We start from the raw sequence: 57,715 nt of genomic DNA on the forward strand, positions 1-57,715 counted from the left end.
ATGAACATTTGGGCTCGCTTTCTAATTTTGTGCACCTTGTGTTTGGCAGACTTTCTGGTAATACGTGTGTTAATTTCATTATCAATGTGGACATCCCTGGAAAGTACACTGCCAAGGTACGAGAACTTATCCACAGCATTTAAAACTTCACCGTTTACTGTAACTGGTGGTTCCACACGTGGATGGTATGGTGCTGGCTGATGGAGGACCTGAATTTTCTTGGTGTTAAGATCATATCATATACATATATGTATATTTACATACATATGTGCATATATATGTGCATTCTGTATGCATCTGTTATATTTATGTTTCTTTATAGTTTAAATTCATTCTGAATTTTAGCATTATTGACACACTTCTTATGATACAATCCTTGTTTGTCGTTCATTTTCTAAGAGGATCAATGAGATCATGATATGAAGTCTTGGCTTGCACATGAATTGGATTTAAGTGAGGCAGAGTTGCACAAAGTTGTCAGCCTCACTCTCTCTTCCAGAGTCATCAAAGGGTAGTGGCAGGAAAAGTCAGGAGGCCTAAAGATCGCCTAGGATGATGATCTTGGCATCTTCAAAGTCCGACCAAGCTATAAGCCCTCCAGAACTCCAGCTGCCTTTCTGGTCATTGGAACAAATTGTTCTCATCTGCCCATGGAGTCTTTGTAAGCTTACTCACCAATAGGTTTGAGACTTGTCAGTTACCCTCTACCTGGTTAATCCTGTCTGCCAAGAAAGTTTTCTTGGGGTATAATTACTGGGCAAACTATAGGTTCTTGGAGTCAAAGAGGACAGCTGAATGCCAGGAGGCACCAGAAGTGGGTGAGCAGTCCCCAAAAGGGCTCAGCAAGCAATCATACAGCAAACGCAGAAGTTAGTCCGCCTTGAATATCCCATATAATATCCCCATATAATACAACACAAAAACAAATGCTGGGGTTTTTTGTATTCATTGTTGTCATATGGTGACATAATAAATATGGAACAAATCTTACCTCTGAGACATGCTGGGCATGTCACCCCAATCTCTAGTCTAGGACACTGTTAGTTTCAGAGGTGCCAACCAACAGTGGTAAAGGGAGTTTCCTCAATTGGAAGTCCCCTGTATCAGTGATTTCATAGGTCTAATCTCTATCCTTCTCCTGAATATCTTTGTTTCCATCTTCTGCATATGTCTTTTAAAAATCTAAATCGGTTAGGAAGCTCTCTGTTAATCCATACCTAGCTCTTCAAACAATTCCTAGTTGTTTTCCACTTCCCCATCAGAATTGTTCATGTCTCCAAGATTTCAATCTTGAAAGCTTCCTCCCTCTTGGGCTGATTTCCCTTGTAAAATTTTAATCCAAGGAATCCCATTTATTTTTATCCCTTTGAAAAATTCTCTCCCAAAATCTAGGCTGCATTTCAAACTATGCCTGGTTATCCCTTCTTCTTTCTTAAACTCTGAGAGGTAGTGGGCACTTTCTCCTATGATTCTCATTTCCATGTGGGTAACCAGTTCCTCTCTATGAATGAGAATCACATCCAGAATAGAATTTCCCCTTGTGTATTTCTCCCCCCAGCCTTTAAAAAATAATTATTTATTTTTAAAGCACAGACTTTTGTATGTTTTTCTTTTTTTTTTTCAGTTCCAAACTCTCTCCCTCCCTCTTCCCTTGCTCTTCCCAGTGAGAAGGGGGTAGGGGATAGGGGGCAGAGAGAGAATTCATTACACATACACACACACACACACACACACACGTATATCTCTACATACAAATACATACACACATAATAATATAAAACATTTCTTCATTAGTTGTAGAAAGAAAGAAAGAAAGAAAGAAAGAAAGAAAGAAAGAAAGAAAGAAAGAAAGAAAGAAAGAAAGAAAGAAAGAAAGAAGGAAGGAAGGAAGGAAGGAAGGAAGGAAGGAAGGAAGGAAGGAAGGAAGGAAGGAAGGAAGGAAGGAAGAAAGAAAGAAAGAAAGAAAGAAAGAAAGAAAGAAAGAAAGAAAGAAAGAAAGAAAGAAAGAAAGAAAGAAAGAAAGAAAGAAAGAGAAAGGAAGAAAAAGAAAGAAAGGAAGGAAGGAGAGAGGGATGAAGGAAAGGAAGAAAGGAGGGAAAAAAGAAAGAATATGGTTGTCATGTTTCATTATAAGCCCTTTGAAATAGTGCTGGGTCATTGTATTGATCGGTGTTAATAAGTCTTTCACAGTTGATTATCTTTATAATATTGCTGTTATTGAACTGATTGTTCCAATTCTGCTCACTTCACTCCGAGTTCATACAAGTCTTTCCAGATTTTTCTAAAACTATCCCCTCCATCATTTCTTACAGAACAATAGTATTCCATCATATTTATATGCCGTCACTTATTCAGTCATTCCTCAGTTGATGGGTTTCTCCTCTGTTTCCAATTCTTTGCTATCATAAAAAAGAGCTTCTACAAATATTTCTGTATGTGTGGGTCCTTTTATTTTTTCTTTGATTTCTTTGGGGTATAGCCTAGTAGTGATATTTCTGGAGTCAAAGAATATGCACAGTTTAATAGAGTTTGGGGACTAATCCCCAATTATTTTCCGGAACAGTTTACAAACAGCTTCCCCGATTTCTCCCCTTTTTGAAGGATGAATTGATCATTAGGCAAATCAAAAAGCTACTTGCTGCCCTGCTTTTAGCAGGGAGGGAGAACTCCTACATATATCTGAGTAGCTAAGGTTCCCCCCTCCTTCCTCTTCTTCATCCTACCCCCTAGTTTCTCCCCCCCCTCCCCTTTCTCAACCCTAACTAAATTATGCCTCTGGGCCTGGTTTGTAGTCTGTTTTCTGAAGCCAGCTGTTTTCCTTTTTCTGGTCAAGTGGTTTCTGATATACTCTGCTGACAAAATCAGTTCCGTTTCTTCCTCCACTTAACCAGTTTCAACCGTTTTTCCCCATAAATTCCTCATTTTAGTCCCTGGATTTCTTCCCATGAGTATATTTTCTTAATATATGATAGTTACATCATACTCTTTGTCTCTGACTGGGATAAAAACAAGGATGGGAAAGATACAGAATAATATCAGGAGTGGGGGTGGTTGCTTCTACAGGGGCTGAAAGCTCACAGCTCACAGTTCAAATTGGCTGTGGAGGAATTACAGAAATTACAGGAAGCAAATGAAATTAGCAGCACTGTCTCCAAAGAGGCAGCAAGGGTAGCTGAATGATTACAGCTGAGGAAGCTGAGCTGCAAATCTTACCCAGCAGATAAAATTATAGATCTCAAAAGACAGTTCAATACAAAAGCAGGCAGATCAGAAAGGAGAAAAATGACAAGATCATAATCCCCGCTCTCAAGGCTGAATCTAGAAAAGTGGGGAAATCCAAAATAAATTTTGATTCTTGGCATGGATTCAAACCCTCACTTTCTCATATCATCTCTTCCCCCCTACCAAATATAGTTTGATGCTATGGTCTGTTGATTTTACCTTTATAGCACCTCTCACACATACTCTATTTTCTTCTCTCTCATAGTCAACACCCAGACACCAACATCTTACACTTGGGACTATTACAAAAACCCTGCTGATTGGTCTCTCTGCTTCAATCTCTCCCTATTCTAATTCATTTTCAACTCAGCTATTAAAATGATTTTACTGAAGGATTTGTTTCGGCCATGTCAGAACAGTGGATAGAGTGAGTTTGAAGTCAGGAACATTCTTCTTTCTGAGTTCAAAGCTGGCCTCAAACACTTACTAGCTGGATGATCCTGGGCAAGTCAGTTAACTCTGTTTGCCTCAATTTCCTCTTCTGTAAAATAAGCTGGGGAAGGAAATGACAAACCACTTCAGTGATTTTGCCAAGAAAAACCCCAAAAGAGTCCAACATGACTAAAAAGACTGGACAACAACAAATCTCCTTGTCACATCCCACCAATACCTCTGAGTCAATACACTCCCTCCAGAATAAAATATAAAATCTTCCCTTTGGGGTTCAAAGTCCTTTACAACCTGCTTCCCCTTTCCATTTTTCTTACATCTTGCTCTCTGACCAACATATAATGCTATGCAGTGATGCTGACTTCCTTGCTATTCTCCTGGATTTTCACTGGCTGTCTCCCATACCTACAATGTTCTCTCTCTTCTCATCTTTGCCTCTTGACATCTCCAGCTTCCTTCTAGTCACAGCTACACTTTCACTTTCTATAGGGAACTTTCCTTGATTTCCCTCCCTCCCCATCTTTCTCTCTGTTGATTATTTCCAATTTATCTGTATATATCTGTACATAGTTGTCTTCCCAATTAGATTGGGAGATCTTTAAGTGCAAATGCTATCTTTTACTTTTGCTTATCCCCCCGCCCCTGCTTCTTCTTACTCCCACCTTAGCACCATAGCTGATACACAGTAGGCATTCAATAATTGTTTATTGACTGAGTTGGCTATAGTAGCAATGGGATAATTCTGCCATCTAGATCTCTGCCCAGAGCAGAGCAATGCAGTTAAAGATTTCTTGATTCAGTTTAATGGTAATTTTTATTTCAATGACACAAAACCAAACCAAACCACAGCTTGTAAGGGGACTTTCTATTCTGGGTTTGAGTCTCACCAAGAAGGAGAAATACAGTGTGGGGTATAGAAACCATGGGATTTTTGTCCCACCCTATCTCCCCCCAAAATCTTTCTTTGCTGTGTGTGTAGGCTGGGACACTTAGTGGAGCCTCCCTTTCAAGATCCATTTTGATTAGCATGCAAATGAGTCAAAAAGCCAGAAAGAAAGCTAGCTAAGGGAAGAAAGCAAGACCCACACCCTTCCCAGCCCCCTCCAACATTCCTGCCTTTATTATGTATATATACCAGCAACAGAACCCTAGTTTCCATGCCCCATTCAGACCAGCCCTCAACTCTACCATTATTATTTATGAGGAAAATAAAAACAATAGCAAGTATTTAAGGTTTGAGAAACACTTTACAAATTCTGTCTCATTTTATTCTCATGAAAGCCCTGGTATCCTCTTTTTACAGATGGGGAAACAGGTTCATGGAAATGAATAGGATTGAAAAGTTAGTAAATCAAGAGGCAGCATTTAAATTCAGGTCTTCCTGACTTTAGTTCCAGCACTCTCTCCACCAAGTTTCCCTTGAAAAGGGAAAGTCTCATTGAAAACATTGTGGATTTGCTAACCAAAGAATGAAATGCACCTACTTTAATGTAAAGTGAGTCTATTTAAGTGCATAAATTAGGAGGTATCCCTCTAAGGGAAGTTAAACTACCAGTTTAAGTGACTGCTTTTGTGAGCCTAACTCTGGGCTACTAGCTCACTACCTCATATTTTCAGACTTCAACCACATCTAGGAAAATTTGCTGGACATTTATTTTGCTGTCATATGAGATACCCACCTAGTACAAACACAGGCTAGAGCCATCTTACAAAAGTGAAGGGATGCTCCCAAAATGACTACCCTCTCAAAGACTTACCTGCCAGCTGTTTACTTGCTGGCTTGTCTAATTCCTTTTTCTTGTCTTCTCATGGAGATACAAATGTTTCTAGCTTCTTGGATACATCATTATGCTAGTGGATACTTCATAACTAGACGAGGGTAGGGGGAAGAGTACATATACACATTGTCTTTAAAGCTTGATCTGCATTATTAACATTTTATTATCTATGGACAATCAATCAAACAATAAATCAAGTCCTGATTTGTAGTGATTGCCTATTTCTGAGATATAAATGATCACAGGAAATCTAACATTGGCTCTTGGAAAGTTGGTTAGTGCTGGCTCTAACATACTCCGGTTCGTAAGTCACACCTTCATACCTTGAATTTGCAGTTAGGATAAGATAATGCCCATAATACATATGGGCATTTTGGACCTGAAAAAATCTGTGGAAGCAAAATCAGAAGAGACAGATAGAGAGCTACACAGAGAGGCAGAGAGCTCCACAGCCCTTTTAAAATTTCAACTTCTTTGTGACCTAATGTGACCCTAACCTACACACATTTTTCTGTTCTTTGTGCCACCAAATAGAAAATGCAAGAGGGAAAATATGTATTATCTGCACAGCAAGAGACTTTTACAACAATTGATAAGTAAGGAACGACTTATCACATTATAACTGTTATATTTATAGAATATAATCACGAGGTTAAGGGGTATTAAACTAAATGAGTGTGTACTTGAAATTTTTTCTCTTCTAGAATTAAAAGAAGGGAGATAATTGGCTGAGCAAACAAATTAGCAGACACTCTCTGGTAGACCAAACTGTAAATTGGGGGAGAATCCTAAATGTATTATTACTTAAATTTCTGGAGCTTCTCCAGAATATATTTGGATACTTTATTCATTTGCCAGGACCCATGAGAGAGAGAGACTCTATCAGGAATTCTTCTTTTTTCCTAGAATTTCAGAAATCCAATGAAGGTGCAAAAAAGAAAACAAAACAAAAGGTATTTTTCCTTTTTAAAAAACTTTTTTGTTCATATTTTCTTTTTCTTACATCACCGTGGTATCCCATGGGTCTTTATCCCTCCCAGAGAGCCATCTCATGTGACAAGTAGTCATTTGTGGGGTGTGTTTTTAAAAAAGAAAACCCACTCCCTTAGCATAATTAATCAACACTTTGAGAAAGTCTGAAAAATGTGCAAAGTTTAACATCTATTGACCTTCCACCTCTACAAAGGGGCAGTTTTGGGGTTGTCTTCTCATATTTCTTCATTCAAGTCTTACTTTATAATTTCGTTACTTTACTTTTGATTTTTTTTTTGTGGTGTGTCGTTCTATTTACATTGTTAGAGTTATAATAAATATTGTTTCTATTCTTTGCTTCAGACTGCAGCTGAGCAGTCGGTTTTCCAATGTATTGCCTTTAGAAGTCAGAATAATATGTTTTAAATAACTTCTTCATTACTGATACAGGCAATAGATATACTTTTATCTATTGTACTATAGAACCTATGATAAGTTTGAAAGATAATATCAATAGGGCTTTTGCATCTCTGTATTTTATTTTTGTTTAATTTTACTGTATGATTGTGATGGAGTACTAGGATTTTGCACCCCTGCAAGACTGTATCTGACAATTCATCTAGAGCACATTGAGGGAACTTATCTATGAGTTATGGGTTGTTGTCAGGTTTTTAATTTTTTATTGTTAAGCAGAACTAGCCTGCATGCCTTATTGTGACATGAATTAGAAGCTTGTGAGATCTTTGTGGATTTCAGGTTCATAAAATAAGCATTGACTAATGGCACATAAACCCTGAGTAATCAATTCCAAGTGCTTAAGAGTAAGCTCCAAATCTCTTTGGGACTTAAAAAAAAAAAAAAAAAAATCCAGTTTCTTACTTCATTTTTGAAAAAATTTTTCTTTTAAAGTTAGTTCATGTGTTTTAGTGAAGGGTGAACTGGGACTGCCAATTGGAATTCCTACATATTTCAGGAATCCCTGGGGAAATTTTGGATGTCCTATAGTCTTCCCATTTTCCTGTTGAGTGTAGTGTTTTTTTGTAACCAACTTTGTGTGTTCATGTAAAATGTTTGTGTTTTTGTTCGTGTAGATATTAAGATGTTATTCTCTTCATGTGAGTTTCTATCTTGCAGATTCCTGCCCCCATGATAGGTCTTTATTGAGGGATCTTCTTTTGGTTTATTTATTATTTCAATCTATTTCCTGACTATGGATTTTATTTTTGGAATGGATTCTGTATATCTCTGGAGGAAATATCTGGGCTTCTCCTGCTGCTCCTTTTTTAGAGTATTGAGTGTTATGTTATTCCAGATTATCAGGTAAATGTCTTAGCTTGTTAATGAAAAGCACACTAGTAGAGGCTCTTGAACTATATTGTGTTATCAGGGAAGGAGAGCAAATGTTAAGTACCTATTATATGTTACACTAAATAACTGACAGATATTATTTCAATTTTGTATACTACCCCTAAATTCATGATTATCTTCTAGAAACTGAGGTAGTTGTTATCCCTTTAAGGACCCAAGTTGAAAACCTCTGAATATAAGTTAGTAAGTCAACCAGAAAAGATGTGTAGAGAAGAGGTAGGTTATGGCGGATGAAAATTAAATTATATCGTGGTCTTCAATCAATCAAAAATATTCATTATAAAAATAGTGTCAGGAATGCTTGAGTTCAGAATGAGGTGAGATGGGTGAGAAAAACTAACAACAAACAGTTTTATATATATTGAAGAAAATATAAGAATCAAATAAGAAAATAAGTTGCTGCTCTGAAGATATTAAACAATAATAACTAATTATGGAGTAGAAAGATTGAAGAATTATGGCTAGGTAGCAATATTCTGAACAAAATCTAAGGATTTGGGTGGGGATATGAAGCTGTATGTGAGTCAGGGGTAGCTAAAGAAAGTTATTACAATCTTAAGCTGCAGCAAGAGAAGCTTAGCATCCAAAAGCTAGGGAGGTGATAGTGTAGCAGTATTCTGTCCGGTGTAGTCTGTATCTGTAATATGGTGTTCAATTTGGGATGTTACATTTTAGGAAGGCCATTGAGAAATTGTAAAGAATCCAAAGAAAGAAATAGTGAAGAGCCTTATGGTCATACTCTAAGAGGATTTGTTGGAGAAACTGAGGATATTTTGCTTGCAGAGACTTAAAGGGATCTTAAGATCTATGTTTGTTTGTTTTTTTAAAGGACTGTCACATGGAAGAAAAAACATCTGCTTGAACTCAATGGGTTAATTAGAAGAAATTAATGGAATTTCCAAAGAGACACTTAGACTTGATGTAAGGAAAAACTTTCTAACAAGGTGAACTATTCAAAGGCTGTCTAACCCTCCGAAGAGTCTAAGCAAAGACAGGATAAATACTTGTCAGATATACTATAGAGGAGTTTTTTTGTTTGTTTGTTTATATATGGGTTGAACTAGATAACCCCTGAGGTTTTTTCCAACTTTGAGATTCTGTAACTCTGTCAAAGTGAGCTAAATTTTATCTTAAACAGTATCTGGAAAACTGACAGGCAAATGATTGGTTTTATGTTTCAGCATTAAATCTGTTTACATATTTTTGTATGGATAGATAGGTATGTTTGGACATACACATTTCATCCCCATCTGTTTGTATATATATGAACTAAGGTTAATTTGCTTTGGTTACCATGCCTCTGAAAAAAAGCTCGAAGTACCTGTTTTTGACTTTGTCAAAATAAATAAGACAGAAGAGGGAAATGAATTAAGTGGTTTTGTAATTTAGAACTGAAAATTTGCAAATCCCATACTAAAAAAGTTTCACTGGACCCATTTTCCAGCACAAGACTACCTAAATTTATTATAGTAGAGGAATGGATGTATTCCAAGAGATAAATTTGTTTATGAAAAGAACTATTTTATTTTATATGTATCAAAGGATACCTGACTCTTGATTCTAAACATTTTCTAATTCCTTTCATTTTAGTTCTATTGATTAGAATTCTTTTTAAGACATTGTCTTATTAAATATGGGTTTCTATATCTACATCAAGACTAAGAATAATTTTTGAAAGGGAAGTTTTATTTCCAGAAATCTGAAGAAAAAGAAAAAAGTCATGTGTATGGAGAAGTTGGAATTTGCTTCCCCCAGAACACCAAGGGATAAAGGCAATAAAACAGTGAGTACACTAATAGCTTCATTGTTTTGATTTTTACAGGATCTGTAATCTTCTTGGATAAGAAGTTATGTCTTCCAAAAGGAATGTAACCTTGCTGACCTCTAGCTCTTGTTAAATAATGGAAACAGGGGGTGAGGTACAAAGCAAATTTATAATCCTTCACTTTTTTTTTTTTTTTTTTTTTGTAAAGCAAATTATTCAATGGTATTTCCCACAAATTATTGTCAATAAGCCTACATCAAAGACAATGTCTCTAGAAAATTTCTTTAAATTCTAGATTGTATACCAGCATATTTGTACTAAGCAAAAAGTGTTTGGGGAAATTCATGATATAATTATGAGTTTTATGTTTTTAGTTTTAATTGCAAGAGATTTCCCCTCCTTTTTCTTGTATTTATACATTCACCCTTAACAGATAGAGGAAAAGGGAAATAATTGGTAAGTAGAAAGCAATGGAATGATGGATAGAATCAAAAGCACCAATGGAGACTTTGGATTTTTCTATGAGTTTATTGATTTCATAGAATCATAGGATTGTAGTTTTAGAGCCTAAAGGGGGCCAACTAGTTCAATCCTTTCATTTTACAAATAGGGAACTGAGACTCAGAGAGATTAAGTAACATAATAATAATAAACAATGAGAGTTCATATTTATAAAACATTATAAGGCTTGCAAAAAGTTGTATGTATATAATGGAAAAAATAAAATATTTAAAATTATAGAAAACATAAATCGTGTGTGTGTGTGTGTATGTGTGTGTGTGTGTGTGTGTGTGTGTGTAATCTCATTTGATCCTCACCACAATCTTGTAAAGAAGGTGTTTTTATTATCTCCGTTTTTTGCAGATAAGGAAACTGAAGCTCAGTGAGCTCGAAGCACCCTCTGGTGATGGGTGAAGGAATTTTACTCTGAGATATTCCTGCCTATCCATTTCCCTGTTCATTCTTAGTGCCCAAATAGCTCAGGCAATGCTGAGCAGAAGAGAAATCTTGTACTTTGCAGAAGAATTTTAAATGAAACCTCAGTCAAAAATATTCACTAGGAACAAATCTGTTCCAGAGAAGGCAAAGATCTCGAATGAGTAAAATATTATTATATATTTATATATAATTATATGATTAGCATTATTAATTAAATAAAATGATTGTTGTCAACATGTGTACAAAAAGTTGTTGGTAAAATATAGCCTGCATTTGTATTTGAAAAACATAGATATGAAAAGTTCCTTTAATCCTATCAAAATATATATGGGCAACATTTTTTTTTTTTTGTGGAAAAAAACTAAGACCCAAGGTGAGAGCCTGGATCCTGAAGGAGCCTGATTTCTAAACAAAGCTTAGAGTTGGTTCACATAATAATAATAATAATAATAATAATAATAATAATAATAATAATAATAATAATAATAATAATAATAATAATAGCATTAATGCAGCATCAATTGTGGGCCAGGCACTATGCTAAGGGATTTGCAGATATTATTTTATTTGATCCTCACACTATCCTTAGGAGTAAGTACTATTATTATTCCTATTTTCAGAGGAGGAAACTGAGGCTTAATTGACTTGCCCAAGATCACATAGCTAGTCAATATCTGAGGTCTTCCTGACTCCAGTCCCAGATCTCTATTCACTGTAACTCTTAACTGCTCTTTATGATATCTCCAAAAAATTAAAAGATACTTTCCAGAAAAGTACTTGATGTACAACGGAGATCAATTACAGGACAGCTATTTATTTTTTGGTCAAAGAAGATATGCTGAAGAAGGGGAGTTAGCCTTTGGCAAACCTGGGAAAACTCAGAATGTAATCATGTAAAATAAAGGGCAAAAAAATGAGGTATTAAATTAACTGCACATGTAAGCCATGACAAAGCATCCAGTGATTCCTTGGCAACTTACTCCCCTCTGTATATTACAAGATCCAGTGAAAATGGCATCCTTGTAGTTGCTCAGATAAAACATTCCATGTCTTAACTTTGAATGTTTTCATTGATTGTTCCCTATGCCTTTAGAAAACTCTTCTTCCTCTTTTCTGCCTCCTAGATTCTCTGGCTTCCTTCATGTCTCAGCTCATTTTAATCTTATTGCTTTCCCTCTGAGGTTATCTCTAATTAACCTTTAAAGATCTTATTTGTATACACTTGTTTGCTTATTGTCTCCTTCATTAAGCTGTGAACTCCTTGGGTCCTAAAGAATTTTTTTTTTTTTTTGCCTTTGACTTTATTCTCCAGTACTTTGCACAGTGTCTGATATCTAGTAGGCTAATCCTGGGCAAGTCCCTTAACTTATTTACCTCAGTTTCCTCAACTGTAAAATGGGGATAATTGCACCTATCTCAAAAGGTGAAGCTCAAATGAAATATTTGTAAAAGTGCTTAGCATAGTGCCTGACATATACTTGGCTCTATATAAATGCTTGGGGACAGCCTGGTAGTGGGCCTGAAATCAGAAAGACTCATCTACATGAGTTCAAATACTGGCTCAGACATTTACTAGTTACGTGATGCTGAACAAATCATGGAAGCCTATTTGCCTCTATTTCCTCATTTGCAAAATGAGCTAGAGAAGGAAATGGCAACACTATAGTATCTTTGTCAAGAATATCCCAAAATAGACTCATGAAGTGTCAGGCACAATTGAAACAACAAAAATGCTTCTTCCCTTCCCTCTTCACTATTTAATAAATAATCATTGGCTGATATATGGATTAAATACAAAAGTAATGGGTATGGAGAAGAGGGCTAAAAATTAGGGTAATCAGGAAAAGTTTTCTTAGGAGGTAAACATATCACCTGTGCTCCATAAGAAATTAGGAATTTTATCCAATAGATGTGAAGAAGGAAAACATGGCAAGAGGAGATGGAATATCATGTTAGAAAAAACAAAAAGACTAGCTTCCAATTTACCCTTCCTCCTTCTTCTTTTTTTTTTTCTTTTATTTCTTATATTTTTAAAAACTTTTCTGAAAGGTTTAGTGATTAAGCTAAGACAGTGTCCTATGGATTCTCACATTTTGCAAGCAATTGTTTTATCTTGATTGTTCTTATAATTTTGTTAGGTAGCTTGATTATTGTTTGAAAGCTTCATTAAAATAGTTATGTTTCTCTGTAAACTTATTGTCTATTGCATTCTGAAATCCCTATCCCTGTTTTCACAGAACAAAATAATTCTGGGTTTATAGACTATAATTTATTTTGTTTTATTTCCAATTTCTGCATATCAAATCTCCCTCCCCCCCTTTCCTCCTTAAAAAGCTGACTTGTGTTTCTAATATTATTTCTTGATGTCATTTTATGTTGTTTTTGTGTTGTTTTTGTTTTGTTTTGTTTTGTTTTACTTCTGGTGTTTTTGAAGTACTCCTCCCCACCCTTTTCATCCTATGATGTATTTAGGAATTTTAAATCTTGGCTTCTTTCTTGTTGGATCCTATGGAATTTTTGTTTCACTGATTGTTTTTGCAAATTATGGGAAATTCTATTTAGTAGCTTCCTGCCTAGTTTCTCAAGTTTCATTTTTTTTTTCCCTGTAAATTCTCCGGAATGTCAGTAATTCTGAGAACATTGCACTATGGTTTTGTTCTGACTCTTGAAGAATATAATGAAGAGGCATGGAAGAAGAACATTCCAGGCATGGGAGACACAGGCAGTAAAAAGATATAGTCTAGGATAAGGTATCATGTTCAAAGAATGATGAAAAGCTCAGTGGGGCTAGTTGTAGAATTGATGGAGGTGATAAAAAGTGAGAAGGCTAGAGACTTAGGAAATGTCCAACTGGCTAAGAAGTTTAAAAGCTAAAAGGCAGATTTTATATTTGATCTTAGAGGTAATAAGGCACCACTGGAATTCAATGGGTTGGAAGGTTTCTTGTTTAAGTCTATTCTTTAGAAAGCTCATTTTGTAAGCTGAGTGGAGAGAGACTTGAGATAGGAAGACCAACCAGCAGGCAATTACATATGAAGTAATAAAAGTCTGTATTCTAGTTAGTAATGGCAAAATGCATGGAGAGAAAAGAGATAATGTGAGAGATATTATAAAAATAGAAAAAAATAAAATGGCAAAAGATTGGTCATTAAATGAGTGCAAATGAGGTATTAAGGATGATACCAAACATGGGTAAAAGGAAGCTAGTAATGCTGTTAACAGTGGTAGGGAAGTTTTGAAAATTAGAAGGTTTGGAGACAAAGGTAACAGACTCTATTTTGAATATCACTGTATTGATGTAATATCATCAAGATGTTCAATGGACAATGATAAGAGACTCAAGAGAGAGGTTAGTTTTGGATAAATAGATCTGAAAAAAGATGATAATTGAACCTGTGTGAGGAGATCACCAACTGTATGGAGAGAGAAGAGAAAAGGGTTCAGTACAGAGCCTTGGGGCATCCAATTAAGCGGGCATGACCTACGTGAAGATCCAACAAAGGAGAATGAGGAATAGGAAGAGAGTAAAGAAAGAGCAGTGTCTTAAAAACACAGAAAGACTATGAGGGAGAAAAGGATGTTTGACAGTGTCAGGAGCTGCAAAGAATTTAAGAAGGATGAAGAAAAATTTATGAATAAGAAATGGAGAGCATTGTGGGATATAAAATAGATAATTTTGATTACATCAAATTTAAAATGGTTTTGCACAAATAAAACCAATATAACCAAGATTAGAAGGAAAGCAGAAAATTTTGGGGAAAATTTTATAGGCAGTTTCTCAGTTAAAGATCTTATATCTCATATATAGAGAGAGCTGAGTCAAATTTGTAAGAATATGAGTCATTCTACAATCAATAGTCAAAAGATATGAATAGGCAGTTTTTAGAAGAAGCAATCAAAGCTATATCTAGTCATATGGAAAAATGCTATAAATCATTATTGATTAGAGACATTCAAATTAAAGCAACCCTAAGGTATCTCACACTGATCAGGTAGGCTAAAATGATAGAAGGGGAAATAACAAATGCTGAAGAGAATGGGGGGAAATTAAGACTAATGCACAGTTCATGGAATTGTGAACTGATCCAACCATTTTGGAAAACAATCTGGAATTATGTTCAAAGATTTATAAAACTGTGGGTACACTTTGACCCAGAAATACCACTTTTAGGTCTATTTCCTAAGGTGGTCAGGGAAAAAGGAAAAGGACCTATGTGTTCTAAAAAAATTTATAGTAGTTTTCTTTGTAGTGGAAATTGAGGGAATGCCCATCAATTAGGGAATGCTTGGATAAGTTGTGGCATGTGATTTTAATGGAATACTGTTGTGTTGTAAGAAATGACAAGCAGCTTGATTTTAGAAAAAACATGGCAAGACTTGGAAAGAAACAGTAAAGAAAGAAATGAGCAGAACTAAAAGAACCTTGTATACAGTAACAGCAATATTGTTTGAAGAGTAACTGTGAATGACTAAGCTATTCTGAGTAATCAAATATGAATATTTATGAAGGACTTATAAGGAAAGATGCTATCCACCTCCAGAGAAAGAACTGATATTTGGAAATATGAATGGTTCCCCATAGATTTCTGTGTCAAATGCTAGCTTTCTCTAGTTTGGGTTTGGAAGGAACAAAGAGAGACAGTTTGGAACTCAAAATGTAGGCCCCCACCCAAAATAATTAAATGTGTGTGTGTGTGTGTGTGTGTGTGTGTGTGTGTGTGTGTGTGTGTGAGAGAGAGAGAGAGAGACAGACAGACAGACAGACAGACAGAGAGAGACAGTGTTTGCCGTCTTTGAATGCCCAAGAAGACAGATGAGTTAAATTCACTTAAGACATTTGAAGTAATTCATAATATAGTATATAGTCAGATATCAGGTGGCATGCAACTCTAGCTATAATTTCCCTATCTTGGCTAAGAAACTCCAAAACCTTCACTAGATTGCAATATGCTTCATGGTTATCAGAGAATAAAACCCAAAGACTGACTATTCCTCATAGTGGCATCCAATCTCTTTTGCCCTTTTGCTTTCTCCTAGTTTCTACTAGCATTTTCTTAGGCTAAAACTACAATAAAAATAGGGAAAATAATAGAGATTACTACAAATATTGGCTTTGTTCTCACTCCTTAGAATAGTTTATTTTCTTCAACTTTTTCTCTTTCTGTATCCAGTCCTTTGGATATATATGGATCACTCAAATTTTAATATATGTGAAATTAAGCTATTTCAAAGACTGCCCTTCTCTTCCATATGTAGCAGGAGAGTGGTGTGATGTGTAAATATCTTATTTGTACATATTTGAAGGGAGGCAGGATAAATATATCTTCTTCTCCCCTTAGTCTTCTCCAAGGGAGGATTTAATGTCTGCCAGAAGGAGAAGCAGGAAGTTAGGGCTATCAGAAGCATAACTATTCTGCTCTCCTCAATTATAAGGATTGTTGGAATAGAATTATATCTGTCTACTCCCTTAAATATAATTAGTCTAGGGGATGAAAATTTCAGGTTCAAGCTGACTTCTGATCAGTAATTTATTTAGTTTGGGGAAGAAAAACCCCAAGATTTATATTCAAAAGCTTGACTTTCATAAAATACCAGTTCCACAATGAACACACATATAGCAATTAACTAAGAAATTCATTTATCCAAATCAGTAGCAAAATAGAAATCATTAAAAAAAAAAAAAAAAAAAAGGACAATTTACACCAGGCAATACATAGTAAAGGAGCTCTCTTATTGGGAGCAAGGTAATTCAGCTCAACCAAGAGAGAGAGTCCTAGATCTCACCCAAGGGGAAGTTCCCTGAAGTCTGTATAGTAGCAAGTTGGGGATGTGGACATGATGGAGAGTGCCCAGTTCTTGTGTTGTTTTCTTCAGTCTTTTCTTTCATCAGTCTGAAGCCATCTTTTCTCTTGAACCTAGAAGCCAAAAGTACCTCAAATAACCATAAAACCCAAAGAGACTTAAAGAGATTCCCAATGGCAAGGACCCCCCACAAAAACTAGAGTTCTGTCACTCCATCCCTTATGAACTATCAGGACATTTATCTTCATCAATATAGATATTGTCATACCAATGGGCTTTGGGTTGGAATTACAAAGGTAAATATAAAACAGACAAAGTCTCTTACTCACCATTGAGATGGACACTCCTATCATGTTCCAATCAGCTCTAAACTCTGCTGCTAGCATTTTGGAACACATCCTCCTCCTCCTATTGAAACTCAGACTCCAACTCCTGGTTGCCCTGGGCTTCATAAGTGAGCCCCCACTTTATCTTACCTGCAATAATCGGCAAGTTTAGACACCATTCCCAGTGAGATACATACCTTGTATGCATTCTGAACCTCCTCTTCCTCCCAATGGAACTTCGACTCTTCCCCAGGGCCCTGGGCTCTGCTTTCCAACTGTAGTGGAATTACATGTTATCTTCCTGTAGGAGAAGGTAAACTCCTCGATAGCAGGAATCATCTTGCTTACTTGTAATTGTATCCCCAACACATCACAGTGCCTGATACTTAGAAAGTACTTAATAAATCCTTCTCTCCCTCCCCCTCCTTCCCTTTTTCATTTTCCTGTCTCCCTCCTCCCTTTCTTCCTTCCATTCTCTCTCCTTCCCTCCCTTCTCTCCTCCCTCGCTCTGTCCTTTCTATAGTTGTCTGCTGAAGACGGATTAGAAGAACAACCACTTTACAGAGAAAAGTGCTTAGAATCTGCTCCCTAACTCTCCCTTTTGATCTCAGGACCTGTGGAAAATTCAAAAGGAGGAGTAAAGGCAGCAAAATTCCCATGTGCAATTCTAGTTTCAATTGTGGCAAAAATGGCATGCTATTCTGGCTATTTTTTGAATTTCTTAATTCTCTTTTAATTTTCTTGGGCAGTTATGAATTTTCTTTCAACTTGTACTTGATTGTTGGTATTTCTTAGCATTGTTAATTTTTGCTTAATTTCTTTATATCACCTATCCACTTGAAAATATCTTTATGGACAGCTTTTGTGGTCTTCATTTTCTGTATTGATCATTGATATACTTGCTTTCTGATTCTTTTTCATTTTATTGATATTCTTCTTTGCCTTGTGATAGGATTCTAGTTTCTTTTGCATTTTAAAATCCATTTCTTTTCTGCCTAGGAAATGGGGAATTGTGGTGTTATGGACCCCAGCTTCTCTTCTTACTCTCACCCTGACATGTTGGCTCTTTCTCCAGAGTGAAGAATGATTTTAATTTTAATGTTGTGGGCATAAAACTGACAGGGCTTGGCAAGTGGGATATGTAGATCAAGAAAGAAAGTGTAAAGGATGGCCTTGAGGTTATGAGCCTTGGTAAATGCTCAAGGAGTTCCCCCTTCTCCAGTTTTATACTTATATGACATGAATGTGTAATCAAGACCAATTATGGACAGCTCAAAAAACTGCTAGAAATAATGGAAATCCAAAATTAATGGAATTTCAGTATTCATCCTAATGTCCTCATTGAAAACCCTGAAATCCCCCACCCTTTTTTTTTTTTTTTTAACCAATGTCCTCAGTTCCCATGATCTTCATCTTCACTCTATCTTATGTAGAACTTGGACTTAATAGTCATCTATAGCTACTCTTCTTCCACAGTCCTGAACTCTGAAATTTCTATCACCAATTCCATCCTTCCATCTTTTCTGTTCTTAAACCTTTAAAAATCATCATCTTTACAATGTGCTCAACTTAGATCTATCTGCTCTTGCCCTTGATCCCATTCCCATTCATCTCCTCAAAGAAGATAATAATCTTCAATAATTGCTTCCTCTTTTTAATTTTTCCTTACATATTGTCTCTAATTTTCTCCCTATATACTATCTCCCCTCCTCCTTCCTAAAAATATGTTCTAGTCTATCCCTCCTCTAAAAAACACTTTTTGGACTTGGCTCTTTTCAACAATGAGGTGATTCAAGACAATTCCAATAGACTTGGGATAGAAAGTGCCATTCACATCCAGAGACAGAACTATGGAGAATGAATGGGGATCAGCAAAAAGTATTTTCACCTTTTTGTTAGTTGTTTGCTTGTTTTTTTTCCTTTTTTATGTTTTTCCCCTTTTAATCTGATTTTTCTTGTGCAGCATGACAAATATGGAAATATGTTTTAGAAGAATTATACATGTTTAACCTATATCAGATTGCTTGTTGTCTTGGAGAAGAGAAAGGGGAGGGAGAAAGAAAAATTTGGAACACACGATTTTGCAAAGATGAATGTTGAAAAGAAAAATAAAATGCTATTGAAAAATAAATACTGGTGGATTTAGAAATTTAAAAAACAAAAACAGTTTCACTTGATCTTCTTAAACTATTGCCCTATACCTTTCTCTTACTTTGAGGTCACTAGATAGCACTTAATAGGCTTAATGAGCAAATCACTTAACCTCACTCTGCCTCAGTTTCCTCAACAATAAAATGGGGGTAATAATAGCCCATACTTTCTAGAGTTGAAATATTTCAATGACTAAAAGTGAACATATTATAAAGCACTTACCACAGTGCCTGACACATAGTAGGTACTTAATAAATGTCTACTATATTTCTCTTTTTCATAGCCAAATCTCTATATAAAAGTCCCTAAAGCTTTAGGCGGCTAGCTGACAGTGCTGGATTTGGAGTCAGGAAAACCTAAATTAAAATCTTGGCTCAGTATTTACTAGCTGTATAATCCAGTCACCTACAGTGACTCAGCCTCAGTTTCCTCATCTGTACCATGCAGATAATAATGGCATGTGCCTCCCAAAGTTGTTGTGAAGATAAAATGAGATAGTATATGTTAACTTAAAAAATTCTATATAAATATTAGTTATTACTACTAACTACTAATAAAGTTGAGGCTTCTACTTTTTCATTTCAAGCTTACTTCTCAATTTCTTTAATCTGGTTTTTGAACCTTTCAACTGAAAGTGCTTTCTCTTAATTATTATTGATCTCTTGTTAACCTCCATAGCTTTTTCTCAGTCCTCATTCCACTTAATCTCTGTGCATATCTCCTATGCTATCTGTCATCCCCTCCCTCCTCCTCTATAACACTAAGTACTCTCTCATGGTTTCTTTCCTTTTTGATTATTCTTTTTTCATGTAAGTCTCTCCAGGCCTTTCTGAAATCAAGCTGCTAATCATTTCTTATACAATAATAATATTCAATTACATTTACATACCATAACTTATTCAGTCATTCCATTCAGTCTGATCATTCCTTTTTAAACCCTTTTTAGAGCATCATCGTGCCCTTAATCCAGTAAAGGTGGGTATCCCCTAAGCTTCTGTCCTATGTACCCATCTCTTCTTTCTCTTATACCTCTTCCCTTGATCTCAACTCCCATAAATCCAATGGTCAGTTCTCTGAAGGATGGCCTTTGAATCTGTGTATCCAACTGTAATCCCTCTCCTGAACTTCAGTCTCTCATTACTCCCTGCCTGCCAGATATCACTACTTAGATGTCCCACTGATATCTCAAGTGAAACTCATTATATAGGGTATCCCAAAAGTCTTAATGGAATTGAAAGGTTTAATAGCAAAATGCCTACGTTGTTGTTTTTGCTGCTGCTGTTGCTGCTATTGTTTTGAAGATACTAGAATCTGGAATTGAGAACTGGTCCAACCATTCAGGAGAATAATTTGGAAATCTGCCCAAAGGGCTATAAAATTGTGCATAGCATTTAGCCTAGTAATACAGCTATTAGATCTGTGACCCAAAGAAATCAAAGAAAAGGGAAAAGGATCTGTTTGAACAAAAATATTTATAGCAGCTCTTTTTGTGGTGGCAAAGAACTGGAAATTGAGGGCATGCCCATTAATTGGGGAAGGGCTGAACAAGTTGAGATATATAACCATGTCAATACTATTGTGCTATAAGAAATAATGAGCATGATGGTTTCAGCAAAAATGAGGAATCTTATGCAAAATGAAGTGAGCAGAATCAGGAAAACATTGTATACAGTAACAGCAATATTGTAACAATAATCAACTATGGAAGTACTATCTCAATAACCTCCAATTAGTCTCCCTTCTCCCAAGCCTCTAATCTCTCAAATCCATCCTCCACATTGCTGCCAAATTGATCTGGTCCCATAAAAAAAGGGGAAATATTTGTTGCAGTCGTTTTTGTAGTGGATTCCCCTCAGTTGAGGAATGACTAGATAAGTTAAGGCATATGAATGTAAGGGAATATTATGACCAGCAGGATGATTTCAGGAAGGCCTAGAGAAACTTACATAAACTGATGCTAAGTGAAGTGAGTAGAATCAAAAGATTATTGGACACAGCAACAACAAGGTTATGTGATGATCAAATGTGAGGGACTTGGTCAACAATGAGGTGATTAAGGACAATTCCAATAGACTTGTGTTGGAGAGAGCCATCTGCATCCAAAAAGGGGACCATGGGGACTGAATGTGGATCACAACGTAGTATTTTCACCTTTGTTATTGTTGTTTGCTTGTTTTTTTTCTCCTTTTCCCCCCCTTTGATCTGATTTTTCTTGTGCAGAATGAAAAATACAGAAATATGTTTAGAACAATTGCATATGTACAACCCATATTGGATTATTTGCTGTCTAAGATGGGGGGGGAAGGGAGGAAGAAAAATTTGGAACACAAGATTTTGCAATGGTGAATATTGAAAACTATCTTTGTATGTATTTTGGAACAATAAAAAGCTACTATTATTTTAAAAGAAAAAAAAAAAAACCTAATTGATTTAGCCATTTCACTCTCTGCTCCAGAATGTTGAGGAACTGGGGAGTGCTTCTTAGATAAAATTTTAACTTCCCTTGTTATGCTTTCGTTTCCCTGAATTATTATGCCCTGAATAAAATTATTATAGCCACTCCTTTGTCCTTAGGAATAGGGAAATTAAGTTAGAAAAGAGGTCCTGAAATACCACTGAGTCATAAAACTCTAGGTGCCTTATCTCAAATGCCTGATGGGATAATTCCCCCTCCTTTTGGGTATTGCCCCTAGTCTCTGCTATCCCATCATGTCAGGATTAAGTTATGATCCTTTCTTGGAATTATGGCTTATCTACTCACCCAGTATCCTCACCCCCCCTTATCTACCTTTGTTTCCCCTAGTCTCCAGACCTTGTTGTTCACTGCTGAATGCTTTGAGACAAGAGTCCCATCCAACTGGCTAGCCTCTGCTAGTCTAAAACTCTCCACAATTAAAATATTAAAAATCAATCTCTGTCTTGTCTCAGTTTCTCCAACATTATACCCTCTACAAACTGTCTACCAGTTTTATTTCATGTCATTCTCCTACATTTAGTCTTAGCTTCAGGCAAACTGACCTGTATACTATTCCTTATATGTAGTATACCATCTCCCACCTCCACACCTTTCCCAGATAGTTCTCTGGATCAGGAATACATTTTTTTTAAACTTCTGCCATTTTTCTGTGCAGAGCTCAGGTGCTACCTCCTGAGGAGAACCTTCCATGACTCTTCCCCTCCCCCCTACTGCCCTGCTCCCCATCCCACCCCCACACATGTACAACCCTTCCAATATGTTATTAGTTTTCTCTCCCTCTCAAAATTACTTGTTTTCTTGGCCTAGACCCCTGGTTTCTTCAGGGGAGGGAATTCACTTGGTGGATATTCTCTTCCACTGTAGATTGACAATTGTCTGGAACACTAAGAATTTAAGTTAGTTAAGACACAGTTAGTATGTCAAAAACAGAACTTTAATCTATGTCTTTCTGACTCTAAAGCCAGTTAGTTCTCTACCCCCTTTTCTAGATGATTTCTTTGCATAAACTTTATATTTATTTCCTTATCTGTATACTTGTGTTCCCTAGAAGATAAGCTTTTTATGGGCAGGGACTATTTTTTTTCTGTATTTGCAGAACTTTGCCTTGCACATAGTAGGTTGTTGGATTTTATTTGGAATTGAACATGCCCCCCAGACTTCTAGGGTAGTTCATTCATTTAGTTCTCTCCCAATGCAGTTACTTGATACCATTCCTTTCCTTCTGCTCCCATAGTCCACACTTGAAAGCTCATCCTTGTAGGAAATTCCCAACACCTGGAATTTGTGGTTTTAGTCATTTTCCTAGGGCACTGATGAATTAAGTAATTTTCCTAGGATCCTACAGGTAGCATGTGTCAAAATAGTCTTTCTGTTCCTAAGACTCCAGACTCCAAACCTTCTCAAACTCCTCAGTTGCATTTCAACTCTAAGTGGAGGGCTGGAGTGGGCGAGCAACAAACTTCCCAAAGTGTTCCTTTCTAGAAAACTGAAAACTTTCCTCCTAACTCTTCAATTTTCATTATCTGTTCTTAGTTTTAATGTCATGTTAGGTTCCACTGGTAGTCCCCAGTCCCCATTATCTTCTTCTATTAGATTGTAAGATCATCAAGGACAGGAACTGTCTTCCCCTCCCCCCCCCATTTGTATCCCCAGCACTTAGGACAACACTAAGTACACAGTAATTATTTAATAAATCTTTATTAACTGTTATACATCATGATATTTCTGTCAGGATATTTGAGAAATTAAAAGCACTCGTCACCTATTTTTATCCTTTTGACATAGACATCTGAGGTGATGCTTTTTATTGTGCATTTGCCTTTTGGCCACTGTCTTCAAGGAACTACTGGTCGGCTGTCTCCATTTTCCTAAGTCATACCTGCTGCTTTCTGGTACCAATATTGGCAGATCTATGTAGACAATTTTCTGTTAAGGACCATGCCTGGGTAAAGGGGCAGGTCAACTCTCCAAGAGCCTCCACAGTCGTGAATCATAAACTTGAAGGAGTTACAAAGCAGCCTTCACTGACATTCCTTGTGGATTGGAAATGAAACAAATTGGAGGCAGAGGGAAGAGGAGAAAGAAGTCAGAGAACGCAACCGTCTCTCAGTCTCCTTGTATCATCATCATCCTCTCACATGAAGAGATCCATTCTACAGGTCTGAGTTAGACCTCCAGCATCCACTTGCAGGTGGCTCCAGTATCATAACAGTTCCCTTAAGCTTCCTTTTCACTGTCTAAATCAGATGTAAATTTGAGGGAAGCAGGGGAGGTAAGATGGAAGGAGAAGAGGAAGTCAGAGACAGTGTTTTGGGATGAAAAGAAGCTATCAGCAGAGAAGAAGGAAGGAAATATTTTATGCCAGTGCAAGGAACCAGGCTTTCTTCCCATATTCTTCTCTCTATCTTATTTCATCCAGCATTACCTGGCCCCTGTGCACAAACCAGATGATTCATGGTCCTGGGGCCATTTCAGCATATAGCAGGAGTTGATGGAGGGGAGGTATCACTGCAGTTGTCACTATAGAGTATGCCGTTGACAGGTGATGAGGAAGATGGGCAAAGCCTGAGTATCGTGGAAAATGACAAAAACTCTAGGCTGGCTTGTTAAGTCAACAGCACTGTCATAGCGCTGGGTGCCCTGTCTGGTATCCTTCTGGGGTGGGACCCGAAGCTGTGGATGTCCTGGCCCATAGTTTCCTGTCAGCACCCGAGCCACAAACACTGCTTTGTGCCCCTTGGCATCTGGGGGTGAGTACAGGTCCTCAACGGAGACTTTAGCCTGGACAGCAAAGTACACTCCCTGCCCATACAAAGTAGCTGCAGTAGAGGGAGGGAATACATAAGACTCTAGCCCCCAGCCCTCACTGCCCCCCAGAGTCTTCCCATACCCCCAGGCCACGCCAAAAACCCTTTACTGCCAAGCTCCCCCTCACACAAGTGACGCCACCATCACTCCCTAATCCTTCACCCTTTTCTTTAAATCCTTCACAAACTTACCCAACCTGTACCCCAGTCCTGCTCCCAGCTCTCCAGTACATGCCATCTCTCTCATCCTGTTCCTCCAAACCTTCCTTATGGATCCCTTACATTCATCCCCTCTCACCATTGCGGCCACAGAAGCTACGGTTGAAGCCGTGGCTGCAGATATCAGGCACAGCTTGCCAAGAGGTCCCATGATACAGGATTCGTTCAATAGGGTGCTGGGGACATGACTGGGCCAGCTTCTTTTTATGGAGTTCATATTGACTCTGGAGCAGGGGAAGAGACACCCTCTGGATCTAAGGGGAAAGAGAAGCTGACATTCAGTGGGCAATAATTCAACTAGGCCAGAAGCTGTGTCCCCCAACATACTCCAAAGACCCCAAGAATGCTCCTAGAACTTTGGGGACTGATCTGGACCAAAAAGTCAAGAAGCAATTTCCCTTCATTTTCCAGGATGTGACCTAATGAGTCCCCAGCAGTGATAATGACTTCTGGATGGCCCTAGAAGGCAAACTAAGTCACCTGTAGAACTTAACAGTGGGCAGAGGTCAAGATGGAAGTTGGGGAGGGGGTAGTCCACAATAGCTTTACCTCTAGGCCCAAGGCAGAGCCTAGAGGTGACAGCAATGCATTTAGACTCAAGAGACTTGGATTCAAACAGGCTGCTAGCTGTGTCATCATGGACAAGCCACTTAACCTTTCCTGCCTCAGTTTTCTACTTAGTAAAAATGAAGCTTGTTTCTTCCTGGGAAAAATTGCACCCACTTGAGTCTCATGGTTGTGCTAAGTAACCCTTGTAAACTTCAGGACCCCTGAAACCCCAATATCAGCCTGGAACCTCTATCTTTACTGAGAGAGCATTTCTCTGGGCCTTACTCAGCAACAAGGAAGCCTCCAGGAGGTTCAGTTCAGTTTGCTGAGGATGGTGACACAAGCCAGGACAGGCGGGGGGGCAATAGGAGTTGGGGGGAAATAAAGGCTCAGAAAGCAGTGGTAGTGTTGGGAGAAGGTCATGATATTCAAGAGAAATCTTTTTAAAGCATCCCTCTAGGGGTGCCTTCTTGGTCTTAGGGAACTCTCATGCATTTCTTTTTTTCCCTTAAAGCCTCCTAGGAGCAAGCCATGACCTTTGTGCCTAACCCTCTGTCTTCAAACTTGGGGAAAAGCCCCAATTTCCTTCCTTCAACTTCCTGATTCAAACCTGAGGTTGTCATGGGCAGTAGAAGAGAGATAGTAGGGGAAAGAAATAATAATAATTAAAACAATAATAAATAGCAATTTAAAACTTACAAACCATTTTCTTTATAATAGTGAAAAGATTAATATCACCATTTCCAAAGGAAAAATAATAATAAGTTAGCATTTACATTAAGCTTTAAGATTTATAAAGTGCTTCACAAATATATCATTTGATCTTCACAACAATCATGAAAAATAGGTATTATTATTATACCTATTTTGCAGGTGTGGAAACTGAGGCAAACAAAGGGTAAGAGATATTTAGGATGAAACAACTATAAGTGTTAGAGGTCTTTCTGCATCCAGACCTAAAACTCTATAACTGTATACTATAATCTGTTCAAGCCATTCCCCAATCAATGGCCATCCTTTCAATTTCCAATTCTTTATCATCAAAAAAAGCTGCTATAAATATTTTTATACATATGGCTCATTTTTCTTATTATTTGATCTCTTAGGTGTATAGACTTCATAGCAATATACCTGGTGCAGAGGGTATGCATAGTTTAAGAGATTTTTTTGAGTGTTTTTTTTTTCCCCCAGAATAGCTGAATTAGTTCAGTCCAACAACAGTGCATTAGTGTACCTATTTTCCACATCCCTCCTGCATTTTCTTTTTCTGTCATCTTAGCTAAGCTGATGAGCATGAGGTGGTACTTTAAAATTGTTTTAATCTGCATTTCTTTCTTTATTAATGATTTAGGGTAATTTTTCATAGAAATATGAATAATTCCGACTTCTTTAGAGGAAGTTTCTTCAACTGGGAATTCCTTATACTAATGAAACCACAAATCCAGGCCCCTTTGTGTCTTTACAGTATCATAAGAAATATGATATTAGTATATAAAATATAATATCATAAGAAACAATGACAATGAAGAATTTTAAGGATCTTGGGAAGCTACTGGTATGAATTGGTGCAGACTAAAATGAGCAGAACCAGGAGAACAAGATGGACAAGGATTAGAGTTGTGTAAATGAAAAGCTCACAAACAAAAGGCATGAGAACTCTGATACAATCCTAGCGAAGTGTCAGTGAGCTATACCTCCCACCTATCATAGACAGGTAAGGAATTCCAGATGTGAAAGGAGATATATTGTGAAGAAGGTGGCCACCATTTTAAAATCAAATAAAATAGAATCTCAGCCTATAAGTCCCAGCAAGCCCCAGGCTTTCACCATGATGGACAGAAGAAAGAGGCTTCTCTTCTGATCTTCCAGGCCAGGGTAGAACTGCAGGGAGCTGATAAAGGGCATAGTGTTTGTAGTGAAAGAAATGGGGGATACACATGCAGTGCTCAGGAGAGCCCAGGATGGGGTAGGAGGGAGGGCTGGACTTTAGGCTTACCTTGATAATTCGAATCTTGTTGCAGAGGTTGTCCAAGGAGCTGTAAAAAGCTTGGACTGTCTCCTGGAATTCCTCGCTGCTCTCTGCCAGGCATTCCAGCTCTAGAGGCACTACTGATGAATTGGGGGACACACAGAACCAGGACCTTCATCCCTTCCCTCCCCAAGGTCCAGACATTCAGTTGTTGTTGTCTGAGTGTGGGGAAAGGGAGAGGGAAAAGCATTGGGTAGATGGGCAAAAGAGCAAGGAGGACAAATGTAAAGGTCGTAAGAGGTGAGTGCCATTTTTACCTTGTGCTCCGGCAAGGTTTGGAACTGATGTGTAGCTCTGATTCAGAGGGGCAGCCATCAGTTCTCGGAAGTGACTGGCAGCACAGGAAGGCTGGCAACCGTAGCCACTTAAGACAGCACAATCTCCTTGCAGGGTAATAGTCACGTCGTGGTGCTTCTCCAGGCAGGACCAGAGTGCAGGGGGTAAGTCCTGGTCCACACCCATCACCCTCTCCTCTCGAAGCTGTTCCCTGAGAGCGGTCTCCAAAGCTGGGCCCAGCTCCCCGGGGTCCTGATCCAGGGCAACATGTGCCACGAGTTTTCCACTACTGTCAGCGCCACCGCTGCCCATCAGCGCCCGCTTTAGAGTCCTTGTCTCCTCCAGGGAGTGATGCAGGGCCACCTGAAGAGCTGCCTCCTCCTTCAGTAATTCCTCAGGTCTGCCAGGGGCTGCCACCCTCTCCTCCATCTCCAGGGCAAGCCATTCATCATCTAGAATCTTCAGGGTATCCAGAAACTTCCTGCTCTCCTCTGAAGGTCAGGTAGACAGAGAGAGTTGGAGGGGTAAAAAGCAGGAGAGGGGCAGTGTGAAGCTGGAGAGGGGGGATGCTCATACCCATCTGAATGGCCAAAGTGTCTGAAACAGTGCTGCTAGGGGGCGGGGAGGGGTGGGTCCAGCTGGCTGGTGATTCTAGAAGGTCCCTGGAGTCAGGCTGTGGGAAGAGGATCAGATGGAAAGAAAAGGAGTGAGGATTCTATATTCTCAGTCCTTATGTGTGTCTTTTGGGAACAGCAGCCCAAGGTTAGGAGGGTTGGAATGGGAGTAAGATTTGAGATGGGGGGAGGGGTGGCAAGAGAGAACACACAGCTCAGACATCAGAGGCAGGGCTTAGAGGGAAAGGTGAAGGGGGCTACCTCCACAGGGGCTGCATCAAGGGCCACCATCACCTGCTGCTCCACTGTGAGGGCGCAATGGAACTGGGCCTCCAGGGCTTTGAGGAGCTCTTGGCCCTCAGTGCCCAGTAGGAAGCAGAGGCTGCCTGGATGCTTCAGAGGTAGCGTGTGGGACCCAATGCTGCCCAGAAGACTCTGTAGGAACTCTTTGGCAGCCTGGCATGGCTCCAGTGCCCCACTGAGCTGTGGATACAAGAAAAGTTCAGAGGGAGACTGCTGAGTTAGGGGAAAGGAAAGCTACCTCTTTGTCAGTAAGGGATGTCTGCTATCAGAGCTGCGGAGGTTATGCTAGTGAAGTCGTAAACTTATTCTGGTTTACTAGAACTTATTCTAGTTCTATTCTAAACTTATTCTGGTGAGACCCTGGGAGATGTTTCCCTGGGTGACCAGCGGAAAAAGATAAGGGAGGGACCAGGGGAAACTAGGTGTCAACAGAAATCTGAACTTGGCAGAATGTGCTCAGTCACTTGATCCAGAACCCATTCACGGTTAATTTTCAATGACCCACTATTGCCTCTATTATAAAATATAAATTCTGTCTGGTAGTCATACTTTGGCTTCTGCTTAATTTTTAAAGAATCCTTACTTCCCTTCAAAATGCAACTCTGGGGCTATCTCCTGCATGAGGTTTGTCCTAATCCCCCAGTTGATAATACTATCTATCTCTTAAAATTGTTTTATATCTCGTTAGTTACTTATTGTTTGCTTCCCCCAACAGGATGAATATAAGCTCCATGAGCCAGGGGCTTGGCATTTTTGACTTGATATCTTAGTGGCTAGTACAGTGTTTTATACATAGAATAATTTGTTGAATTAAATGGAATCTCTCTTGTCATTTTTCAACATTCTAGAATAATAATTATCTCCATAGCTTTCCTGAAAAGTGTTCATCTAAATCTTTTCTTGTAGAACTTCAATGATGGGGAAATCACTGTATCCCTAAAGCAACTCATCCCACTTAGGGATAGCTCCAATTGTCAGACTTTTCCTTATATTAAGTCTGAGTTTTCCTTCTTTTTTCAGTGACCTACAAGTTGGAGAATCCTCTTAGGTAGGAAACAAGAAAGTAAGGGACAGAGCTTGGAGTGGAGCTTCTAAACAGGAAGAGATTAGAAATCCCCATCTAGCATTGAGATGGAAAGATAATTCCTATCTCTGTAGGCACATGGTTATTCCTGGTAACCTAGTTAATTCACTAATAAATAATAACAACAATTGAAAAAGGTTTGCAAAATACCTTCCATGGATTATCTCATTTGTGCCTCTCAACAGCTCTTCAAGAAAGCAAATGAACAAATACAAGAGAAATTAAAAGTAATTGAATGGCACAATATAAACAGGTGAAATTAGGAAAGGGATCTTTAAAGCAGTAGTATTTGAGCTGAACCTTGAAGATAGTGAGGTGTTATAAGAGCAGAACAATTTATACAAGGACAGCATCATTGTCAAGAAAAACAACTTTGAAAGACAAGAATTAATCAGTTAACCTGACCACTTCCAGAGGCCAGGGAGGGAGTATTTATACCACAGCTTGCCATAGAGACAAGAAGGGAGATAAGAATCAGGGATCATTGAAGATACTGGAACTTCTTTTACTTGATCTATTCTCCTAAAAATGTCACTGTTCTCTATAGACTACCAGTGTGTTCAGAATAGCCCACACACAGCATCAGGAGGAACTCACCTGAAAGCCAGTGACATTCGGGCCATGTATTGGGCAGAGGATCACTTCATCAAGGCTAGCAAGAAACTCCTGGTAATAGAGTTGCAAAAATCGCAGGGCTCCTGGCTCCATGGGCACCAGGATCTCCACGGGCATCACCTTCTTGGGCACGGGGTCACCTACTGGCTCGCTTGATTTCCCCTCTGGCATGGTTTCCTCGGGCACTATGCACCCCACGGGTTCTAGTGCCTCTGGTCTCTCCACAGTCACTGACTCCTTCAAAGGAACTGTCTCTTTGACGCTCTCCATAGGGACTGTAAGCCCTGTTGCCTTCACAGCTATTGTGCCTTCCGGTCTCTCCACAGGCTCTACTTCTCCAAAGGTCTCTCCGGGCACTTTCTCTCCTGGTGTCTCAGTGGAAATCATTTCTCCCAAGGCTGGTATCACTCTTTCCTCCGCTTTAAGCTCATGGTCAAGTTCAGGATCCAAAACATCATAGTGGGGGACAATGTTTAGCTCTGATCCGCTAAGGCGGTGATATCTACTCAGCACGCGCTCCGCCACTGCGAGAGGGAAGAATCCTTCGGAAGCTAGCACCTCTAGGGAGCTAATGGCGGTTTGGGGACCTCCGGCCAAATAAGCAGATAGGGAAGGTGGGGTATTGGGATTGCTAGAAAAGCCCAGCTCCAGCTGACATCCCGAGCTGCTCCTCCCACGCAGCCCAGACCCCGGGAAATGAGGGGCAAGTGAAGGACTGGTACTCACCCTCCCACCGCTGGAAGGTCGCAACCGTTCCCAGGGCCCCGGGTAATATCCGCAGCCCCTCCAGGGCACCGCCCCCACTGTGGCCTTCGTTCTCCAGGTAGCGCTGAAGCAGCAGAGGAGCTGGGGGCTGATCTCCCCCCACAACCCTCACAGCGCGAGCCCGGGGCACCCAGGCTGGTGCCAGCGTGGCGCCGTCCAGTGTTTTCCCCCTGAATCTAGTAGCCAGCTCTTTAAACTCTGCCGTATGAAAGACAGAAAGGCTGGAGAACTTTGGAACAATTCTTTTCTCCCCCTTCTCCCACCCTACCAGCCCCCTTCCACTGCCCTTTCCATATTTCCCGTGTCAGTCCAGCCCCCTCAGATCTCTCACCTGCTTCCGAGAGAGGCGTGGGTAACTGTACCAGGGCCCGGTCTGGCCGGGGACTGGCGAGGGCCTGACACTCCCCTTGGGTGCTTAAGACACTCTCCACATACAGCTCCAGGAGCTCCGGGGTCGTGCCCGGCTTTAGGCCCAAGAGCAGCAGACGCTGGGGAGCTCGGGGTGGAGAAGGGGCCACACTCACGGCCGTGCCCTGCAGCACGTGGCTAGCCCGGGCCAGGACTCTCTGGGCATCTGAAGGAGAGGATGGGGGAGGTCAGGATTCTGGGCGAGGAGCCTTTCTTTGGCTCCAGGGTCCTCCCCACCCCCCTCTCCTGAGTCATTCACACTTCCAGCCTCGCGCCTCCTTACCCTCCGGCTTTTGGAAGGTGAGGATCCCGCCACGGTCCAGCCGCTGCCAGCCCCGCAGAGGACCGCCCCCCGAGCGTCGCCGGTTCTCAAAGTATAAGGTTACCAGCTCATCAGACGCGGCTTGGGGCAGCCCCCGGAGCTCCACCAGCGCCCCGGACTCCCCCTCACTCATGCTCCCGTGCTTCTGCGTCCCGGCTCTGGGGCAGCGGCTTGGCGAGCTCCCTGGAAATCAGAAACACCTCTTTCCTCTTACAAAGAAACGAAACCAAAAGCAAAAACTTTGGCTACAAGTTCCCGGGCGGGGCCGAGCCGGATCTCATATCATTTAAGAAGGAGCTCGTAGGGGCAGCTAGGTGGTGCAGTGGACAATGTGAAGTCAGGAGGACCTGAGTTCAAATCCGATCTCAGACACTTAACACTCCCTAGCTGTGTGACCTAGGCAAGTCACTTAACCCCAATTGCCGCAAGGGAAAACAATAGTAGCTGGTGGTGCAGTGGTTAGAATTCGAGATCAATATTCAGAACTGAATTAAATTGTCTCAGCTATATATTAGATGTATGACCCTGAGCAAGCTACTTAACTCTGCCTGCCTCAGTTTCCTCATATGTAAAATGGAAATAATAACAGTACTTCTCCTATGCCCTCCTCCCAGTTGTTATGTGGAAAAAATAAGATATTCTTAATAGTCTAGTACATAGTAGGTGCTACTTAAATTCTATTACTATTAGTGTATAGAAATGTGGAACTGGAGAGGTACTCAAGTCACCCAGATCCATCCATTCAGGGATACTGAAGGTAGGTAATGGCACTTGCTCAAAATCACTTATTAAGTGAAAGCCAAAATTTTAATCCGGGGCCTCTGATCTTTCTTCCTTCCTTCCTTCCTTTCCTCCCTCCCTCACTCCCTCCCTCCTTCCCTTCCTCCCTTTTCTCCCTCCCTCCCTCCCTCCCTCCCTCCCTCCCTCCCTCCCTTCCTTCCTTCCTTCCTTCCTTCCTTCCTTCCTTCCTTCCTTCCTTCCTTCCTTCCTTCCTTCCTTCCTTCCTTCCTTCCTTCCTTCCTTCCTTCCTTCTTTCCTCCCTTCCTCTTTTGTAGTAAGTTTATTTATTTTTAATACACATTGCTTTATGAATCATGTTGGGAGAGAAAAATCAGAACAAAAGGGAAAACCCATGCGAGACATTTTTAAAAAGTGAACATAGCATGTGTTGATTTACATTCTCAGATCTTTTTCTGGATGAAGATGGCATTTTCTGTCCAAAGTCCATTGGGATTGCTTCGGATCACTGAACCACTGAGAAGAACCAAGGCTTTCATAGATGATCATCACACATTCTTGCTGTTTTTGTGTACAATGTATTCCTGGTTCTGCTTGTTTCACTCAGGATCATTTCATGTAAATCTTTTTAGGCCTTTCTATAATCAGCTTGTTCATCATTTTTTATAGAACAATAATATTATATTACCTTCTTGTACCACAGCTTGTTCAGCCATTCCCCAATTGATGGGCATCTACTCATTTTCCAATTCTTTGCTTTCACAAAAAGGGCTGCTGCAAACATTTTTGCAGATATGGGTCCATTTCCCTCCTTTATGATTTCCTTGGGATAAAGACCCAATAATTTTATAGCCTTTAGGCATGGTTCCAGATTGCTCTCCAGAATGGTTGGATCATTCAGGACCTCTGGTTTCTGATTTAGGGCTAGATCTCAGAGGTTACTTAGTCTGACCCCTGGTTTTGTAGATAAAGAAATGGAGCTCAAGAGAAGTGGTGAGACTTGGTCATGGTGTATGACCACACGGGTAATAAGTAGTGAGATTTGAACCCTTGTTCTTCGACTCTGAGTAAATTCTTTCTGTTGTGCAGAACTCGACAGAAAAAGGGAAGTTAGAATGAGGGTGGACTTGGGGAAGATGAGAAGTGAATTCTGTTTTGAGCATGTTACCAGAGTTAGATTGCTGATAGCCCAGTTCCTTAAACTGTGGGTCTTGACCCCATTTGGGGTCTCATAATATTGGGGTCACAAAATTATCTTTTTTTTTCCTGAGGCAATTGGGGTTAAGTGACTTGCCAGGGTCACACAGCTAGGAAGTGTTAAGTGTCTGAAACAAAATTTGAACTCAGGTCCTCTTTTCTTCAGGGCTGGTACTCTATGCTTTATTATCAATAAATGATTTATATACTATTTTATATACTAATACCTGGAGTTACCTAGAAATTTCTTAAGCAAAAAGGGAGTTGCAAGTGGAAAAAGTTTAAGAAGCCCTGGAATATAGGACATTTAGGTATTATATGACCATTGATTAGATGGTGGTATGGGATTAGAGACTGGGAGAAAGTTGATAGTTGGATCACATCCTGTTCACCTAGCCATCACCTACTGCTCCTCCCTTTTCCACCTCTTGCTTTGGAATTAGATCAATGGTACCATTGCTTCTAGAAAGTGCATATTTTATGTCAGTTTCTATATTATGGATCAATTCACTATCCCCATGAGATCTCAGATCAAACTTCCCTTCCTTGGCCACCACTTTCCTTTATATGTTGTCTCTATCAGAATATAAACTCCTTTCTCTTTGTGTATTTTTTTTCATTGATATCTTGTTTTTACATGGCCTAAATTCCTTCTAACATTTCTTTTCCTTACTTCTCCTGGAGGGCCAATCTAATCCATACACCAAAGGATATTTTAAAGAAAAACTTAAAGAAGAGGGGGGGGAAATCCACCAAACCATTCAATATATTAAAAGGTCATATGCAATTTTTCATGACCATGGACCTCCCATCTCTGAAAAGGTGCCTTCTTACATCTATTCTTTCTGGCCATGCTTGTTCTTTGTAATTAGTAACTTTGGAGAGAGCAGTTTCAGTGGAATACTAATGTTGATGGACAGGCAGCTAAGAATTAAAAAGTGCGAGAGAAAAGGAAGTGGAGACATCTATTGTAGTTGGTCTGCTCAAGGAATTTAGTTAAAAGAAATATAAGAATAGCTAGCAAAGATAGATGAATCAAGCTAATTTTTAGGTTGACATAGGAAGTTTGTAGGGAATGTAGTCAGTAGGCAAAGCACTATTAAAAACTAGTGAGAGAATAGGAATGATAGTGAAGGATAGAATGGAATCCCTTGTGAACTTAGAGGGTTTCCTTTGACAAGGTGAAAGGCCACCTTTTTGTGTAAGGGAGGGATAAAGGAACAGAAGTCATCTGGGTGAGGCAAGAAGCAGAAAAAGGAAGGAGGAGCTCTTGGTAAATAGCCTCAAATTTTAAAAATGAAATATGAGGCAAGGTTCTCAGTCTGGAGGTTGTTTGAGCAGGGATAAACAGTTTTGAAATAGCCACTGTGGTGAATGGAGCAATAAATTGATCAGGTTGGTATAAAAGGATTGCCTTGCTGCAATGAAGTCCCAGTTGAGCTTATGTAACATAAACTTGTAGTGGATCCAGTTTGGACAGTTTTGTGATTTTCTTCAGCTTTATTCTGTAGAAAGTGAGTAGGAACCTAAATAGTGTATGGGGGCTCAATCCAAGACTGGAATTTGGAAAGGCAAGATCTTTGATAGGATAAAGGGAAAAGGGACTTGAGAGAAGAGGACAGGGTAGAGTTGAAAGCCAATACAGGTGGGAAAAAACTATGGAGTGCCATGATTGGAGGTTACAGTGAGAAAGAACAGGGGTTAGGATTTCAAGGCAAAAGCTGAGGTGGAATGACAATTAGATTATGATCAGATAAAAGAATTTCAGGGTTCATGAACATGGATTAGTGTATTTGTGACAAGAGCAAGGATATGACAACAGCAAGGGTATTTGTGACAAAGGCAAGGGTGTCTTTGGGTGGTTAAGGTGGAGTGATGATGAGGAGTTAAGAGAAATAAGTAACTTGCAGAATTGGACAGTTAGGGAATTTGAGAGAATATCACTAGGTATGTTAAAGTATGAAGTAAGTTAGTATGAAGGTAGGATGTGAAGAGAAAAGACTGAGCCTGACACTGAATGCATTAAGGAAGAAAGGGGAGTGTCCCAGAGATAAGGAAACACTAGCTACCAGAGTCTTGATTGCATGATAAAAACTGCATTGAATGAACCTCAGTGATGGTGATAGAGGCAGAATCTAGAAATGGCCATGAGTGGCAAGAAGTAATCCAGCTCCATGATCAGTAAATCAGGAATAAAGTCAGTGCTGAAAAAGGTTGCCAAGGAGGCTGTGTCATTAAGTAAGAGCCAAGTCTCAATGAGCAATAAAATAGATGAAATGAGAAAGGAAAAAAAAAAAAAAAAACATGAAATCTAATTTGCTACTTATGTACCAGGTATTCTAAAAATCATAGTGGAAGAGCTGGGTAGCTTTAGAATAAGAGGTTGAGAGTAGGTGAGATTGGGTTGAGAGATGGGAATAAATCTTTTGGAAATGTGATTTGGCAACTAACTCTGAAAATCTGGGAAAGAAAATACTACCACAATCTTGTTAAATGATTTAAAATCAGAAAGTAAAGTTTTATTAGTAGAAATAATATTAAAGAAGATTCATTACCATTTGTTTTGCCACTTTATACTAAGGAGAATGGGACTTTTCCATCCAACTTACAGCTAAAGTTTTCAATATATATTAATCCTCCAATAAGAAACTCAGCTCTCATTAGAAGAACAAATAATAGTCTGCTTCTCAGATCTGTGGAGAAGGAAGGAATTTGTGATCAAAGAAGAACTAGAGCACGTTATGGAATGCAAAATGGATCATTTTTATTATATTAAGTTAAAAAGTTTTGGGCAAGCAAAACCAATGCAGACAAGATTAGAAGGGAAGCAATGAACTGGGAAAAAAATTTATACTTAAGGGTTCTGATAAAAGCCTCATTCTTAAATATATAAAGAATTAACTCAAATTTATAAGAATTTGAGCTGTTCTCCAATTGATAAAAGGTCTAGATATGAACAGGCAATTTTCAGATGAAGAAATTGAAACTATTTTTAATCATATGAAAAGATGCTCCAAATCACTATTGATCAGAGAAATGAAAATAAGACAACTCTGAGATATCACTACATACCTCTCAGATTGACTAGATGACAGGAAAAGATAATGACAAATGTTGGAGGGAAGATGGGAAAACGAACACTAATACATGTTGCTGGAGTTGTGAACTGATTCAACCATTCTGGAGAGCAATTTAGAACTGTGCCCAAAGGGCTATCAAACTGTACATACCCTTTAATCCAGCAGTGGACCTGTATCCCAGAGAGATCATAAAAAAGGGGAAAGGGCCCACATGTGCAAAAATATTTATAGCAGCTCTTTTTATAGTGGCTAGAAACTGGAAGCTAAGTGGATGCCCATTAATTAGAGAATGGCTGAATAAGTTATAGTATATGAATGTTATGGAATATAATTGTTCTATAAGAAACGATCAGCAGAATAATTTCAGAGAGAACTGGAGAGATTTACATGAATTGATCCTAAGTGAAATGAGTAGAACCAGGAGATCATTGTACACGGCAACTGCAAAATTCTAATGGATATGATCCTTTTCAACAATGAGATGATTCAGGCCAGTTCCAATGGTCTAGTGATGGAGAGAGCCATCTCCATCCAGAAAGAAGCCTATTTGGACAGTTTTGTGATTTTCTCCACAATCACTGGGACTGGGGCAGCTAGGTGGCGCAGTGGATAGAGCACCAGCCCTGAATTCAGGAGGACCTGAGTTCAAATATGGTCTCAGACACTTACCACTTCCTATCTGTGTGACCCTGGGCAAGTCACTTAACCCCAGCCTCAAAAACAAACAAACTAACAAACAAAAAAACAATCGCTGGGACTGAATGTGAATTACAGCATAGTAGTTTCACCCTTTTTGTAGTTTGCTTGCATTTGTTTTCTTTCTCATTTTTTTCCCTTTTGATCTGATTTTTCTTGTGCAGCATGTTAATTGTGGAAATATGTATAGAAGAATTGCACATGTTTAACATATATTGGATTGCCATTTAGGGGAGGGGTTGGGAAAAGTGAAAGAAAAAATTTGGAACACAAGGTTTTGCAAAGGTGAATGTTGAAAATGATCTATGTGAGTTTTGAAAATAAAAATCTTTAATAATAAAACAGAAACACAGTTCTTTGAAAGAAGGGACTGTCCCAGCAGGATGAATACAGTGAGGCTTGGAGAGACATGAACTGATGCTGAGTAAAATGAGCAGAACCAGGAGATCATTATACACTTCAACAACAATACTGTATGAGGATGTATTCTGATGGACGTGGATATCTTCAACATAGAGAAGAGCTGATTCAGTTCCAGTTGATCAATGATGGACAGAATCAGCTACATCCAGAAAAGGAACACTGAGAAATGAGTATAAATTATTTGGATTTTTGTTTTTCTTCCCAGGTTATTTTTACCTTCTAAATCCAACTCTTCCTGTGCAACAAGAAATTCGGTTCTGCACACATATATTGTATCTAGGATACACTACAACATATTTAACATGTATAAAACTGCTTGCCATCTAGGGGAGGGGACGGAGGGAGGGAAGGGAAAAATCAAAACAAGTGAGTGCAAGGGATAATATAAAAAATTACCCATGCATATGTACTGTCAAAAAAAGTTATAATTATAAAATAAAATTTAAAAAGAACTAAAAAAAAGAAAAGACTGTCTTGCTTTCCCATTTGTGTCTTTACACATAGTTCAGCACTCAATAAGTTTTTTTTTTTTTTTCCCATTACATTGGTTTTCTAGAAAAGTAATACAATATCTAAATTGTCCACTAGATAGCACTATTCTCAAGCCATTAGCCAAGAAGTAGCTGTATAGTCTTAGGTGTTTGTTCAAATGGCAGATTCAACAGCCAGGTTCTGGAATTAGATTAAGGCATAATAACATGGCCAAATGATTCCAAATTATTATTATCATTATTATTTTTGCTGAAGCAATTGGGGTTAAGTGACTTGCCCAGAGTCACACAGCTAGGAAGTGTTAATGTCTGAGACCACATTTGAACTCAGATCCTCCTGACTTCAGGACTGGTGCTCTATCTACTGTGCCACCTAGATGCCCCCTATTCCAAATTATTAAAGCAAGAAAAATCCTTTACCCCAACCCTGGTTCTGCAAATTATTCTCTGAGTCCAAACAGCCCTGCACAATCATAGAACAAAATCTCTCTAATGTGCCACATAGTGGCATATGGAAAAAGTGAAGACAAAAGATTGGATATTTCTACACAGGGCACTCTACTCCCAATCATATTTGCAAAATCTCCTCCCATGTTCCCTCTTATATTTTCTCTTTGAGGTGTCAAAGGAACAGTGGGTCAGTCAACAAACAGATTAAACACTTAATTATGTACCAGATACTGATGCTGAAAAAAGCAGTATTTGCCAGTTTGGTCTAGCTGCCAGCACAGCCTTCATCCTAGCACAGAGAAACAACCCCAGGGAGAAGGCTAGCCAGCCCACCTGTCCGTCACTACCCATAGAGCAGGTGAGCCAGCCACAGGTCATGGGAGGGCTTCCATATCTGTGAATCTGCCTGGAGTTTGGATAACACAGAAGAGAAAGAGTCTCATAAGCCAAGGAAGAGTGTCACCCATCCTGATCCCATAAGCTGCTGGAGTCTTAGATGTCAAGATTATTTTTTATCACTTCTGCAGTGCTTGCCTTGAGCAGTTTCTGTGGCTGCAGGTGGGTCCACAGTATTGGTGAAAGGGCAGAGTTGCTTGTCCAGTGTGACAAGCAGGAAATGTCTCTAAAGAACGAGATAAAGAGAGAAAACCAGTTCCCTTCTTCTTATTATACAACTTCCTGGCCATTGAAAGCAGGGATCTAGGACATATTTTTGGTGACGGGGGAAGGGTATAGTGAGTAGTCGACACATTACTGTACTTTTCTCTCTGCTCCTTAAAATGATGTCACCCTGGGTACTCGGATAAACAATAGTGTGAATAGAGACAAAGAAAATAATAGGAGAGGGGATAAGAGAAAGTGACATTAGCACCACTTACACCTGGAATGTTTTCCCTTCCCATTTTCACTTCTTAGAATCCCTAATTCCCTCCAAGACTCAGCTTAACTGCCACCTCTGATAAAAGACCATTCCTGAATCACCAGTCGCTAATATTCCCCATTTCATATTCAGGGAAGGAGAGATGAAAAAATGGCACCATTTCTGACCCCACTGAACTCACAGTCATATTAAAGATAGATCAGAAGGAAGGAGTATAATTAGGAGACTGTCCAAGTGAGAAGAAAGGATTAAATTAGTATGGTGAGTGATAAGCAGGGAACAGCTTAGAATAAACAAGATATTGATTGGTTATGGGTGATGAGATCAAAGGAAAGTCAAGGATGAGTTCCAAATTTGAATTGAGGAACTGGAAGAATGATGGTACCTTCAAAAACAAAACAAAAAAGAAAAGAAAAAGAATCTTGGAGAAGTGGGAAATTTAAGAAGATTTGGAGGTGCCTACAGGACTTCTATGGAGATGTGACCTATTAGAGATGAGATGTCCAACAAACAATTGGTAATGCGGGCTGAAACTGAGGAGAGAGATTAAGGTTAAATTTGTCCATGAATGAATGAAAAAGTATTTATTAATATTGCATACAAAGCACTGGGCTAAATACTGAGGACACAAAAGAAAAGCAAGAAAGTTCTTATTCTCAAAGGGTTTACATCCTAGTTTGGGGAGATGATAAAGATAGAATGTTTTAACTACATAAGAGATAGAAAGGTTCATGATCTTCAGGAACCCAAGCCCATGGTAATACATCTTCTTTAATATTATTTCCAGCAATAAAATCATATTGCTTTTCTGATATTGAACCATTTGATAGGACTAAGGACTTTTGTGGTAAGAATTTGGGTCTTCAGTAGCTGTAGTTGCTGGGAAGAAAAGGACTTTAGCACCTGAAGAAGTGACCAGGTCACATCTTCAAAAGGGTCGCTTCCCTGAACTATGATTTTGGGGGCCAAGCTGCAAGAAAAGCTGGAAGGAGCAACTGTTATTTGTGGAGCTCTTGGGTTCAGTGCACTGGCCTGATTCCACGTGTGTCTGAGAGGAGGGGATGGTCAAAATGGTCTGACCTGCTTGTAATTGAAGGAGACTTGTTTTCTCTGCCAGTGAGATTTGGGGAGCAGTGTTGGTGGGCTCCCTTTCCATACGTGTTGTTCCTTTCAATGGTGGTTATCAGGGTCAGGATGGAAGAAGTAGATAATGGGGAGTCATCTGAATCGATATAACCATTGAATCCACAGAAAGGGAGGAGAACCCTAAGCGTTATAGCCCTTTACAATATAGAAGTTGCTGTGTATGCTGTTTTGCTTCTACTCACTTTACTTTGTATCAGTTCATGTAAGTCTTCTTAGGTTTTTCTAAATCTTTCCCTTTCTTAGTGAGTTAAGAGATCCTATGTGCATATAAATATAGATTTATAGATAGATATAGAGAAATGGAAGAAAGAAGGGAAAGAAGGAGTAAGGAAAGGAGAGAGAGAAAGAGAAAGACACAGAGAGAGAGAGAGACCAAGAGACAGAAGAGAAGAGATAACAGCTTAAACTCTTAAGATACCCTTAGTTAAGGGGCTGTGCAGATATTATGATCTAGCAAAAAAGTCTGAAATGTAAAGAGAGAAAAACCAAGTAAGTGGAATTATAAAAATTCCAGGAGGAGAAAGTGTCCCGGAGGATATATATGGTTAATAGTGCCAAATCCTGCAGAGGAGGAAGGAAGGAAGGAAGCATCTACCTTGTGCCAGCAATTGTGCTAAGTACTTTCTTATACAAATATCTCATTTGATGCTCACGATCATCCAAAGGAGTAGGTTCTATTATCATCCACATTTTACACATGAGGAAATTGAGGCAAAGGATAAGTGATTTTCCCAGAATCACACAGCAAGTGTCTGAGACTGGATTTGAATCCATGTCATCCTGACCTAGCACTGGTTATCTCTAGTTAGAAAAATGAGAACTGCTAAAAGACCATTAGGCTTATCAATTCAGAGGTTATTAATAACCTCAAAGAGGGTTTTATTTGGATATTGAGGTCAAAACCAAATTGCAAGGAGTTAAGAAGTGAGAGGAAGGTGAAGAAGTGAAGGCAAGTGGAGACAGTTTTTGTTGGGGGGCATGAGATAGGACCCACAATTCACAAGTTTCCAGTATAAGGAATTCCCAATGAGGAGCTCTGCCAAAGTAGATCTATAATTTGCCATTTAGAAAGACTCGGAGTTATCTGGGAAGCTGGTTTCATCATCACTTTTCTGGGCTTTTCATTGCACTGACAAGACTTCTTTAGTCTTTCAAAGGTATAGTCCTTTACACTATGGTAGTCATTGTACATAATTTGTTCTGTTTCTGCTTATTTCACTCTGTATCAGTTCTTATAAGTCTTCTTGGGTTTCTCTAAATCTTTCCCCTTCTTTATTTCTTACCACATAACATTCCATTGCATTTATTTGTACTAATTTGTTCAGCCATTGCATTGATGGACATCCTCTTTGTTTTCAGTGCTTCGATGCCCCAAATAATTCTGCTAATATGTGTGTGTGTGTGTGTGTGTGTGTGTGTGTGTGTGCTATAAGTAGTTTTTAACATCTGAATTCTTTCCTTCTGTCATTGATCTCTCTGGAAAATACCTAGAGTAGTAGTATTATTGTCAATAAATATTACAAAAAATTTAACAGTTCACAAATTTTCACATCATCCTTACAACAGGGGTCAATATTAATCTTCTCTGTACCATTCCAATTTAGTATATGAACTGCCCAAGAGCACCCAGTAAAGATTTATTAAACACTAAATACCAGGCACTGTGCTAAGAGATGGGAATAACCAAAAAAGCAGAAGACAGTTTCAGTTCTTTATGAGTTCAACAGTCTAATGGGTCAAAAAGAATGCCCCCTCAAGTTTCTTTTATGTAGTTTATATTTTCAAATTCCTCTAGAATGTAGCTAGAACAATTTATAGTACAATCAACAGTGCATTAATATAATAGTCCTTCCCTAGCCTCTCTAGTATTTGTCATTTTCCTTTTTTTTTTTTTCTTTTTTTTTTCTCATTTTCTTTAGTCTAATGAGCATGAAGTTGAAACTGGGAGTTGTTTTAAAATTTGCATTTTTTTATTATCGATGTAAACTTTGGATTTGAGCTTGGGCTTTTGCATAAACCTGTCACTGGTGGATGGGTTGACTAACCCTACATATCCTAGACCCAATAAAGTAAGGCTAAGTCTGGGGAGGGAGTAATTTTTGCTCTTGGAAAACGAGTGAAGGTCCAGCATGGACTGAGGGCATCTGTACCCAGAGCTGACAGAGTGTACCCCTGGCCTGCAGCTGTTTGCCAGGCAAAGAGCAGGGACAGAAGTGAGAGTGACTGACCTCCGAGAGAGGTCTTGCGCTGAGCCCCCAACCTGGCGGGAAGCGGAGCAGAGAGGAGAATGGCCAGAGGAGGTTTATGTGGAAGGAGGGTCCCAAGGACAGACTATAAAAGGTTTCTGAAGTGTCCCGGACTCCTGGATCACAATCTGAGCACAAAGAGGTGAACTAGCGGCAGGGCCCCTTGGGGAGAGGTGGGGACCTTGGGCCTGGGGTGGCCGGTCAAAAACAGGCGGCAGACCGGGCGGCTGGGCCCGACCCACAGTTATAACGCGGGAGGTCCCACCCTCCACTTTGGGGTGTGGCTGCGGCTGGGGCGCTGTGATAGGAGCTGGAGGCAGCCCCCGGGAGGGGAAGCCGCCCAGAAGTTAGGGATCGGTCCGAGGGTTCGCTGGGCACGGGGACAGAGAGACAAGCCATGTTTCTATCATCCTTATATAAGCTTCAGAGGCTTCCCTCAATTAACTTGTGGAAGGAAGGAAGCAGGGCAGAAGGGGACGAGGAGGGATAGGCTCAAGGGGGGCTGAGGAAGAAAGGGGAGGTTTATTGGGACTGAGGGGCTGGGGGGATAACGGATTCGGGAGGAGATGAGAACAAAGGGGGCGCTGGGGCCTGGAGATGGAGACAGAAATGGAGGCGGGGGGGAGAGGGGAGGAGGGCCAGGGGAGCTCAGGGTCATCCAGCTCAGCCCCCTCAGTTACAGCTGCGTGCCCAAGGTCACACAGCCAAGCAGCAGCCAGGAGTCAAGCGTTTTCCACTCTAACAGTCACCCCCTCCACGAGGGGAGAGGGTGAAGAAGGAAGGGATGAGGCGTGAACCATGGGGTCGGAGCCAGGAGCCGAGGGATGGAGGGGGATGACAGGAGCAGCAAGGGCACAGAGAGGGTACCCAAGCCCTGGCAGGCGAGAAGCCGCCCCCCGGGGGTGGGAGGCGGGGCCCCTCCCGACCAGTGACGTCACACAGCCCCGGAAGTGCCCGCCCCACCCCCATCTCCGGAGACAGCTGGAGCCCAGCTCCCTCCCCAGCACTCGCCCAGCCGCCCGCAGCTGAGCCTCCACTGCCCCTGCTCGGAGCTCGGGGCTCCGGCCCCACCCCCGGCCCGGCCCGGCCCGGCCCGGCCCGCCCCCGCCCCCCGGCCCGCCCACCCGCTTCTCCACAGCCGCCGCAGCGGCCGCGCAGCCCGGAGCCCGGGGCGCAGCCGGGCGGGAGAGGCAGGCAGCGAGACAGACTCCCGACCGCAGAGCGACAGCCCCTGCCGCCCGTGACCGTGACCCCGACCGTGGGCAGCGGGTGAGTGCGCGCGGTGCGCCAGCGCCCGGCGGGCCCCGCAGGCCTCACGCGGCCCCCGCCCCTCCCCCGCCCGGCTCTGGCAGCCCCCCAGCCCCTTCTCTCCCCACTCTGCTCTTCGCCCCTCCTCCAGCTGCCCCCTCTTCTCTCCCTTCTGTTCCCCGTTTTGCCCCTTCTCCCGACAGTCCTCTCCCTCCTCTCCTTCCTCTTCTCTCACCTCCCCGCGTTGCCCCCTCCCCCGACAGACCCCTCTCCCCCTCCCATCTGTCTCTTCCCCTCTCTCCCTCCCCTCCCCCGACAATCCTCTCTCCCTTCCCCCTTATCCTTCCCCTCCTCTTTTTGCCCCCTCTCTTTCCTATCTCCCCTCGTTGCCCCCTCCTCCCCCTCCCATCTGTTTCACCCCTCCCCCTCCCATCTCCCTCTTCTCTCCCCCATTCTCCCCCGCTGTTGCTCTCCCTCTCCTCTCCCTCTCTCCCCGTCTCCCCCAGCTCTCTCCCCCTCCTGCTCCCTCCCTTTCCCCTCACTCCATCTCTTCCTTCTATTCCTCCCCTCCCTCATTTCCACCCCTCCCCCTTTCCCCCTCTCCATCCCCTTCCTTCTCTAGCATCAGTCATGCTGTGCTTTCCCCCTTTGCTGCCTGGCCTGACACTCTCCCTTCCCCACTTTGCCCTCCCTCCCCCGGGCTCCTCCCTTAGCGCGCTCTCCCATCCCCACACTGCAGGCTGGAGCCTGCCGGCCTCCTGCCCATCAGAGGGCTGCGGGGGGGCTGGGGGGAGTGGGGCGCACCGGAGGGGGCAGGCGGCCTCTGCGGCTGGGCTGGCCTCCATCGGGGCCTCCTAAGCCCCTCTTGGCTCCCCTCCCTGCCTCCCATCTGCTCTCCCTGCTTGTTTTCCCGTCTCCTCCCGGTCCTGGGCTTCCAGGCACACTTGGCTGGGAAGGGTCAGAAATGAGGACCGCAGGCTCTGCCCTGGGGCACCCAGTCCCTTCCCCACAGATGCCGTGGGGATTTCTGAGGCTGGAAATAGCCCCGTTAGCCCCGCCCTCCCAAAGCTGCTTAAGGGAAGGCAAGAAGGGGTAAGGGTAGACGGCTGCGCCCGGGCCTCAGGGGCCCGCTGCCCTCCTCCTTCCCTCTCCCCCTGGCACGGATGCCAAAGGAGAGCCAAGGCTCCCATCCCTAAGATGGGCCAAGGGAGAGCTGACCCCGTCCTCCCGCAGCTCTCAGTGATGGGACTCAAAGGGGCCTTACAGGCCATGTAGCCGATCTGTGTCCTCCCCCTTCCCCCATTTTACAGATGAGGAAGATGCGGCCTTACAAGGTGAACTAACTTGTTCCAGGTCATCCCCACAGCTGGTTAGTGGAGACTGGATCCCTGGTCTCCCCCCCCCCCCCCAGGCTAGGGCTGCTCCTCCCTGCCCAGAGGCTGCCTTGGAGCTTCCTTGCCTGACTTCACCTCTGTAAACATGGGGTGGGAGGGGGCACTAGCAGATGGCTCTGGGAGCCCGGGGGTCCCCCTCTCCCGGTCACCTCTTCCCTTTTGTTCTGGAACGGTACAGCACCTTCTGTCGTTAAGGATGAGGGTGAGGGGTGGGATGGGGAGCGGTGGTCTGTTCTCTGGTCTTTTTCCCCTAGGGACTCTAACCCAGGCCTGGGTAAAAAGGCCCCAAACACTTCCACCCTCTCCTTCCTTGGGTTGGGACAGCTGTTCCTGAGAGAAGCTGGGATTTTCTTTCTCTTTCAGCTTTCTTTTTTCCCCCCAAATGGCTGGGTTTGGGGATTCGGGCCCCAGCCCTGACCATAACTTCCCACAGAGGAGGCTGGGTTTGAGAATCTGTGCTTTGGTTTGTTATGTTCATTTTTTAAAAATCTCTCTCCTTTTCCTCTCTCAGGTGGTGATCGTCAAACCTGCCGACATGTCCCATGAAAAGAGTTTCTTGGTGACCGGGGATGTTAATACCTCTGCCAACCCTGGATACCCTGGAGGGTCTCAGCCTCCAATGCCACCCTACCCTGTGGCCCCCCACCCACCACCCCCCTTTCAGTCTGGTTATGGCCAACCAGGGTACCCTCAGGGTCCCTACCCCCAGGGGCCCTACCCCCAGGGGCCCTACCCCCAGGGGCCCTATCCGCAGGGACACCCACCAGGGGGTTACCCACCTTTTCCCACCAATCCTTATGGACAGCCACAGGAGTTTCAGGACCCTAACTGTGAGTAATGGGATTGGAGAGAGGGAGGTGTGGGCATAGGAGGAGGGCCTTAGACTTGATCTTCTCTCCTTTTCTCTTCCCCAGCACCAATGCGTGGAAACTATCATGGCGAAGGGCCTCCGTCCTATTATGATAACCAAGATTTCCCAGCCACGGACTGGGATGACCAGAGCATCCGCAGGGCATTTATTCGAAAGGTAAGGAAAAGAAAATTGAAATTCTCACACCTAGGGAGAAATGGAAGGAAGAGAAGGCTGGGAAGCCTAAGGAGGAACATTGGGTGAGGAGTGCCCTGCCTCCCACCAGGGCGGTCTCGCCACCACTGACGCCCCTCTCCCTTCTAGGTGTTCCTGGTCCTTACCCTGCAGCTGACTGTGACCCTCTCCTCTGTGGCTGCATTCACCTTTGTGGAGGATGTGAAGGTCTTTGTCCGGACCCACGTCTGGACATACTATGTCTCCTATGCTTTCTTCTTTGTCTCTCTCATCATCCTTAGCTGCTGTGGGGAATTTAGACGGAAGCACCCCTGGAACCTCATTGCTTTGGTAAACCCCCAGACCTTAAAGCTTGAGGGGCTCAGTCTGAAGAACCATACTTAGAGACCCACGGTGAGGGGGGCAGGGATTCTGCCTCCAAGCCCCAGACTTCTCTCAAGGATGGGATCCCTCCTTTCATTCACCTCCTGGGTCAGGGGCCAGGCTCCTCATCTTCTAGAGTGCTTTGGAAGTCTGCTAAAGTCATCCTCAGAAAGGGTCTTTTTTTTTTTTTTTTAAACTTATAATTGAAGGAAATGCTAAATTCAGGTAAAGGTTAGTAAAAATAAAGCTATAATCTTTTCCCTTCACCTAAGGTCATAGAACTTGTGAAACCAGTGGATTTCTGCCCTTGAACCCTAATCATCCTCGATGGCACCCTCCTGGAAATAGGCACGGGGTGACACTTAGAAGTGGCCTGACTCGGGGCCCTGGGCTGGGGGGCTGGGCAGGGGGTGTCCTGACCCGTCTCCTCTCCCTCCCCTGCAGTCCATCCTGACCCTGAGCTTGTCCTACATGGTGGGCATGATCGCGAGCTTCTACGACACGGATGCCGTCATCATGGCCGTGGGCATCACCACCATCGTCTGCTTCACGGTGGTCATCTTCTCTCTGCAGGTGAGGGAGACCCCCTTCCCTTTCTCCCTCCCCCGCCCTCCCACCCGGGCCTGGGCGCTGACTCGCTTTTCCGCTCCCAGACCCGGTACGACTTCACCTCCTGCATGGGGGTGCTCCTGGTCAGCACAGTGGTGCTGCTGGTCTTTGCCATCCTCTGCATCTTCATCCGCAACCGCATCCTGGAGATCGTCTACGCCTCCCTGGGAGCCCTGCTCTTCACTTGCGTGAGTAACAGGGAGAACCCCGGCCTTGGGCCCCAAGCCCAGCTGCTCCCTTCTGAGACCCCTTTGTGTCCCCCTCCCAGTTCCTGGCAGTGGACACCCAGCTGCTTCTGGGGAACAAGCAGCTATCTCTGAGCCCTGAGGAGTACGTGTTTGCGGCCCTGAACCTCTACACAGACATCATCAACATCTTCCTCTACATCCTCGCCATCATTGGCCGGGCTAAGGAGTAGCCCCGGCCGGGCTTCGCCCACATCCCCTCTCTGTTCCTTCCTTGCCCCTTCTCCTCTTTCCCAGCTCTCTCCTCTCTTCCTCCCCTCTTCCCTTGTCTTTTCTCTCTTTCCTAAAGTCTGGGTGCTGCTGCCTCTGGGCAAGGGGCAAGGCAGTCTGTGCTCTTCCCCTTCTCCTTCCCTAGGGCTGAGGCTGAGGCTCAGGGAGCCCCCTCCCCCTGTATATAATTGTGCATATATTTATGTGGAAACCATAGCTGAGACTGTGGTGGCCCTGTCCGTGTCCCCAGCACGGCCTCATCCCACTCCAGAGCTTGAGGGGCAGGGACTGACTGAGCCAGGCCCCTCTCCCTTCTCATGCTGCATGAGCCCTGCCCTCTGACCCTGCCTGTTCCCTGAGGTGGGGACAGACTCCAGGCTTCAAGGAAGAGGAATGAGCCCAAGGTCTAAGGGTGCACGTCTTTCCTCAGCACTCCCGCCCACCCGCCCCTTCAGCCTGGCCCGGAGCAGCCCCCTTCCTACTCCCTTGTCCCCCTGCCCTCCTTTGGAGGAGGGGAACCCCCTTGGATTGAGCATCAAGAGAAGGGGGGACTGGATGTGTTTCAATCCTCCAGCTATTGTCAATAAAGCTCTAATAAATGTGACACTCTTTTTCCTCTTTTCTGGCTTGGGGAGGGTGGTCCTCTTCCTTACATGCTGCTCCTGGAGAAATCGAGCTTCCAAATCAGAGGCAAAAGCCAGGACCAGAGTGGCCAGAGCGAGGTAGGAATCCCAGCAGTCCCTGGTTGGAGGTGTGCGCTTGCAGTTCACCCTGTCTGGGGTCTGCCCCTTCCAGGAGGGGAGCCTAAGCCCTACGATCCCTGGGCAGAGAGGAGACACGGAGCCCTTACCCTGAGGGAGGCAGCCCTTGTCCAGCGGCCCTGGCTGGGGCCAAGGGGTCCCTGCTCCTCATACAACCGATACTGATTTCCTGAGCCTCTGTACGAGAGCTCGGGCTCTGTCTGGGGCCGCAAGATCACGGGGAGTGCCAGCCCCTGCCTGGGAGAGAGCCTAACCCAGTCACGGCGGAGGCGAGGTTTGTGAAAAATAACATTTTTTCTGTTGTATTTGGAGCCGGTTTGTTTTCCAGTGGGGCTCAAATTGTAGAAGCAAGTCCATACCTTAGATGAAGAAACTGAGATCCAGAGGGAGGAAGAGAGTTTTCATTCTCTAGAGATCATGGAAAACGAGGATGTTTCCAGAGCATAATTAATTTCTGGCCACCCTCTCCAGGCCTTGTGCCCAGGACACAGTGGCAGGAGGGGGAGGAGCTGGATCTGTGTTCCCCTTACTGCTCCTCTCTGCTGCCTCCATCACTCAGCAACCTCCCCCCCCCCCCCCCCCCCCCCCCCCCCCGTTTCTGCTCCAGGTCTTTGTTGATGGATCCGCCTGCATCCCCACACTTTGACTCTTCTTTTTCGATTCAACAACCATGTGCTTTACTAATACCCACCATGCAAAGTAGGGGACACAAAGAAAAACAAGGAAAAAACCCTGATCCCTGCCCTCCGTGGGCTTAGATTTCAATGGGAAATAACCTATAAATAGGCAAACAAAAGAATTTGAGACCAGAGAGTGCTAGCCATCAGGAAGATTAGGAAGGGATCGGGACATGACCCTGTAGAACATGGGAAGGGAGAAAGGGGAAAGCAGCATTAAGTGTCCACTTTGTGTCCGGCCCCATGATAAGCGCTTCACAACGATCCCATCTGATCTTCATGCAGCCCTGAGAGAGGGACGGTTTGTATCTGAGGAAACTGAGGCGCAGAGAGGTTGCCTGCCTAGGATGGCGGGGCTGGACTTGCACTCCGTTCTGGTGCACGCTCTTTGGCCTCCTGTGGCTGCTGCTGGGGTGGAAGGGAGGGATTCGCAGAGGTAAAGCTGAAGACAAATGGTGGTGGCAAGTAGCCCGCAGAGGGGTGGCCCGGGCTGGTGGAATTGTAAGTGGACAGCAGCAAGCAGGTCAGCTGGGCTGGAGCCCAGAGCTGGTTAAATGGGTTAATACAGTAAGTCTGGAAAGACTGGCCCCTGCTCTGCCTTGGATCTCCAAACTCAGCCCAGTAGTCAGCCCCTGCTCTCAAATCCATGACCCCCTGGTCTCATGGCTGCATTTCCTAACAAGCCTTCAACGGGAGTTATTCCCACCCCCTTCCTTCTCTGCTACTCCTCACTAGCTGGAGGACGAGGTTCCTTACAAATCCAGGATATTCCAATTTATCTGGGCCATCCCTCCAGGAAAGCAAGCCTTTAATTCCTGCTTGATTAATCCCCTGTCACTTCCACAGAAACGATTCCAAACTTTCCTGCTCAAGTTTGCTGCAATAATTCCTCCTCCCCTTCTCAACTGAGGACCTCCCCCTTTCCTCAGAAAACTCAAAGCTCCCCCTTCTCCCAGTTTCATCAGTGGGTGCCACCTCCCACTTCCTCAACCAGTCTGTCAGAGATGGTCATAATTCCTGACCCATCTTCAATTATCCTGACCCCCTAAACTTTGACCCCTTTCCTTACAGCCATCCAACATGCCCATGTCTCCCCTGTCTTTAAAATGCCTTGGCTGCTTGCTCCCTCAGATGATCACTGTATCTCATCTCCCTTTCTCAGCCAGTCTCCTTGAAAAAAGATGTCTATACCTGCCGCTTCTCCTTCTCACTGACGCCCCTCAGGCCTTTGCAGACTGATTTCCAAGCTCACCCCTGAACTAGAAATTTTTTTCCCTCAAATTACGTGATCTCTCAGTCACCAGTTCTGATGGACTTTCAGGCCTCAGCCTTTCGAACATATATATTGCATTTCATGCTTTGATCACCCTAGATACTCTAATTTCTCCTGGTCCTCTCTGACTATTCCTCAGGCTTCTTTGCTCCATAACTGAATATTTTCCAAGATTCCATTTTAGGCCCTTGTTGCAGTGCTTAGCATGGTGCCTGGTGCATAGTAAACACTGGAGAAATGCTTGTTGACTCACACTGCACTTTCTTGGTTTCAACACTTATCTCTAGGAAGATGGCCCCAGTCCCACATATTCTCTCTCCCCTGATTTAAATTGGATCATAAACCTAACATGCCCGACACTAAACTCATCTTTTCCCCAGCAAATGTTCCATCTTCCAGAGTTTCCCCATTTTTGTCCAGACATCCTTCTAGTCTCCTGGATGAGCCTTCGTGACATCAGAACTGTCCGTTCCCCATTCTCCTTCACTCCCCCACTCCCTCACCATTATTTATAGAAATAAAATACAAATATAGAAATGTATTTCTGTGTGTGTTTTGTATGTGTATGATATACCAAGAACCTACAATTCTGCCTGGCACATGACAGAAAGGGAATCTTGAGCCAGTAGAAGTGTATCGAAGGTATGTTATTCTAACCACTGAAGATGCTTGAACAGAGAAGGGACGTGGTTTGTGTTTTTAGGGAGATTATTTTGGTAACTCTTTAGAGGATGCATTGCAGGAGGTGGTGAGGGGGAAGAGAGAAGAAAGACCCATTAAGTTATTATAATAGTCCTGGTGAGAGAATCTGTGCTAGAACAGCGTGAGGAGAGAAATGACATATATAAGACAGTGGAGGTGGAGTCAACATGACTTGAGATTGAGAGAAAAGGAAGACTTAAAAATGACTCAGTGTGCCCAGGGGAGTGTTTGAGTAGTTTAGTGCTTTGTTTATAGTCTTTATACCACAAACCTTGCCCCCTTCCTGGGGATATTTGTATATTTGTTGATTTCTCCCCAGACCAGCTTCATCCTCCTTCTCAGCACTTCGTTGTGCTGATCTCTTCGTTCCACCTCAGCCACCCATGGAGGAGGCCCTGCCTGAAATGTCACCATCACCTGAGACTGCCGCCTCCATATTTTTTAACTCTGAAATTCTACCTCTGAGCATAATTTCCCATTCTTTGTACTTACTGTGACTTCCAGTCATTCCACTCCCTGCTCTCTTTCCCAATCCATCCTTTCTACTCTGATCTTACTTCCCTGTTTTTGTAATCTTGGTTCTATTGAACCAGTCATTGTTCTTGACTCTTGCATCCTTTGCTCCTCTTGCTTCCTTGCAAATCCTCACCCTTGTGACACCCTTCCATCTGCCAACTCTGTTCCTACTGCAAACTCTGCTAGGGGGGATCATGCATCTGGACCCACTTAACCTCAACCAGGCCCTCGTGCCTCCTTTTGTTCTTCCCTTATAGAATCTTGTGATCTCCACACCTTCATGCTGTTGTTAACACCTCTCCATCCCTCTTTGCCCTTCTCCCTATCAGCTGAACTTACCTTAGAGTCCTTACTGAGAAAACTTGAATGCTCACTACTCTAGCCCTCCAAATCCACTACTTCTTTGCCATTCATTCCTCCATTGCCCTATTCTCTGAGAAAGGGTTGTTCTTGCTTTGTCAAAACCAACCTCTTTATTGAGCCCTTGCTCTTCTCTCCTCTTTTTCTGAGAAACTTACTCTTTTTTTAAGAACTTACTCCACTTTTCATTCTCTTACATTCAATTTTTCTCTTTTGGCTCCTTTCTTGCCAGACTCCCTTAAAAGATCTTCATTTGACCTTGCACTCCCTCAAGCTGCTGTTATCCTATATCTTCCCTTTATTTTATAGTCAGATTCCAACTGTCAATACTCATTTCCCAGTTTTTAGTTTCAGGCCATCACTCTACGAAAGCAGAAGTTGTTCCCTGCAGGATTACCAGTGATTTTCTAACTGATTAATTGAATCACCCTTTCACAAACTTCATCTTCATTGCTCCATTCTTTAGAGCTCTCGGCATTGGTAACCAGTAGCCCAGTTCTTGACTGAGACTACAATTTAACTCATATTTTCTTGACTTTCTTGCCCTGCTTTATCAACTGCAGCACCTAGCAGGTTTTTACAAGTAAATTGTATTAATTGGTTGTTGATTTATCAAAAAAAGTATTCAATCCAGTAGAGCAAAATGCCACCTTAAAAGCCTCTCTTCCTATAAAGCATCTTCTAGCCATACATGGTAATTATTCAAGATTCTGCCAAAAATATACAGAAATAAATTTGCATGACTCCCTGACCATAAATATTAGGTAAATCTCCAAATAATGAGTTTGGACCAATTCAAGATGGAGGTCCAAATTGAAGAGGAATTCCCCATGCACAGCAAAATCTTCTCGATGCTCCTGACTATAGATTATATTATATATATCACATAGTTTCAGCAATCCATGGGATAGCAGAACCTCCTAGATTGGATCTCTAATCATTCAAAAGAGTGTGACCTAAAAGTTCAAAGAAGAAAAAAACAAATGAAGTCTGTTGTCCAGATCATGACAATGCAGTTAAACATCCAGAGAACCTGGTCCACAGTGTATGTAACTTAAACAGGTACTGCTAATGGAGTTGGGCTTAGGATTGAACAGAAGAGAACAGGTTTGACTACCTTTGACAAATTAGTTTTCATAATAATCTCATGGCTCTTCCTAGGAAAAAAAAATCAAGATTTTTAATACTAATATTTTTCTGGTGATGGTTCTGACTGCAAGTCATGGACTAGCAGAGTCTCCAGAGAACTGAAGTTGAGGATCACTCAAAAGACGATGAAAAGGCATCCTGTGTGTGAACAGGCTGCATGCAACATGTAACAAATAAGAAACTTCAAAGAATCAGGGAAATCTATGATCAAAAAAAGAAAAAAGAAAACGGACTAGTCATGTGGCAAGAGCAAAGGATGCTCAGTGGACAACCCAAGTGCACTTTTGGTGTCCTTGAGATGTCAGGAAAAAATGAGGGAGGCCTTCAGCATGTTTGGTGACTCTGTGTGCTGAGCTTATGGGAGGATATGGACTAACGTAGTACAGGATCAGTAAACAGATAAACTGTGGTTTCTGTAATAGAAGGAACATTCAAGTAGAACATCCAAATAACTAACAAATTCATCTGAGAATGAGTTAGGTATGAGTTTGAATTCTCCATGACTGTGAAAAAACTTTACTCTGTGCTCAGGAGTTTGCTACCTTCCAAACTTTTTCCCATCTTATCAAGCTCCAACACCCATATCGGGGACTTTCAGCAGATGGCTTAGGCTGCTACTTTACTGAGATTAGCCTTTCACCTAAAGTCACCCCTCTTCCAATCCTCCCTATTTTTGTCAATGGCAACATTAACATGCCGGATCTCCAGATCCTCTCCACAAAGTCATTCTTAACTTGTCCCTTTCCCTCATCTCCCAGACCCACCAATTACCCAAATCCTATAAGGTTTATCTCTTGTATCTGGCCCCCTCTCCCCACTGGCTGTCCACTACCTTCATTACCAGATTGTTAGAGCACCCGCTTATTTATCCTTCTTGCTTCCAGTCTCTCTCCTCTTCAATTATTCCTCCTCACTGCTGTGGAGATAATTTTCCCAAGGTATATGTGCTGTCAGTGGTAGATCTCATGGGCGGAGGTATGCTGCTAACTGGAGGCAGCCAGATGGTTCAATAGACAGGACAGAACACTGCTTGGAATCAGGGGGACTAATCTGGCCTCAGACACTGACTCTGTGATCCTGAGCAAGTTGCTTAACCTTAAACCTCTGTTCCTCATCTGTGGAACGAACTAGAGAAAGAAATGGTAAATTACTCCAGTTTCTTTGTCAGGAAAACCTCAAAATGGGATCACAAAGAGTCAAACAAAATAGAAATGACTCAATAATAAAGTTCTGGGAAATGATCAATGTTTAATGGCACTTTGAAAAAAGTATTCTTGAACACATTTTTAAGTTTTAATTTATTTGTATTAATATTTTTAAGTCCAGACAATCCACAAAACAATAAATCAAGGTTTCATTTTAGTGTTTAATAATGTCCTTGTTTCTACTGTGGGCCTCTGATTTCTGGAAACTTTGATTTTCCAAATACTGATACTTTAGATTTCTAGAGGAACACAGACCTTCAGGTAGCTCTGATCAGAACCTCTGGATGTGGTTAGGAACCAGGAATGAGGAACCTCAAATAAGAGAACCATCAGAACCAGAAATGAGGGCCATATCTTTAGTGTAGTGGTAACTGGGATGGAATAGGACAGATAAAAATTGAGGTAGAACTGACAAGATTTGACAACTGATTGGCTATGTGGGGTGAGTATGAGTAAGGAGTCAAGGATCTTATCATGGTCCAAAACTGGGTGATAGCAAGGATGGTAAATGGAGAAATCTGGAAGAGGAGTTTCAGCTCCTTAGGGACTGAGATTATAGGATCTTCAGTCAATCCTTGTTTGCTCCTTCTGTCCTAAAACAAAAACTTATCTGTTTGTCTCAGAGTACAAATCTTGTCCTTGGAGCTCCAGACATTAGGTGACAATTATCCTGAGGGTCCTGTATCCTTGGGGGAGGAGAGAAGTTAGAATGAGGAGAACTGCATGAATAGGGAGAGATGTTGAAGACAAATTTCATGACTGATTATCACAGAGAAGGTGAAATTCCACCCATTTTCACCCTATGATTGGTTGATTACATACCCACCGAAGGCTCTGGGAACCTGAGTCACCTGAGGATCACCTAGAAGTTGGAAGCCCATCTGAACTTGTAATTTCTTATTTAATTCTATTCCTTATACTCGGCTTATCGAGGTTAAGTGATTAGCTCTTGGTCCCCTTACTCCCCCCCTTGAGTCAATACCAACTGAGGCAACAGTCCTCTCCCCATTCTACCTTTCCCCACACTCAGCTCCAGCCCCACTTTTCATAGTTCATATCTTTCTCTACTCTTCTATTCAACTGCATTTGGCTGGGGGTGGGGAACCTTCATTCTCTTGTTAACACATTCATCTTTGTCCTGGATTTCTTAATTTAACAGAAAAAAGTTCAGTTACCATTCCCTACTCTCTTACCCAATAACACTGCATCCTTTGTTCCTCGCTCCAGTACTGAAAAGAAAGCACACAATCTGACATGCATTCTAGATTTAGTGGAGGCTGATTTCAAAGGATTCAAAGGAAAATTGGTAGGAGCCCATGGACTAAAATTCTACAAAGAAAGCTGGCCCAGGAGAGACAGATTCTCACAGAAATGAAATTCTAAAGAGGAAGAGAAATGGGAACCTTTTGAAAAAAATAATATGATGGAGGCACAGATAATCCACCAGTACACTTCAATTTTTCTTTCCTTTTTTTAATAAAGCTTTTTATTTTCAAAACATATGCATGGATAATTTTTCTACTTTTTTAATTTATAGCTTTTTATTTACAAGATATATGCATGGGTAATTTTTCAGCATTGACAATTGCAAAATCTTTTGTTCCAATTTTTCCTATCCTTCCCCCATCCCCTCCCCTAGATGGCAGGTAGTGCAATACATGTTAAAGTATATGTTAAATACAATATATGTATACATGTCCATGCAGTTATTTTGTTGCAACAAGAAGTATTGGACTTTGAAACAATATACAATTAACCTGTGAAGGAAATAAAAAACTGCAGGTGGACAAAAATAGAGGGATTGGGAATTCTATGTAGTGGTTCAAAGTCATTTCCCAGAGTTCTTTCTCTGGGTGTAGCTGGTTCAATTCATTACTGCTGTATTGGAGCTGATTTGGTTCATCTTATTGTTGGAGAATTCCCAACATTCAGACCAGCTACATCGGGCCCTGGTGGGAATGAGAGGAAAAACATAATGAGGGAGGGAGGGGACAGACACATGGGGGTCAGACTAGGACCCCAACAGGAAAGGATGAGCAATCCAGGGAGCCCTGACCATCTCAAAGCCAAGCCCCCCCATGTTATATTTTCTCTCTCTTTCCCCTAATGCCTCCATCTACTCTTAATTCTCCCAACCTTACGAAACTCAATCCTACCATCTCTGCTTGTTTTTTTTCTGTCTCTCTCTTCCCTGTCTTAACTAACTTGAGAGAGCTGACTGTACTTGGTGCCCTCATTTCCTCTGCTCTCAATTGCTTCTAAATTCTCTGTAATCTGTCTTTCAACTTCATCATTAAATTGAAATTTCCCTCTCCAAAGTTACCAATGATTTTTTAAATTGCCAATTCTAATGGCCTCATCCTTCTTGACATATCAGCCTCTCCTCCTGAATAAATTCTCTCTTAAGTTTTATGATGCTACTCTTTTCTGATTCTCCTCCCAACTGACTGTTCTTTTTACATTCTCTTTTACTAGCTTCATCTTAGTCACAGAGGCTAATCCAGGTGTCCCCCAACCATCTGTTCTTGCCCTTCTTTTCCCCTTTTCTGTTAGCTCACTTGGTGATCTCATCAGCTCCTGTATGTTTATCATCATCGATAGGCAGATGTTTTGTAGATCTGTATGCTCTTTCCTGAGCTCCAGCCTTCTGGATATTTCAAACTAAATATCCTATGGACATCTCAAACCTTACATGCTCCCAAAAGAATCTGCTATCTTTCCCAAAAAACATACCACTGTCCCATTTTCTTATTACTTTCAAAGGTACTATCATTCTTCATTGTCCACGCTCATATGCAAGGATTATCTCTAGGTCTTAATTGTACTCCTCCCACATGCCCAATTTGTGCCAAATCTTTGTTATTTCTACTGTTTCAAGGATTCCCTTGGGGGTCTGGACTGGCCATTAGACCAACCTAGAATACAGATAATGGAAAACTGCAGATTATTGACTCGGAGTGTGACATACTCTGGAAGATGGACAAGTGCATATGAGATGACATTTACATATTCTCCCTTTGAGAACTACTGAGCCAGAGAGACTAACCTAAGAGAAGCTGTGCTTATTACAACAAAAGGCGATGTTTACCCCTCATTATATAGCTATTCCCACTAGACCAAGGAACCACTTTCATAAATTACTCAATTATGAAGCATTCGTTAAGTGCCTACTGTGTGCTTTATCAGATACTGAGAAGAGGACAACTTTCTCGAACTATCAAAGTCTTAAGAATTTTCTTTTTGTAGTCATCAAGAAATTAGATGTTGAGATAATTCACTTTGTAGTAGGAAAAAAAAGTGGCAAATAAAGAACAAAATGGAGTCAATATGTCAATTCTCAAAATAACACTTTTAGTTCCTTAAAAAAAAAA

General features: G+C 41.9%; 2 protein-coding genes and 1 non-coding gene across 10 annotated transcripts; 1 reads left to right on the forward strand and 2 right to left on the reverse strand.

The window, feature by feature from the left end:
• Positions 1-22,931: 22,931 nt before the first annotated feature.
• PARP10 (poly(ADP-ribose) polymerase family member 10) lies at positions 22,932-31,456 on the reverse strand. 6 transcript variants are annotated; one of them, XM_074262497.1, is made up of 10 exons: positions 31,202-31,456; positions 30,842-31,084; positions 30,472-30,708; positions 29,728-30,269; positions 28,005-28,226; positions 27,706-27,802; positions 27,111-27,620; positions 26,821-26,930; positions 24,355-24,529; positions 22,932-24,068 (listed from the first exon to the last, which is right to left on the reverse strand). In XM_074262497.1, exons 1-10 carry the CDS (start codon positions 31,371-31,373, stop codon positions 23,770-23,772), a joined length of 2,607 nt encoding a protein of 868 aa, XP_074118598.1. In that variant the 5' UTR covers positions 31,374-31,456; the 3' UTR covers positions 22,932-23,769. The 6 variants fall into 6 exon arrangements, 5 of the variants coding, with proteins under 5 accessions (XP_074118598.1, XP_074118573.1, XP_074118583.1 ...); XM_074262472.1 differs by having other exon boundaries at positions 26,821-26,933; XM_074262482.1 differs by having other exon boundaries at positions 26,821-26,933; positions 28,038-28,226; positions 29,728-30,287.
• Positions 31,457-41,861: 10,405 nt separating this feature from the next.
• Positions 41,862-41,967, reverse strand: LOC141552331 (U6 spliceosomal RNA). The gene has a single exon (XR_012485132.1). It is a non-coding gene; the product is annotated as a U6 spliceosomal RNA (small nuclear RNA).
• A 1,695-nt stretch (positions 41,968-43,662) lies between these two features.
• On the forward strand, positions 43,663-48,305 carry GRINA (glutamate ionotropic receptor NMDA type subunit associated protein 1). 3 transcript variants are annotated; one of them, XM_074262528.1, is made up of 8 exons: positions 43,663-43,856; positions 45,146-45,169; positions 45,741-46,059; positions 46,144-46,256; positions 46,404-46,604; positions 47,082-47,210; positions 47,291-47,434; positions 47,515-48,305. In XM_074262528.1, the coding sequence occupies exons 2-8, from the start codon at positions 45,146-45,148 to the stop codon at positions 47,662-47,664; spliced, it is 1,080 nt and encodes a 359-aa protein (XP_074118629.1). In that variant the 5' UTR covers positions 43,663-43,856; the 3' UTR covers positions 47,665-48,305. The 3 variants fall into 3 exon arrangements, with proteins under 3 accessions (XP_074118629.1, XP_074118610.1, XP_074118619.1); XM_074262518.1 differs by having other exon boundaries at positions 43,757-43,856; positions 45,146-45,204; XM_074262509.1 differs by lacking the exon at positions 45,146-45,169 and having other exon boundaries at positions 43,707-43,856.
• The last annotated feature ends 9,410 nt before the right edge of the window (positions 48,306-57,715 follow it).

This window comes from Sminthopsis crassicaudata, chromosome 1 (assembly GCF_048593235.1).
Source record: "Sminthopsis crassicaudata isolate SCR6 chromosome 1, ASM4859323v1, whole genome shotgun sequence".
Classification (NCBI taxonomy): domain Eukaryota; kingdom Metazoa; phylum Chordata; class Mammalia; order Dasyuromorphia; family Dasyuridae; genus Sminthopsis; species Sminthopsis crassicaudata.

Bases quoted from the DNA above. Each gene is read 5' to 3' on its own strand.
- PARP10 (XM_074262456.1), bottom strand. From the start codon at position 31,373: ATGAGTGAGGGGGAGTCCGGGGCGCTGGTGGAGCTCCGGGGGCTGCCC. The intron at 28,227-29,727 runs GTGAGTTCCTCC...TTGTATCCACAG, and splicing joins CGAATGTCACTGGCTTTCAG to CTCAGTGGGGCACTGGAGCC. The intron at 24,530-26,820 runs GTAAGCCTAAAG...CTTTCCCCTTAG, and splicing joins ACAAGATTCGAATTATCAAG to ATCCAGAGGGTGTCTCTTCC.
- GRINA (XM_074262528.1), top strand. From the start codon at position 45,146: ATGAGGAAGATGCGGCCTTACAAG. The intron at 46,060-46,143 runs GTGAGTAATGGG...TCTCTTCCCCAG, and splicing joins GGAGTTTCAGGACCCTAACT to CACCAATGCGTGGAAACTAT. The intron at 46,257-46,403 runs GTAAGGAAAAGA...TCTCCCTTCTAG, and splicing joins GCAGGGCATTTATTCGAAAG to GTGTTCCTGGTCCTTACCCT.